This window comes from Strongylocentrotus purpuratus, unplaced genomic scaffold (assembly GCF_000002235.5).
Source record: "Strongylocentrotus purpuratus isolate Spur 01 unplaced genomic scaffold, Spur_5.0 spur5_scaffold_12, whole genome shotgun sequence".
In the NCBI taxonomy this organism is placed as follows: domain Eukaryota; kingdom Metazoa; phylum Echinodermata; class Echinoidea; order Camarodonta; family Strongylocentrotidae; genus Strongylocentrotus; species Strongylocentrotus purpuratus.
Window position 1 is genome coordinate 10,416,578 of NW_022145597.1, and position 72,089 is coordinate 10,488,666.

General features: G+C 37.7%; 2 protein-coding genes across 2 annotated transcripts; both read left to right on the plus strand.

Moving 5' to 3' along the window:
• Positions 1 to 9,529: 9,529 nt before the first annotated feature.
• Positions 9,530 to 29,544, plus strand: LOC579563 (probable E3 ubiquitin-protein ligase HERC4; the record flags this gene model as incomplete). The annotated part of the gene is made up of 19 exons (XM_030982611.1): positions 9,530 to 9,666; positions 10,897 to 10,973; positions 11,950 to 12,189; positions 13,343 to 13,434; positions 14,901 to 15,025; positions 15,634 to 16,102; positions 16,376 to 16,560; positions 16,875 to 16,965; positions 17,304 to 17,523; positions 18,303 to 18,454; positions 20,565 to 20,645; positions 21,483 to 21,578; positions 23,449 to 23,682; positions 24,392 to 24,499; positions 25,416 to 25,537; positions 26,665 to 26,826; positions 27,478 to 27,652; positions 28,209 to 28,311; positions 29,220 to 29,544. Coding segments are annotated over 19 exons (3,144 nt in total), but the record flags the coding sequence as incomplete, so codon positions are not given.
• Positions 29,545 to 54,051: 24,507 nt separating this feature from the next.
• LOC590957 (putative ankyrin repeat protein RF_0381) lies at positions 54,052 to 57,005 on the plus strand. Its single transcript, XM_030982612.1, has 4 exons — positions 54,052 to 54,231; positions 54,484 to 55,422; positions 55,783 to 55,974; positions 56,844 to 57,005. Exons 1-4 carry the CDS (start codon positions 54,052 to 54,054, stop codon positions 57,003 to 57,005), a joined length of 1,473 nt encoding a protein of 490 aa, XP_030838472.1.
• Positions 57,006 to 72,089: the final 15,084 nt, after the last annotated feature.

Consider the following 72,089-nt stretch of genomic DNA (forward strand, 5'->3'; position numbering starts at 1 on the left):
TTGCATTCTTGTTTGTCTCCTCTGGACTCTGCAGACTCGAATCCACGCATTTGTCTGACAACAGTCATGTTAACCAGACGGCGATCTGATTGTAACGCACCAAGTTAAGATTGAGAACAAGGTCCGTGTATGCACTCTTGCTGGTGCCAGGTGAAAATGTTAGAGGTAAAAATGTGAGAGGTAAAAATGTCGGAAGTTAAAATGTCAGGTACACTGTACAAACAGAAATGTAGGGGTAAACATTGGTGCTGTCATAATATCTCATCACTTTATCACACATAATGTCGAGACGTTAGCTATTGGGTTAGTCTATTATATTTTATAAATGACTGTGTATTGTACTTCGTAAATGTCCTGAGGATAATACAATGTGGAAAATAAATTTGAAAATGTATATTTTGTAACCAGGTTTGCATATATTAGTTTCTTTCATTTTTCGATATTTTAAATTGGTTGATGTTTTAATATTTATTTGGTTTTGAGGAGGTAGGCCTAAGTACAAAGAATATTAAGATTGAATGAGATAAAACAGGTAATCAGTTATAGAGATCGCACAGAATTTCCACAAATTCAGTAATTAGACCCATCTTCATGTCAATCCCAGCAAAGACTGTTAAGACCAGAAAACATTATTACAAAGACATGGATGCTTTGTCCCCCTCATCAATACTTTATTACAAAAGTTTAACAAACAATAACAAAGCTTCGCTTGAAGAATGTCAGATAGTAGGCCTATAAGTGGTAAACATTGAAACATATCTACCCCAGGTATTTTGTCATGGGCTTTCGACCATAACACTGTGTAACTTTACATTAAAAAATCATGTATGTGATTAAGAACCGTGGGAGAAATACAGTTTAAGTCCCCCAATTTCAACTGTCTTTCAGCCAAATTCATGATGCATTTTGTTTAATGTGTATAGACCTGTACGAATATGTACCTGCTGGAAAGTGTCGTATACAGTGTATGCCAGCACACCTTTTATAAATTCTGCCCCAAATATCCTTCAAACAATATTGTCATGTATATAATCAGTATCATGATCCTATAAATGTGTACAGTAAAACTATATTAATGATAAGAATAAATATTTGTCAATTTCAGAGTTTGATCTCTCACAGCTAATAATTATAAAACGATGTAGCTTAAACAGAACCTCTGCAAAGCCGGGCTTATCTTGAATGTATTTGTGCGGTTAGCATTATATGGAACATGCATGGGCGGCTTTCTGCTTTGTAATTGTATCAACGAAAGTGAAATTGTTGGAAATATGCATTTGTAGGAAATTAAATTTTGTAGTAGTCATTGCCACGCTGTTAAAAATGTCCATCAATCTTCAGAAGGAACGTGAAGTGGGGGAAGGGGGAGGGGGGGGGGGCGGGCGGAGGACTCACAGCGTGATATCATATCCTTTTGTTGGGGGGGGGGCTGTGATGACTTTTCTTTTTATTTAATGATTACACCATCGAGCCACAACTCGGCCTATAATTCATGGCCAAACTACTCGACTTTAGACATTCTTTTTTCCAGAAGTTTGCTCAGTGTTGAGTATCACTTGCTTAGACAAAGGCATGTCATATGAGGGAGAGGCAGCCGGGTCACTATGCCCCCAAAGGAAGGATACACCCCCCCCCCCCCGTCTCCTCTCGGCAATAATCGTGCAAAAAATCACTTTTCCGGGCAGAAAGGTAAATAACAGTTAAAGGTGAAATTCAAAGAAAATCACAAATATGTCTACTAATGTATCACTAAAAACTGGTAAGCTAACAGATGGCCTTCGTACAAGTTTTAGGTCAACTACATATCGGGTGATTTATAAAAATACAAATACAACCACCTCCATAGCAGCTGGGATATACGAGAGATTCGCCGGAAAATAACAACATTTTAATGACGTCACTATATGGACCAATACTGCCCAAGCAGACGACATCACATAAAGAATGAACATAATTGCAAAGCTATTATTTGTCAAATTATAATGAGTTTAGTGTATAAAAATGTAATGGCATGTCAAACCATTCAAAAGGGGATATGACCCGATTCTCATAACTAATATCTTTGGCTTGTAAATACACAGGAAAGAGGTTAATTAACAATCAAAGAAACCAGACTTTCAAATTGAAAAAAACCCCGGAATGATATTAAGGACGGCATTTGTTCCCTCTTGAAAGCCGAACATACCGCGTCTTATTTTGTTTACAAGCGACAGATTCCTTTATTTTTTGTATCGCTGCATTTGTCATCAAAATAAAACCCTGTGCGGGGTTTAGAGTGAGGCAATGGAATATACATTTAGCCTGACGGTAGTGAAGTAAGAGAAAGAACTCAAGAGAAGATGAAAACACAGGCACTGAAAATGTGTGAGATGTCATTGAACATCGTCTGCTTGTGCAAATCATGTCCATACTGTGATCTCACACATCTCAGCAGCGTTCGGAGAGCTCTGCAGGTGCTATGTCGGGGCTGTATTTAAGCGTTTTGTTATTTATAATAATCATTACTTCGAATGTTTCCAAGCATTGAATTGTGATAACCTTGTCGAATCAAAGTTTCAACTTTGCAATTATAAATAAAGTTAGTTTTTCAAATCAATGAATATCTACTTTTATAAAGAAAGAAGAAAATAAAGGAGCGCTGAAATTAATGCCTGCAGAGAATCCTTCGTTACATCTTTGCAATACGCCTAATATACAACAATTACCAATATTCAAACTGTAACATGCTTTTTTATAATATATTTTACCTCAAACATTTTTACCTCTGACATTTTTACCTCTGACATTTTTCCTCTGACATTTTTACCTCTGACATTTTTACCTCTGACATTTTTACCTCTGATATTTTTTCCTCTGATATTTTTACACCGAGCCCTCTTTTAGTCTGTGGGTGGCATACGCATGGATAAGTAGCCTGTTTAGCAGAGTAACCTGCTGCCAACGCTTCTGCCACTCGGATGACTGAAATCTCCACGTCAGGACCATGTCTTATAAAGTTGCGATTGATCCAAAGAAATCACATGTCTTTTAATCAATTGCAAGTTTTCAGTCTCATAGTTATATATCTCTCATAGACATACATAGTTACGATTCATTTAAATCGTAAATAAACTATTGCGATTAATAGGGACTTTTAGATTTGCACGTTGACAGCTTTGACTGCAACGTGTGGCGTCATTTTAAGGCACTGCGCATGCGTAACGTCGTCTCAGTCGGCGATCGAGAACGCGTTAACCTTTATTTTCCTAAATCTAGTACATACAAACATACATAATGGTATTTATCTAGCGCCTTTACATGCTCAAGGTACTATTATGCCGCGTGCGCATAAAATTATACAGTTCCTCAGGTAGACAAAGGAACATCCCTTCCCTGCTATTATGTAAAAATGTGTAGAACAGGTGTCACATGCATATTAACATGTTCTACACATTTTTACATAATAGCAGTGAAGGGATGTTCTTCAGTTGTTGAGGGTAGATTGAGGAACTGTATATTTTGTCCTCTTTCTTTGTCCGTGATTTTCATAGTGTTACTTCCTGCATGCATGTATATCGTCGAGTGCAATCTAATTTTTTTTAATATTTTTAGTCAACATGGGCAGTTAAGTGCGTTGACACGCATGATCAGTCGGCGTTCGTCGTGTTCTCGTCCACTCAATATAAAAGTCCCTAATATCAACTTCTTACAAGACGGGGCCCTCGAGTAGAATAATACCAACAAAAAAACATAACAACTGTGATTGAAATACCAATTATAGCTTACCTCTTACTCCCTTTCGACTCCTCTCTTAATTCTCCTCTGTGTCTTTATAATAATATATTAAACTGCTGGGTAAGCTGTGATCGGGCACTTACTGCAGCCTCTCAAACATCCAATGCAGAAACATGATATTCATACTCCGGATAAACAAGAGGTGGTGGTTTTCTCACACTTACGATGCGGAATGATATTACATCGCGATGTTAACAGCTATTTTGTAATCGACGTTGAATGATACCAACATAATAGGGTTATTATACGGCATAGACGGCTAGCGCGCCGCTTAAAGGGGATTCCCCCCACGTTAGGTCCATGGTAAACAACACGCAAAGCTGCCAGCTGCGTGAAACGTAAACACACTTACAGCTTTTACATGTTTGCCTCTTGTATAATAAAGGCGCATGAAACGTGCATTTTCCTATTTGTTTCTTCCTACAGAGGAATGACATGTTTATCAACCAGCTAAAAACAATTTGATTGTATTTTTCAAAGTGCAGTGAAGGTTAATAATTATTTGTCCTCAAATATCATACGGTTTCGTCAATTGATAATGGTATTGGAATCATCTTGTATTCAGGATATTCTATCAAGTTGAAAAATAGCACATTGGGATTCCCAAGTAGGATTAAAATGTGAATTATTAGTCTAAAGATTCAGACCATTTATTCTAGTTAAAGCTCCATCGTACATAGCGAATGGTTCATGCGGGGAGAGAGAGAGAGACAGGGGGGTGGGAGGGGAGGGGTAGCTAATACCCCAATAGTTCAAAAATAACTAGTGTTCAAGGCGATGGATGGCCTTGTGCTGCACATAATGCGAAGGTTGGAGAGGTAGCTAACTTATATTGCATGCCGAATATCAGCTTTCCATAGTATAATTTTACGTCTGGTAAGCAAAAATAAATAAATCACAATCCCAGAAGGAAACCAGTTGCAACTGGTCGAGTTGAACCAGTTGAAGCCCACTGGTAACCCTGGATATTGAAATGTGCCAGTTGACCAGGACCAGTTGAATTCTAACTGGTCCTGTAGGAATTCAACTGGTCAAATTCTAACTGGTCCAGTTGGAATTCAACTGGTAAAATTCTAACTGGTCCAGTAGGAATTCAAATGGTCAAATTCTAACTGGTCCAGTAAGAATTCCACTGGTCTGGGTCAACTGGCCCATTTCAATTTCCAGGGTTACCAGTTGGATTTAACTGGACCAGTTAGACCATTTGGCAAAACTTCCAACCAGTTAAAACCTCACGTTGAAAATCTTAATTAGTAATTAAAGGTATAAAGTATCACTTTTACTAATTAATTTTGCCATTCGCAACAACACAGTAATACCAGTTTGTCTGAAATTTCTAATGTAAAGGTATTGGTAATTAGGGGACTTGGTTAATACATAACACAATTTATTTTCCATACACTTGTATTTTATTGAACTTATTTTAGTTCATAGTTGATGCTTTCCCTAATTCATGTTTGTTTAAATGTTATTTATACGAAGTAGTGAAATGTCCGAATAATTGGCAATTCATATTTTGTAGTATTTTCGAAATGAATTGCACAAAACTAAATCATCAGTAAATAAGAAATATGCTGTAAATTCAGATAAATTGTTTTGAAACAATTACACGCACCCCATATCCATTATGCAAATTAGCTGGTGTCAACTGGAAATTAGCCCACAGACCAGTTAGAATTTGACCAATTGAATTTCAACTGGACCAGTTAGACTTTGACCAGTTGAATTTTTGAATTGAATTTATTCACCACTTTCATAAAAACATACAAAGGCAAAGAATACAATAGTTTCTTGCAAACATAGATAAACCACTAAAATGGAAAATACACTAAAGGAAATTACGAAGTGGTTGGATCATCAAAAAAGTTACAAAAACTTGAATTCCAACTGGTCAAAGTCAACTGGTCAAATTCAACTGGTCAAATTCTAACTGGTCCAGTTGGAATTCAACTGGTCAAATTCAACTGGTCAATTTCTAACTGGTGCAGTTGAAATACACAGACCAGTTATCAACTGACCAACTGGAAATATGCCCACGGACCAGTTATCAACTGGTGCAACTGGAAATATGCCCACAGACCAGTTATCAACTGGTGCAACTGGAAATATGCCATGCACAGACCAGTTATCAACTGGTGCAACTAAACGTTTGGAAACAGACCTGCAGTTATCAACTGGTGTAACTGGTCATTAAGGACTGGTTCCAGTTAAATGAAATGCAGTCGCACCAAATATTCGCTTGATGTGCATCATGGACCAGTTAGAATCAACTGAAACCAGCTTAATTTAACTGGTTCCAGTTGAATCTAACTGGTTCCAGTTGAAGTTAACTGGAACCAGTTGGAAATGTCAACTGGTGGTAACTGTTTTTTCCTTCTGGGATGGTAAGAATATTTCATCAACAATACATAAATGATTTCGCTAGCTACCCAAATATGAGCCAAGATATGTTCTGGGGTACTTAAAATACTCTGAATATTCTATCGGTGGTTATTTTCGAAATTTTAGAGGTCTGCTCCCCCCCCCCCCCCCCCCCCTACGTAGGCCTACGCCTAACGTCTACTGGCATGAATCATTTTCTGTGCGAGATGAAGCGTCAATCAGAATAAAGGGTCTGAATTGTTAGACAAATAAGTCACATGACACCCTGACTGGGAATCCCAATGCGCTATTATTTAGCTTGATAGCTAACCTTGAATTGGTCGTTGGATCTCCTGCTACAAATTAAAGATGTTTCGAATATGAGTCAGGGGATGAAACGGTGTGATTTTTGAAGAGAAAGAATAATACACTCCACTGCACTTTGAAAAACAACTGAATTGTTTTCACCCACTCTGGTTTATAAACCTCTATTTCACTCTGTATTAGAAAAACAAATACGTAACATGCTCCTTTACACGAGGCAATAAGTAAACACTGTCATTGTGTTTTACGTTGCACGTAGCTGGCAGTTTGGCTTTGTTTGTGATTTGCCACTTCATCGTTAACATGGGGATTCCCCATTTTGAGCGAATCTGTGTCGTAAAGTGAACGTATATGTTGGTAATATTCAACGTTGATTACACAATAGCTCTATGTGTGCTTAGATCGCGATGGTATTATTGCGCAACGTAAATCCCCGCCTCTTGTTTATCGTGACTATGAGCATTATGTTTCTGCACTGGATGCATAGGCCTACAGATGTACGATAGGCTTCATTTGTGACTTTGGTAAGTGCTCGATCACAGCTAACCCAAAAGTTATATCTCTAAAGACACAGAGAAGCAAAAAGGGAATACGAGGTAGGCTATATGGAACATAATATATTGCAATTACGATTGTTATGTTATTTGTCTGTATTATTATACGTTATTATTCTCGTCTTTTGAGGAGTTGATATCATTTGTGATTGATATAAATCACAACTATTATGTACATCAGATATAGGAGACTGTAAATGTGCTATTGATTGGAGGACTTGCGATGGATTTTGAATCAATCGTAACTCTTTGCATGAGAAGGCCCTGACGTGTATTGAATCCTCTGTGTGACATAATCGTTGGCAGCGGGTACGTAACTTGGCTAAACAGGCTACTTATCCAAGCTACCTTACCTTACCATGCATGGACGGACCGACCTCGTAGTTGTACGTATACTCAGTGGCGTACAGATGGGGGGGGGGGGGCTGAAGCCCCCCCCCCCCCCATTTTTTTACGAACAAGAAAAAAAAAGAGAAAAGGAAAGAGAGAAAGGTGAAATATGATATTATTTTCTGAAAATTAAGTCAAAATATATCACAAAGTTGGATTTTTGTACTAAAAATGTCAAAATTTGTGCTCGTTCGCTTCGCTCGCTCGCAAATTTGTATTTATTTTACGCGATACGCCATATTCAGCCCCCTCAAAAATGTTGGCTCATTACGCCACTGCGTATACTATAATGGACAAAACCTAGATATGCTCATTCTTAAATTTGAGGTGGTGTGTCACAAACGGACCAGCGTCTGATTCTCACGACTTTCGTAATTCGCGCGGGTTCGAGGTGTCTAATGAGACAAACAATTTTGCAAAAATGACTGTCACCGCTTTTTGTGTAATCCATAAAATTTCAATGAAAGCGCGCCCCTACCTTCTGTTCTCGATGCAGGCTCGGGTCGCGCGGGAAAACAATCGGTTAACCATAGACGGGGAAAATTAAAGATACTGTGTCCTTTTTGCAGCCAACATAAAATACTGTAGAACTTTGCAGGAATTATGAATATGTCATGTATATTATGTCCTATCTGTGAACTTTAAACATTAGCAGTGTCTAGCATTCAAATTATGCAAGAAAACCCGTTTACCTTCTATACTTCACTGTCAGACACATTTTTTTTTCGTTGGTACTAACATACATAAAATTAGCTGTAACAGGTACATGAACATTTGTCTAAATCAATAACCCACTAATTGTTATGGCAAAAATTAAACTGATTGAATCTTTGTGCAGCACAAGATGTACGACCATTCGATAAAAGGGTCTGAAAATCTGACTATTACTAAGGTGATTACAATCACTTAATTGTCGATTAGACAACTAATGGTCGTTATTTTCCCCTAAAAGCCATTTTCAGGCCCTTTCGGTTTGAGGAAAGTTCTAAATTAGTATTGTCTTTCAAATGCCGTTGGAATTTAACCTTTTCTTTTTTTGGCCTGCAAATGGGACATAGTACCTTTAAATAAAGGACAAGATGTCACTGTCCCTATATGCTGCCCTCTTGTTTGCTGAGCAAAGAACACTAGTAGTGTAGAGCTAGCAGTAGATGTTGGATTTCAATATAAAACAATTAATTTGAATGCGTGGTCTATCGTCCGCATGCTTTGTTTTTTTTTCATAAATAAAACCGTTTCTCGGTTTTTAGTTAACTTATAGTACTTCTTTGCTCTCCTAGAAACAACACAATGGCTTCATGGGACTATTCGGATGATAGTGATGCTATCATGATGCTCAAAAGGACATCTTTAGAAGGTTATCCGATCAAAGATGCCTGCGGTAACACAGAGTGCGTTGTCATGACAACCTTTAATGGGCGTGTCTACACCTGTGACCCGAAAGGCGTTAGCAAACAGGAGAATTATGGTGAGAAATTGATGAATACTGGAAAATAGGCTTAATGGGAAGAGCAAAGGATTCCGGAAGCAATGGGTTAAAAATATATATATTTTTCCAGATTGTTGCATCAATAAGTTGACAAATTCATTCAACAATAAAAGAGAGAGAGACAGAGAGAGAGAGAGGAAGAGAGCGAGAGAGTGCAAAGATTTTTCTCCTCTGTTCAGAACATGTGAATCAATAATACATTTAATACTGGCATAGGCCTAATATCAGGCTAAAGTTTGATAGTGGTGATAAATTTGTTTTCTTCTTCCCCAAGAAGAATGCTGAATTAGTACAGATGATTGAATATAATGAGCATGGGGGGGGGGGGGGGTCACTGAAGTTCTGACTTTTGTGTTTGTCGAAAGCTTCGTATATTGAACCCGATCCTTTATTCTTTTCTTGATAGCCGTCCACCCTCGCTTTTTGTTTCACCCATTTTTCTTTCGTTTTTTGCTTGGAGGGATTTTGATCCCTTTACTATCTTTACATACCTTAAATGTGTAAATAGAGGCCTGATATTTACCAAATAATTTCAATTAAATATTCTCAACCTCCTCTCAAACCAGTCGAGGTGATCTTCCCGACATCCGAAGAGGAGAATGAACCCTGCGTTGACATCGTGAGCGTATGCTGTGGTCGACATCACTCCCTTGCCCTCTCTGCCGATGGTCGGGTCTACAGCTGGGGTAGGAACGATGTCGGGCAGCTTGGTATTCGGAAAAAGAAGCAGAGATATGATAACCAGAGCCAGATTACACAAGACTTCACACCAAGGTTAGGTTAACTGCCGGATCCAGGATTATATGGCCGCAGGCGTATCAGGACAATAGCCCCGTTGACAATCACCTCCCGAAAACTACCCCCCCCCCCGACCCCGGAACCTCGTAGGACAATACCCCCCCCCCCCCCAAGACAACCAAGGACAACCTTCCCCCGAGGTCAATTATCCCGACAATTATCACCTGTTTATTAAAGGGGAAGTCCACCCTGATAATAAGTTGGTTTTTATAAATAAAAGCAGAATTTTTTATTGGAGGGGGGGGGGGGGGGAGGGAGTTGTCCTCGAGAGATGATTGTCCTCGGGGGGTAATTTTCCGGGTGGTAATTGTCCTCGGGGGTAATTTTCCCGATGGTAATTGGCCGGGGGTGGGGGGGGGGGTCATTGCCCAAGGGGTAATTGTCCTAGTACCGGTCGGAGGTGGGGGGGGGGGGTAGTAGAAAGAGAGAGAGAGAGAGAGTATGCAAATTGGCATACACAAGACTGCTTTGTGTATTTACTCCTACATTCCTCTATGACTGATTAGCCCCTAAACAAGTTAGACTGTAGAGTTCACTTAAACATAAAAATAATAATAAAAACGATGCTTATACAGCGATTGTCAACCAGTCAACTACTAATATATAACAGGTGCCTTTTGGATTATGGAATTGCCGCCAAGGGAGTTGGGGGGGGGGGGGGGGGGGGGGGGGCATAAATCAGAGCATATTTCCCTTTTCATATATACGATGCGTAAATCAAATTCTGGCATACAGATAATTAATTAATTTTGGTTTGGCCGGGGGACATGCAACTTATTGAAAAATCGACCTCTTGGTTCGCGACGATATTTCCGGAATACATTTACACTTTGGTTGCCTATTTGCCACAAGTGCAAGTTTGCACACAACTATAGGCTCCCATCACAATTATTAATTTTAGTCAGCCAATTTTAAAAGTGTTGATTTAAATTGATCTTAATGTAAGAATATTTTACTCACACTATTTTGATTAACGTATACTGCCATGTGCTGCTCACAATGTCCGAATCGACAGCCATGATGCATTACCAACTCCTTGACAGGAACCGGAAATCATTCTGTATGCCTTCACCGAAAGATGGCGCAATTGAAAATACATAACGGAGGACATACTGTGTATGATCGAATCTCTTTGATACATTACAGCAGTGGTGATGTCGGTAAAATATCCTACCTTTAATCATTCTACAACATGCATGTTTTCAGATTGATCGAGGAACTCTCAAACTATGACGTCATCCAGATTGCCTGCGGAGACGTCCATTCAATCGCACTCACTCTAGGTAATACGTCTTTCTATTCAAGTCCCGACACAACTTTGGAAAACCGCTGGCAATCAAATACTTCCAAAACAGTTCTAGGACAATAATCCCCTGGGAAATAAACCCCGGAAAATAACCCCCCCCCCCCAAGGGCAATTACCCCATGGAGAATTACCCCCACCCCACCCCCGAAGAAAATCAGAAGGTAAATTTCTGATTTGATTGCTCACGGGATAATTGTCCTGATCTTCGAAATAGGCTCATAACGCCCTCATCGTTTAATTCAAGGTAGTATGTTTATTAAAGACATCCATGAGACAAAATATACTGAATATTGAATCATACATTTTCAGGAAATTAATACTGGGGATAGATCTAAAATATTTGTTATGTATATGCTTCAAGTATTGTGTATGACTAATCGTTCAAATATTAAGAGGATAATTTAGGCGCTTAAAATTTCAACAGCAGGTTGACTTTACAAGATTTACCATAGGTCTTTTGTACACACTGCGTCGAAGTGAACGATGAGGGCTCTTTATTTACTGTGAAGTGTTCCCTACTTTCTTAGTATTTGCCTTTAAGCTCTTTTTGAAAGTTCTGTCTTACTGTTTTAATTCTTTATAATTGTCATCTATATATGATTCCTCGATATCTTTAATGTGGTAATGCTTTGCCGACACAGATTCTTCGAAAGATGCTATCAAAACAATATCTTAACGAAAGCTTAGATGAAAAATCAAAGAATTGAAAACGACATAGGCCTATCTAAGCTATAAGAGATTTAACATGTTATATTTTTTACCTCCATGATTCAGTAATTTTTCTTTTTCCCCATCTAACTAGTTTTAATAATCTCATTGATGTCTTAAGTTTACTTTCATTTTATTTCCTAATAACGGATACGTGATTCGTTGCATTGTTAACTAGGCAATCGCAACAGCGCCTGTGTGTGTATATTGTAAGAATGGAACTGATTTCACTGCCTTTTTGCTAGATGGGCGGCTGTTTTCATGGGGTTGCAACCGTCATGGTCAGCTAGGTGTGGAGACCAAGTGGGCCGCGAAGGAAGCAAAGGACCATGCAGAGAAACCCATTGAAATCGAAGGTCTCTGGGGAATTCCAGTGCAACACATTGCCGCTGGCGGCGCTCACTCCGTTGCTCTTTCCACTACCGGGTCAATCTTTGTGTGGGGCAGTAACACGCATGGGCAGTTGGGATTACAGAAGTTAGATGGTAAGCGACAGTATTTATATAATATATTCTTTTATATCCCGAAAACAAAGCCATACAGTATTAGTATTAGTATTATCTATATCAGGATGACTAGCGAAATAACAACATTTGATTTATCTCGGTAAAATGCTGTAGATTTTCGATAATCGAGCAATATTCTATTGGCAGTTGAAGTTCCCGGATGACAGAGTAATACGAAAACAACATTAATTGATCCGTCATCCGGGTGCTGCGCTAAAAATATTAAATACACTGATTTATTGTACAACTTGGAAGCCTGTAAAAGATAATAATTGCTATTATAAACCTCACTTTAGAAATCAAACCATCTGATTGGTCGAAATTGGAGTCGTTAATTTATCAATTCGCGTATTAAAGAAACGTAAACTGCCAAAACCAGTCAATAGTTTTTGAAAAGCGCCCTAGTGCACTTTTCAAAAGACTATTGACTGGTAGGCGGGTATGATTACACGTAGATCTAGACCGCATAGGGATATATCCGTGCAATCTCAATGGGAAGGATTTTAGCACACAAACTCGAGTGGTGCGCGATCAGACACCCTATAAAGATTAGATTTCTAGGTCTTAATAGTGTAAACAAACTTGATTACCATGATTGCAGTCGCACATGTATTTTATGACCCTCTTCGGTAGACGAGTTATAATGACTGATTTAATATTCGAGGCATAGTTGTTTTTATAGGCTCTCGGGGAGGTTACATCGTGATATCACCCCTCGGCACGCCTCGGGGCGATAGCACGATGTAACCTCCACTTGAGCGTATAAAAACAACTGCGTCTCTCATATCAGTCATTATTACTATAATATTGCATCTTTGTTTCTAAATACTTCATGACACGTCGTCAAGCAACCAAGCAACAACAACAACAACCGAAAAAAGGGACAAGAAAGTTGTAAAAAAGAAAGGAAAAAAAGGAATAAAAACAATTCCTAAAATAATACGTCAGGGTATTATGTACCTTATTGCGTGGTGGATAGGAATGCTATCATTTATAGCATATTATAATTAATGTTTTTGTTTTGGTAATGGTTCACCCCCTGGATACACTCTTGCTTGATACCAGGATGTGTAGTACGTACATTTCTATTAACCTAAGTCAAACTGTCTTATCTTCCAACACACTTCTTTAGATGTGAAGCTACCGGTCAAGTTGTGTTCCTTATCACAAGGCAATGTCAAGGTTGTCTCGTGCGGAATGCACCATACAAGCTTCCTTAAACAGGTAGGAACACGTTTATAGACGTGTCGGAGTTGAGTGGTTTAAACACTGGACCCAGATTCGAAGGTCATGGGGTCGATCATCGGTACTATACTCTTAACAAAATGGAATGACGATGTAGCAATCCCGAGAGAGGCAGAAGGACCAGTTAACACACTTTTGTAAACTGTGGCGCTCTCGCTAGTTATTTTCGACTCCTTACCAGTCTGAAGTTTAAACACTTTGGTTGCGTTCTTCGCCTCCACTTAAGGTTGCCGTACGTGCAATTTTGAACAAAACAATACGCACCTGTCGATGGCACAGCCGGGGATTGATTGTGCAACACTATGAATTTTTAAAAATGACACATTTCCGGTCTTGATTAAGGCGAGGCGTCAAAAATATCGATACCAGCAGGCTGCCGCCTCACGTATTGGCGCATCGAGGCTGCAATTACGGCCGAAGCCTGGCTGGGGCAATTATTTTTCACTTATTAGCCCAGCCGGCTTGCGCCAGGCTGGGATCTGAGGCTCGGTTTCCAATCGAAAGGCGGCAGCCGGCGCATGCTTTTGTTCGGAGACCATTATGATGACATCATGAGTTAATTGAGGGTCCTACCGCCAGCGGTAGCCGGCTGAGCTAATTTAAAAAATGCAGCCAGGACGCACAAGTGCAGTTAGCTGCCGCTGGCTGGTATATTTATTTTTGACGCCTCGCCTAACTCCATGGCAACTTTTTTTTAAAATATTCTTGAAGCCTATGGTACATCTATCCCATGATGAATATATTGTGGCACATGGAGACAATAAGGGAGGCCTTTTAAGAGTAAACGGGCAATCCATCTCCTGCTATGTTTGAAAGCAAAGTGACCCATGAACTTCAACTGCCTAATCCTCATTTCACGTTTCACTTTCCTATGCACTCCAGCTCTTCTAAGAACTTCCTCATTACTAACTTTGTCAGTCCAAGGGATTTTTACCATTCTTCATGTCTATCATATTACCCCCCGGAAAACTATCCCCTAACTTATAAATACATATCATTATAGGTTCTCCAAGGATTGAACACCCTCCTGATTCATATAGATTTAAAGAAAATTGATATTTCTGTCATTTTGCGTGTTTGAACAGATCGGAAAATTGTCTGCATTTACATCACAGAGACATTACCGATTCGGTGAATTTGATAAACCCACACCTGCAATGTTTACAACTTTTAGATATTCACAACTTAAAAAAAAAAAATCAGATTTCATTCAAACTTTCTGATTCTCTGCCTTCGCTCTTTAGTAATTTATGTCAAGTTTGGATTTCCCTTTAATATTATATTCCCCCCCCCCAACATCTCTTGTAATTATTAAACAGTTGAATGCCTGATGTAGTTTTAATGAGGAGATTTCATGTCTTCCAAAAATATACAAATTATTGTTTTGTGATTATACTCCTTGAACTACGCTTTTCTTAAATTTCGCGTTTTTTTCCTTTTGGTAGAATGGCCAGCTGATGGTATATGGTATGGGTGTCGACGGGTACCCTTGTGAGTCCGACGAATGGGGCAAGTCTGAACTGAGACCTGGACGACCCGGACACACGTTCTCTTTCCTACAATCAACCAAGTAAGCGTTCATGTAGACATGTTTTTCGTTTTTTTTCAGTCATACCTTTATTAATGTTATCTCTATAAAGACCACCTGTATGTAGTGGGCCGCTTTTTCTGTTTCTTGGGTGGCCATTATAGACAAGTTTGACCGTAAGCCTATTTATTTATTTTTTTTGCTATAGCTTTTCAATGTTTTCTTTTTTGTTATTACTATAAAAACATCGACTTTGATGGTTTACAGATGTTTTGAATATGTTGATATCTTTAAGAACTAATATAGTAGATGTACAGTATTATGATAATTATGCAGTGTTTTCCTCAGGTACCATTATACACTTTTATTGATTTAAATCGGTGGCTGAATTAACTAAGATTATCAAATACATGTACATGGACCACTATTACATTTGTCGATGTACTTACCACAGGGTACACATGATCCTATCGTGGCAATTTTGTGTCTTTCATGGATCAATACCACAAGCTTCAAAAATATTTCAAAAGATGCTAACAATGAGTCAACATTAATGATATAAAATAATTTATTGTGAATCCACCACTGAAAAAAGAGGATATAGCAACATATTTCGACACTTTAGATTTCTCTCTTGCCGTTCCCTGCAGTCGATGTACATATGCAGTTGATGAAATCACCAATGGGGTCTTCGTTCTTGATCATGAGAAGGTCCAAAAGGGTGGAAATGTACAGCTTGAACCCCTTGAAGAAGGTTCGATGGTTGACTTGTTTGAACCTGAATCGTCCACTGATTGGCCACCTGGTCGTTACGGCTTTGATCCAAAGGTCTGGGAACCATCAAGGCCTGTAGAGGACTACGAACATGTCGAAAGATTCGAAGAAGGAACCCGCAGATATGATGTCGAGGATGATGAGGATGGCATCACTGATCTTTCTGCTACATTGGATACAACTTCAGTCACCAACGAACATGACGGTCATGCGGGAGAAACGTTGGAATATGTACCTGGCATAACCTGTGTTGGTCAGGAGAACCATCAAAGGCAACCACGAACCTGGCGCCGACTGTGCGCTGGACAGGAAAACATCTTTATCATAGAGCAGGATGAACCAGTGGTATGTGTACTTCTATTTGTATGTTATGGTTTTTGTTGTTGCTCTTGTGCCTGACAACCTAAAAATGTTAATATTCAAAACATAGAAAAAGATATATATTCAATAATAAATTTGAGGTAAGTTGTTAAGTATTACGTTTTTTCAAAAAGTCATAGATTTAACCTCACATACCTGAGCTAAAATGCTGGTTATGATGTATTATGATGTTGATACCATTTCGAGCAAGAAAATGAGCTGGAATTCATTTCATGCTTTTTCTTTTGTTACCCTCAGAGAAAAGATGTCCATATTTCAATTGCTCCTGGACGGGAGATCGGTACACTATCTGCTGGACTGCTGCAGAGTTTAAGTGACATTAATATTCAAGGAGACATCACTGAAGAGGACGCCTTATTCCAATATGCAAGCATGGTGTTCTCATCTCCCGCTTGCCTAAATGCATCCTTCCGCCAAACAGGGTAATGATTGATGATGTGCTAAAAGGATAATCATTTCGCAAGTCATTCATCTCGTTTTATATCTACATTTATCAGTATAACTTTATGAAATATCCGTAGCTTATCTTTGGATTGTACATGTTCCAATTACTTTTGGAAAATCAACCAATAGCAACACCAATAGCCTGAAATTTGTGCCCTATCTCTTGTTGTAATGTGCAACGATCGAAACTTCGTTTCTATGGGCGATAAGAATTGTAATTGAAATTTCTGTTTAGTTGATTTCTTAAAAATATTCGGGTTCGGTTTTTAATGTTTGTACTTCATATTTTCAGACCAAACGAAGTCGATGGTCTGAATGTTGATCTAAAAGCAGCAAGAAGGGCTTACAAAGTGATCAGCAAGAACGACAAACTTCTTGAAAAGGTGAACCTAATAGTAAACAGTTTTACAGAACAGAATGGAAAGGACAGAATGTAGTTATTAAACGAACACATGAAAACGAATTCATCAAGAAAACACAGGTTTCCGAGGATGGGATGCGAAAAATCTATCTTAAAAAAAAATTGTTTTTTGGTTAAGATCAAATGGATCTTTCTAAAACGCAACCAAAAGTAACAACTGCCAATCCACATCATTAACTTGAAATGTTATACAACATACTACACATATTAATGTATTGGTATTTTTGCATTTATGCCATATCTTTACCAGTAATTAAATTCTACAAAATAATTACATTTTCTCATAATCATCTTCTACAGCTCTCCGAAGTGATCTCTGTTAATCTGTGTACCAGCATACCTCAGTCGACACCCCACATCGAAGCCCTTCGGTTCATCTATATTCTGATGGAATGTCCTGTGTTCAGTAACCATCACCGCCCCTGGGGGCGCCGTGCCCTGGCCGCTGCAGACAGGTTGATAGGGTTTCTTCACATGGCATCGAAGGCCGGGGAAAAGAAATCCAATTCGGCAACACCTGGTAAACAGTCAGACACAACTTCAGAAAAACCGAGCCAAAGGCATCGGGGAAAAAATGCAAAGTCAACTTTTTGTCGTTATATGTTTTTTTGCTATGGGTTAATTATCTTCAGAATCCCTAAATGATTAATCATATACAAATTCGTTCTAAATGGCTAAAATCATATTTTAAAAAAAATTATTCAAAGCAATTTTTTTTCAAAATGTATGTTGAGAACAAGTTGACCTAAGAAGAGTTTCAACATACTTTTCGTACGCACTGCCACTCATGATGAGAGCACTATGTTCACTGTTAGGTATTCACGGTTTTCGAAGTACTTTCCTGTACTCGGGCTTTCCGAAGTTGTTTGTAATTGATAAAGACAATTTCCTCATGTCATGGGATTTTTTAGAAAATACGAAGCAAAGGCAACACGATCCTAAAGACTTAAGGAAAAATCATCCTTAGACAATTTCAACAGCCTAAAGCTTGACGAAAGCCTCTTCGCAATGTGCGAACATTGCAATAGCATTATTACCAATCTGAACGTGAATTTATGTAGGCGATACAGTATATATTTAAAATTCCCATTGAGTTTATTTCAAGAAAGTCTTAGCGATCAAGTTAATTGGGTAGAGAGAGTGGTAGCGATGTAAACAAAAGTTGTGAAGCGAGTTTGTCTGACCTAAGATCTGACAGCAAGTTCAATGTAAAACATGAATGGAATCTTGATTTCAACCCTGCGATGCTCTAAATAACATATATAACCTGTACTCTATCCCCAATTTGCCCCTTTATAGCTCGTTGGTGGAAGTTCGAACCGATGTCCTTTCGACGCACAATCATGGCTTACCGACGGTCCCTCACAATCCTATTCCACGACAGAGTGCTATTGGAGAAGGAACTGGCAAACTTTTGGACCTACCTGAGAATTCTCGGCTCCTTGAATGAGGTGAGTAAGTTAATAATTTTTGAACCAGTCGTGTGATTTTTTACGGTTGTAAGACACTTGCTCCTGCGACAATTGCCCGGAGTTAATTTCCTACACTAACCGAATTCCGAACCTCAATCCTGGACCCTACACTATATCTTACAACAATGCTAACCCTATACCTATCATAACGCTGAATTGCAACCTAACCCTAACCATATACCTCTGACGACATGAAGCCCAGAATAATTATCGCAGGAGCAAAATGTCTAGTCATTGTTAGTACAATTATCATAAGGACCTTTTCTCGCTTTACAAGTAACTATACAGAAAAAAAAATCGTAAAGGCCCCCCACCCCGGGGGGGGGGGGGGGGGGGATTACCCACATATTAAATCATACGGGGATGTGCCGCTCTAATATGTCACTTTTTTCAAAAAATAATCCCTAAATATGGGTCCCATGTTAAACAAAAATATCCCTAAACATGGGTCCGTTTTTTAAAGTTTCCAAAGCTTTAGGGTGTTTGCATTGTGAAAAATTGGCCTGTATTTCGAGAAAAATCACCCAACTGACCCTTAAAAATGGGTAGAGGTGTTGAGGCTTAAGCGGCATGCCCCCGTTCAAACCAAATCTGAGTAACCCCCCCCCCCCCGGGCTTAAAGGTCGTTTGTTTGATGCATGTCAGCAAAAAATCAAATCAAAATCAAACAAAATGAAACAATCAAAATAAAACACAATGAACCAAACAATTATAGCTACTTGCATACAGGTCCACACCCACCCCAACACAAACACACCCTACCATCCAAACATCGACACACACACAAATATTTATCGTGACATACTAGCTTAATTCTACTCTAATTGGTTTTTTGAAAGGAAGATTTCACAGGTAGTAAAGGGTCAGAATGTCCCCCCCCCCCCTTTTTTTCCCCCTCTCGTATCCCCAACACAAGGTCCGATCTTGAAAGAGGAAAGTCATGAATTCGGGATCTGTAAGCCCAGACCACCACCCTTCCTGTAAGGATAATTTTCAACACGGTTAAGATGTCTAGCTCACATTGAATATGTGTAAATGTTTGCAGAGAGTAATATGATATATACACTGTTGGTCATAATGGTGGAATAATTTTTTTTTACCCCGATTTATGGATAGATTTTAACAATGATTTGTTCCTACTAGATCTAGATAATAGTATACATTCTCAGATTTTATTAAATAATAATTTGTGAGTGTTTGTTTTGCGTGACTGCTAAAGCATATGTATGCTACTATGCTAATCTACTAGGGGACCTATGTCATTACGTCATAACTGACAGTAATGAGAAATAATGCCTCATAAAAGTGCACTAATAAAGCATATCGACACGGTTTTGATCATGGGGGCTCACAGTAACGGGGCCATTGCTTAGCCACTGAATCATGACTGTACGCAGTGGGGGCTAGGGTACGTCGCCGCCCCCACAAATACAAAAAAAAACAAGGAAAATGCGATAGATTTTCAATAATTTATTGCATTTCCCCCCGGCCCCCAACATAAAAAATCCTCTGTAGGGCAATGCATTATGGGTCAAGGCATGCCCATATAGAGGATTTTTTTATCATAGGGGTCGGGTCAAAATGCAATGATTTATTGAAAAATTATTGCATTTTCTTTGTTTTTTTGTATGTGTGGGGGCGGCGACGTACCTTAGCCCCCACTGCGTACAGTCATGATTCAGTGGTTAAGCAATGGCCTCGTTACTGTTAGCCCCCAGGATCAAAACCGTGTCGATATGCTTTATTAGTGCCCTTTTATGAGGCATTATTCCTCATTACTGTCAGTTATGTCTTAAGGACGTAGGTCCCCTAGTAGATTAGCATTGTAGCATACATATGCTTTAGCAGTCACGCAAAACAAACACTCACACATTATTATTCAATAAAATCTGAGAATGTATACTATTATCTAGATCTAGTAGGAATAAATCATTGTTAAAATATTTCCATAAATCGGGGTAAAAAAAAAAAATTCCACCATTATGACCAACAGTGTACGTTATCGTATGTATCGACATCTGCATTTCATTCAACAAGAATTCGCATAATATTTGTGTTATCCTTTGTATTTGTTTGTTCTATATATTAGATTAATCTACAGCATGACATCCTTTCCATTAAGACGTTCTACATCCCTAATTTAGACAAAGTCTGGATACGTCCACACCAAGTAAGTGATACGGGTCTGACCGTTCATATTAGTGTAGGGGGAGGGGGGACAATAGTTTTGTCAAAGAATCAATTTTTGTTCCTCGAAGGTTCGTTGCAGCAGGAGTTCACAATTTCGAAATGGATGATATAGGGTTTTATTTCATTTTCAGAATTATAAAAAATCGGCATAATGTGCCCGATTTATTTATTAGGCCCTATCTTGTTCGGGGTACGGTTAAGAACTGTCATAATATCATTGTTTTAGTATTGAACATGACAAATTGAACTTTCAGAATACCGAACATCTGGTATAAATGAAAAAGTGCCATGTATCACATCGAAACACCTTTGCGAACATAGTTGAATTCTCTTTAGAACTGTCAAGAGTGAATACTCTCATATGATAGCAAGGATTATGGACAGATCTCGAAGTGGTTATGATACATTAATATTTGTATATAGATTCATATTGATTGATTTAACCTTATTGGCATTTCATCTAAATATTTTATTAATATACCAGCAATAAATACATTATAAATAAATGACGAAATTTCAAATAAAAATGGATTTCATGATTAAACTAACATAAAACAAGAACAGAGTGTCTCTATAGTGATGCTTTTTTTTTAATTATCTTTTTAACGAAGTGCTTTTTATTTTAACGAAGTGCTTTATATGTTTTCACATTTGCAATGTTAATGCATGTATTTGCAATGTTTGCCAAGGACCCATTGAAAACTAATTTTCCCACAGTGTGGGCTTTTTAACGTGTATGAATAAATTCGTTATGTTTACTCTCGTGTTAATTTAAACAAGAAAAAAACGGTCGTGTACTCTTTCTTGATGTTTATAGCCGTTGCAGAAATTCTCCTGGGCGTCGTATCCATTCCTCATTGATCTAGAGATGAAAACAAAGATGCTTGAATCCTATAACATAAGTGAACAAGATGTAAGTATGATTCTATTTCTTTGTGAGAAATTGAGATCAGTCAACGAATCCGAACTGTCTATCATTACAATTGCACTAGTCCATTTAAGCCTACGAAATGCGGGTTTGAAAAACAGTGACGAGGAGTACAATGCGCTTTACAATGTCATTACCGTTACTCATGCCTGTGTCTACGAAGAATACTGAAGAAAACATGTATCTACATATAAAACGCAGTGTGGAAGCACAAGGGTAGAATTATGAACTGCATGGACAACAAAAGAAAAGGGGTGAGTGGGTGTGAACCGCATGAATGGAGGACAGTGTATATGAAAAATAGGAAGTACGTAGGAAGCATGATGATTTTTTTTTTTATTTAGCACCAATTGGGATTAATCTAGCAATGACCTTTTTGTTAATATAAACAACACTATATAACTTTATTTTGTTTTTAAAGATTTTGGTGAAAGTGAATGATTTATGCCTATATCAAGAGTGGTCCAAAATGTTGGACCAACATAAGTTAACGTGTTCTGAGCTAATAGAGTTCTGAAAAGGGGCAAATGAAATTCATTCGAACGTTGGTTGATTATGAAATGATTGGTTTATGAAAAACATAAAATCCAAAGCTTAGTGAAGGTAACATATGATATTTTTATCATATTTTTACATAAATTTGCCTAATTGGTACAAGTACAAGCCTTTAATTTTTAATAATGTATTAAACAAAATAATGGGTCAGTATGAGAGCGTATAGGAAAGTAACAGATAATACGAATAGCCCTTTTTGGTAATAACAATAATCTCTAACAACGATTTGTGCGCATTACCCCAAGCAAGAAGACCACAATTCAGGTATGGCAATATTAAAGATGAGTATAACATAAACAAGGAAGAAATTGGGAGACAAGTTTTTTAATTTATTTATTACCCCAATATTACGTGAAATAGTTTTACAAATATTATCAATATAACATTTCAACCTGGACATTTCCATGAAAGCTTTTTATCGACAGGCGGCCCCTGGATGCTCATCTTACCGTAGTTAAATATTAAAACCTCTGAGCTTCTGGGGGCTCTTCCCCCCCCCCCTGGAACACGTCAATGGCCTTAAAGAGGGCCCCTGGATGCTCATCTGACCGTAAATGAATCCCTAAAACCCCTGAGCTTCTGGGGGCTCTGCCCCCTGGACCCCACCAAGGGCCCTAAGGCGGCCCCTGGATGCTCATCTTACCGTAGTTAAATATTAAAACCTCTGAGCTTCCGTCAATGGCCTTAAAGAGGGCCCCTGGATGCTAATCTAACCGTAAATAAATACCTAAAACCCCTAGATTCCGGGGGCTCAGCCCCTTGACCCAAGTCGAGGCTCATGCCCTGGACCCCACGCCAGTTTACGCTCTACCTGATCGTTAATACTCTTTAAAAAACGTTCCGCGGGACCTGCATGTAACGTTTAAGACTGGTGGTGATGCAGATTTTTCTACTGCCCCCCCCCCCCACTCCCTCCTTCCGAACGTTTTTTCTCATTACGTCACTGCCCCTGGAAAGTGAGCCCCCCTGGAATGTTTGCCCCCCCCCCATCCCAAACTGCTTCCAGCGTGCCTGAATGTACCCACCGTGTGTAAAGATTTATCAGTAGCATGTGCCACCTCATCAACAAAAGACAATAAAGCACGAGTAGTGCTATATTTTTCTCTGAAACCGATTTGAATATTAGAAGAAAAAAATTATGATTCTTTAAAAAGGAAACAGTACTAGTATTTTATTAACGATTCTAAAACCTTAGAGACTGTAGACAATAAATATATAATATTTTAAAGATTATTGCAGTTAGTTTTACCTAATATCCTGCAATTCAAAGTTCTCATGTTTTTCAATGATTACTTACCAGAATGCCATGGAACAAGCAATGAGGCAACATCCAATGTTTGGATTTTGTTATCTCTTGGGGATTCCTGTACCACGTTTGTGTCTTCTCCTTAACGTAAGCCGGGATGACATCTTCGGGTGGAGTGTCCGGAAGCAGTTAGCCGAGATGCTGACCTTACCGAGGTCCTGGCTTCAAATACCTCTCATGGTCCAATTCATGGGTGAGATTGGTTTGGACGAGGGGGCTCTGAGTATGGTAAGTGATTATTGGCATCCTTGTAACAGCCCCCGTTTTAATAAATCTTGTATATAATATATATATACAGTGCGTCCCAGAAAAAAAGAAACCGAGCGTTATCGATGTTTTATCATAACTTAATCACAATTATAATTAATAAATGACCCATATTTGTAAAGCTTAGATCCTCTTCTTTCATTTGATATAACTCCTATGATGCATATTTCACACATGAGTGATTAAAAGCAATTTGAAGAGAGGGTACCAACAAGTCATTTGGCGGACGGTATCTGAATTTCAAAGAGAAAATCACATTTAAAAAAAGTTAAGTTTTTGCCCTTTCATATGACAACTCAATTAGGAAAAATGAGCAAGGAATAACAAAGTATTGTTTGTTTAAAGTAACGCTTGCATTTCCATAATTTTATTAAACGAATTCGTTTTCACTGGCTGCCTGCCGTAGCAACAAACAACATTGATAAAAGACTTAACTTCTTTTCTTTGACGATCAGCCATTGAACAAAAGACTTCATGCATGGCTGATTATAAGTTATGATAAAACATCGATAATTCTCGGTTTCGTTTTTTCTGGTACGCACAGTACAGAGAGAAAGTTTTTAAAAGAACAAAGTATTACAGAAAATAAGGATCAAACTCGTGATCTCACTTGAGAGTCAAGAGCCTTTACCTCCAACATTTATAATGCGTTCTTATTCTATCAAAACAGGATTTTTTCCGGCTTGTCTTTGAAGAACTTTTCGATCCGGGAAAGAACGGTCTTTTCCGATATGTCGACGAACTCGACCCGACTCACTCGCCTGTCTGGTTTCGGAAGGTACATAATCATTTTCGGAATTTCTACTGTGATTAGACCCTGCATTTTTTAAGACAATTTGTTGGCAAATTTGAGTGTACATCTTTAAACTAATTAATTATTCAGAGATTGACTTCCAAGTTTCACCTCTTTTGTCTCGTACAATATGTTCAAAACATACTTGGACTATGTGTTTGGCCTTTTTTCCGATACATAGCAATTCTGAAGGTATTGCATGAGTCAACTGCTTTTTGGGGAATTCGAATAACAAGTATCAAGAGAACGCCACTCAAAAGAAATTCTAAATATGATTTACTGAAAGTTGCGTTTGATTTTTTTGGGGTGACATGTTATTGCTACGTTTTACCCATGAAAACAATTATATCAATTCTATTTATGTATTTTTTTCTTTTTATTATGATCATTCAAGAGTTTGGCTGGGTGATTTTTTTCTTATATAGGACTCATAGTGCGTTTGTATTGTGGTTATGCTTCTTCATTTCTAGTTCAGAAAAAAACAATGCATTAGGCCAAATTAAAAAGAAAACATGTTTAGCGTCCTGCTTTTTTTAAAAAAATAGAAAGGAGGAGGCCCTTTTTTTCTTCTTCAAAATGGCCACTCGGTACATTTTTCCTGACAGTCGGCTATTTTTCAATATGGCCGCCAACATTTGTATTTTTTTAATCAGAAATAGATCCATTTTAGCAGCGTTTTTCATGTTTTTTTTTTCTTCACACACACACACACACAAAAAAAAAAAATAGGAGGCGGCACCCAAAAAGGAAGCGGGCGGGGACGCTAAACATGTATATATTTGTTTAATGGCCTAAACGAAACTCAATTTGCTTTGTGTGTAACAAAAATATGCATGTGCGATGCGCATTCATTTGAATGAACTTAACTAAACCACCTTTCCTGAATACCTATGTAAAACAGGACTGTGAGGACTCCAAACTAGCCGAGATATGTGGTCTTCTGTGTGGGTTTTCATTGCACAACAAGGCAATAGTTCCATTACCGTTCCCACAACTCCTCTACGCCAAGCTTCTAGGAAAGGGGTATGTTGCTCTTTATACATCACCATCACCACCTCCATCTACAAAAACAATTACAACAACAACAACATGAACATCAAAAACACACGAACAACGAGATAGCTCTTTCTCGGTGTGACGGAGGAAATAAAGGCTCTGGATTTGACGAAGCACTTATTGGTCGTACATTTACATGTCACAACAACAACACAAACTGGTATCAAAACAAAAGAGATTTAGAATCTGAAGAAAAAAATACATTCATTGCAGCACCTTCTCTTTGGAATAATTTACCATTCAATTCGAGAATCATAACCAACCCTAACCCTTAGAGACCTTTAAATTCAAGCTGAAATCTTATCTTTTTAACAATGCCTGTACTTGGCAGTATGACACTCATCAGAACTCTCTCATTCTTTCTATTTCTCTTGTGCGCTTCGGGATAGAATTGTCTAGATAGACGGCGCTATATAAATGCCTTTTCATTATTATTATTAGTGATACCACAAAGTGATCTTTAGTTTATTTTGTTTTGTTTCTATCAAGGGCCTCGTTACATGGAAAAGATATCGAGTTTATACGAAAGAAGAAGTTAATTATAATGCTTAGCCAAACAAGTAGTACTTCATAAGATCCATGGTAACTAGCCCAAATCATGTCGCCTTGTGTTTTGGAGAAGAAAACGAAGCGACCATCTGCAAAGAAACATTTGAATGCGATCCCGAATGGGAGCGCATATAATCACATCTTTATGTTTATTATGCTTCATTGTATCGCCTGGTCATAACAAAAACATCACCTTCATTCAACAAAATTGTATAGATTTCATAATATCTTTGTTCGACATCTAACGTGAGTTCCTCCTGTATAGAGGCATACGGTAAAGTAGTGTCTGTAGTGTCTAGAATAAGAAACTCTCAGACTGGTGGCAGCGCTGGCATATTATTTATAAGATGTTTATAGGTTTATTCGTTTATTAATTTGTTTATGTTAATGTTCATATTTTACCTATTTTGTATTTTAAAAAAAATTGTTATCTATTGTTTTTCTTGTCTATTTCAATTATAGATTAAGTTGTGTATTCATGTATCTTTAAGAAAGTGCTTTGTTATAATGAAATATACTTCTTTTGATTTCATGTTGATTATCAGCCCTAATAGTGATATGGAGGAAGCGGCAGAGCTCGACAAGGAGTTCGCAGATCAGATGTCTAAATTGCGGACTGGAACAGAAGATTACGTGATGGGGTGTTGCTATGGTGAAAAGGTGGAGCTGAAGAATGGGAGGAGCGTCGATGTCACGAAAGAAAATGTGTAAGGAAAACAGGATCCAAAATCTAAAGTGTAGGCAACATAATTATAAAGATAACATTGTCTGAAGGCAGCTTGGCCAAAGCTAGGCATAATATTCATAATAGCAGTATTTTTGTTAATGCCTTGAGAATTCTTAGTATGGATATGTACACTGTCGATGTAAATGTAGCTGATTTATTTCATTGATTATTAAATAGCATCATACACTAGTCGTATCCATGTCAATCATAGCATGCATTGGCACTGCTTTGCGGACGAAGAGTTAATAAGGTATGCCTCGGCTCGTGAAGACCCGATCATGAAGATGATGAGTGATCCAGGACCTTAGGAGATTTTTAAAAAAGTCTTGCCAGAGTGGGTAACTGGGTTCAGTGTTGTAAGTTTCCTGCCGGAAGAACATTAATATTTCTCTTCTAAAAAACAAGAGGCATGGTGGTAATAAATACAAAAAGAATTTCATTCGGTAATAACGACAACATTTGGTATTATTTCAATGTTATGCTTTTTTGTCCAGTTAGTCCATTAATATTATCTTTAGTGACGCCGACTGCATGCTTCTGATCTGCATACCCTTGCGTAAATCCTCAGTTAATTAATGATTTTTGATAATCTCAATCTTCCAACTATTATTTTATCTTCTTTGCGCTAAAGACATCTCTACGTGGACAATATGGTTCGAGATTACCTGGTTCCGTCACAGTTTGCAGCCTTCCAGCGAGGATTCAACAGAGTCTTCAATCCCGCCGCCTTTGATATGTTCAGACCTATCGAGTTGGAAGCGCTTGTCATGGGAGAGAAACACTTCGATTGGAAAGCTCTTGAGCAGGTAATATGGACCAACCAAATTAGATGATAGGCCAGTTCGTAGTTTTTTAATAGCACAAACTGTCAATGGCTACAAATGTCAACGGATCTTTTAAACACGGAAGTGTACCACTATGCATTTTAATATACATGTACACTATTGGTCATAAAGGTGGACTAATTTTTTTACCCCAATTTATGGAATGATAATGACAATGATTTATTCCCAATAGATCTATTTGTATACATTATCATATTGTATTGAATAAAAGTGTTTGTTTTGCGTGACTGCTAAAGCATGTGTATGCTACTATGTTTATCATAACTGACAGTAATGAGGATTAATGCCTCGCAAAAGGGCATTGATATAAAAATAGCACAATGACACAGTTGAAGAACGATTCGTATCCGGTTATTGACTGAATATTAGAGCATTAATGTTTGTCAAAAAATGTTTATTGTGTTTGACACTGCATTTTGTATAGTAGTAAATGACAAACTTCCCCAAAATTACAAACCACATTGAAGATTTGCACATTCTAATTTTTTTGATGATATATAATTTGATTTATTTTCAGTCGACCCAGTATATACAGCCATATACAGACTCACACCCAACAATCAAGATCTTCTGGACGGTATTTCACGCTCTAGACAATGACATGAAAAGAAAGTTCCTCGGTAAGTCTAAAATGTTTGATCTACCTTTTGTTTGTTCCATAATATTTATATATTAACTGCTATGAGAGGCATCGCTGTTTCGATAGGATCAATGGGACGTTACATCCTGATATGACCCTGAGGCGCGCCGGGGTTGGGGGCGCCCCGAGTGGTCATATTAGGATGAAACCTCCATGAGAGCAGGTATAGAAACAGCTATGCTTCGAATATTAAAGCAGTCGATATATAACTTTTATATACCAAATTCACTAACAAATCTACAAAGAATTCTTACTTTATCCTTTTCTTGGGTGAAGACTGGTTAAACATCACAGAAATCCGAGACACTGTCTGTAAATCTTTGCTGGAAAGTTGCCTGAATGTTACGATCATTCAGGAATCGGAGACAAAAAGCACTGTATGGTATCCGCGCTCGCCCAAAGAAACTTTTTAAACGTAAACCAATGGGGATCTTAGCAAAATTTGTTTATGCGGCCCGTTACCTTGGGCATGCGGGCATCTTTAAAATAAACTATTGACCGGTAGGCGGGCATGGCTAAGATGACTAGATTTATTCAACATACTAAAGAGAGGTATGTAATGATGTATTTAACGACCGTTTTTGCTTCTGGAGGACTTTAACAAAACAAAAAGCACTAAGTGCAATCAAGTGCAACTTTCTATTATACTCTTTTGTTCTACTGTCCAAATGTTTTCCTAATGAGTCTCGCTGTATAGATTCAGTAAGATCATTAGATCTTTGTTATGAAGTCTTTTGTCTCTCTCTTTGACGGAAATGTCGTGAGGTCGTGAGGTTTATCAGTATTTTTCATATCATCTTTTTTATTATTATTATAAGTATTATCATTATTATCACTATTATTTTTTAATTATAATAACTATCATTATCATGATTTATCTTGTTGCAGTATTTGTCGCTGGGTCTGATCGCGTCCCTGTTGGTGGACTACGAAACCTAGGACTCCATATCGACCACCTCCAGGTACCCATGGACGATTCCGTGGACGAGCAACCGTGCGACACCGAAGACAGACTCACCCGGATGTTGCCAGTGGGCCATGGCTGCGATAACCATGGCTACCGCCGTACCTTACGGCTGCCTATGTATACCAGCCTCGAACTCATGGAAGATCGTTTGACCGTCGCCCTGTCTTATTACGACTGCCCATTTCATATCGCTTAGGGTCAGGGATATTTCTTTACCATATTTTATTCGTTTTTGTCCTTCATACCCCTTAATTTTTTTTGTTTGTTTGTGTCTTTATTTATTTAATTATTCATTCATTTATTATATTCTTTGATTCATGTATTTATTGTTTCTTCAAGTTATTTCCATAGCCTCTTCAGGTTAAACGTTGTATGATGTTACTTCTATTTACATTAAAAAAGCAGATACAATCAAGATGAAATAAAAGCAGTGCTACAGGGTCTCCCAAAAAACGCTTCAATGGATTTTTGTATTCTTAGAGCCAGCGAATTCAGCATAACTTTGCAATAATTCAGGTCTGTTTTTTTCCAGTCTGAATAAATATGCTTTATAATAGAAATTCCCCTTCTGGATAAAACAAATATCTAAATAAGTATGTGCAATAAAGGGTCCTTTCAAATCCCTCACACACGCACACACACACACACACACACACATATATATATATATATATATATATATATATATATATACAGTGATATTATTGTGATGTACATGTAGTATGGTTCGGATCTGGAAGTACACAAAAACAAAACAAAAACAAAAAAAAATCAGAATAGAGCAGCACAAATAATTAATAGGTCCGTTTAGTATTCCTCATCAGATGAAAAATTAACAAGACTAAATTGGAATACAATAATGGAACAAATAATAGAGCAATTATGATGTATAAGATTGTCTCAAAACAAGCTCGTGAATAATAAGTCGAAAGGTTTATATTTGCTGACTATACCTACAATACACGATCAAGTCTGTATAATATGAAAACAAATAAGATCAAAGACTGGGACTTTATCTATATACCGTTTTAACCAATTCTTTATTCTTACATATTATTTATTACTCCTACACAATATGAAATCACTTTTTGTTTGAAACTCTAATTGTGTGTAATATGATCTATGCAATACGGTATCAGTTTCTGTCTCTTAAAAAAATGTAATATTTAACTGATCTATATTCATATGTTCTGCAGTATTAATTATCATTCCAAACTTCTTTTTATTTCTACACAATATAGAATACGCATTTGTCCAGATTTCTGTGTAATATATAACTTTTACCTGTATGTGTGTTCTCTTTTGTGTTTGTTTTAAACTTTTACCTATTTAATATTAAACATAAATACATAAATATATTCTTAACTTATATCTTATCTTGTTAGACTTCGCTTTTTTGTAATACTCTTTATATTTATATAAACCAACAGATTTTTTTTGTTCATAACTTTCTTTAATTGTTTATCTTTTAGGCCTATAACTATAGCTTTAAATACTGAAGTGTTTCTAGTTTATTTTATATATATTGTTGTATTTGGTTGTAAATTTGTCAGTGTTATTATTATTACTTTTGTTCATATGTCATAATTATGTTGCTTTTTATCAACACGGCCCTGATTGAAACCAGTCTTCGAACTGTGTTGGGCTTTTACCGTGTATCAATGAAATAACTCAAACTCAATTCAAACTTATATATATGGTGTTTCTCAAGGGTTTGTCTTAGCTCCACTCTTGTTTTTGTTATTTAAAAATGATTGCTATATACACAGATTACCTAATATAAACGTTTATTTTCCTAAATTCACCAGAAGTTTCAGAAGCTTTCAAAGTCTGTATCATTACACACCTTTCAGAAAGTACCGCGGATAAAACAGACCACAAGAGGCAGGTGGCGCAATCGGTTCATCTCAGCATTCTTTTATAGTTACTATCAGAAATCCTCCCAAGCGCTGTATAAGATCAACGCCCAATATCAACGATATTGCATTTCGTGTCAACATTACCAGATTTAGGAGTTTTTATTTAAACAAGTCAACATAGACAACTACAAGTAATTTAGTTTTACTTTTATATTACCTTGTATGATTTAGTAAAAGAATAATATTGCTAATGCAGATATATGTACTCTCTATTTTATCTTTGTACATAATCATATCCTTGCTGCTTATGTGTTCAGGATGTTGCTTTCCTCATAATGTCATGCAATGGATACGAATTCCTATGACCAGAAAATGTATTTGTATGTGTTAATTGAAGGCTTGTCAAACTAGGCTATCACATTTGATATTCATGACTTCTGTGAAACTGGGGCGGTATTCTGAACATTGTTGTAAGTTTTGTGTTATCTTTTGTTGTATCTTCCAGAGATAACACAGCGCTAATATTGTTGTAAGTTGGTATTCTGAACAACATTTTATCCCTGTGTTATCTCTCGAAGGACCGCCTCTATCTTATCTTTGACCACTATTAACACGCCCATTTTTATGGACCCTACCAATCAAAATCTATTTTATATAAGCATGATAAGTAGGTCAACCAATAGGAATACTTTATGCCATATCTGAAGATGTGCCTAGCGCATGCTAATCTTGGGCGTAATTAGTTATTTGAGCACTTATTACGCGCGTCATCATTATGAGCTGTTGAATGTGGATCATGAAGACAAATCACGCTTTCACTATATTGGTTAAGATGAGAGCATTAAAATCGTCATATCCTAGCATGTAATATCTTAAAAAGTTCTCATCTGTGATGTTTCCGGTCAACACACAATCTTTTTCTAACTCGTCTATTGGCACGAAGTTGGTTTTGGGCAAAAAATATTGCCGCCATTATATCACCACGAAAGATAAAACAACCCCCTACCTGTTGTAAATATTGTTGTAAATACCATGCAAGATAAGATAAGATAAAAGATACAACAACTTTCAGAATACCAATTATCTCGACATAATTATCTCCCGTGCGCATATGCAAATGAGGATTAAATGCCCCTTTATTAATAATACGCACAATTACAAGCGCACCAAACTATGAGCGCAGGCGCGGCCAATGAGATAAGAGAAAAGATACAACAAAAGATAACACAAAAGTTACAACAGTACTTTATCTTATCTCCAAAGATACAACAATATTAGAGATAACACAGGGTTCAGAATACCACCCCTGGTGATTTACTTTATTTATTACTAATTATTCCTCTAATTTTGCTCCTGTACATGACCCTTTGTGCTCCCAAGGGGAGTTTGATTCTCATAATTTTCTACCCTCACTTGTCTAAATCTTTAGGCTATACATCTTAAGGCCCCACCACAAGCAATTTGCTTCTAAGGGTGTCCTTTACCGTAAATGTTTACTATGTTACTCATTTGTATGTACATGTTTCATTTTTATGGTTAAATAAATTAACTAAAACTGAAACATCTCAACCCTAAGGTAGTGCCATACATTGTCATAAGTAGTCTAGTAGAGTGACATTATTACTTGCAAATGTTATAGTCTTGAGCCTTTAACTCTTATCGTGCCACAGGGCTAATCCCCACTGTGCCAGGTTGTTTTGGAGATAATCTGATTAACGCGATGGTTCTATGAATGGCGAGTGCAAAACACACAGCACAGCCCAACGAACATGAACAATAACTGCTATTACGAAAGCGCCCTTGCACGCACATATGGCACTCAATAGGTAGCGTGCATGCAGCCTCATGGCAGGCTATGAGTTAAGAGGCAGCAAGTACTATGAGGGGGGGGGGGGTAAAACTAACTAATTAATGTATTATTTTAAAGCCTTTTGGGGGTAAACTTCAATTACAAGTTGAATGTAGCTTGCGCTTCATTAGCATTCTTTACAGTTATTTAGTTTCGTTATACTTTTTGCGTTACAAATTATTTTTTTAAATATTTGTGGACATTTCTTTTCTACTGATCTTTCCATGGAATGTGTTATCAATATTCATGTCATCTTTGATTTGTATTACAATATTAAATATTTTTGTCTTGCACTATCTAGTATCAGTGGTCTATGTGTGGTTCAGTTGAAAATAATTGCAATGACACTCATTTTATCAAATCTCATATCTGAATAATAATTGTAGGCACCGAAATCGTAAACATATATATATATATATATAGAGAGAGAGAGAGAGAGAGAGAGAGGCAGAGAATCGGAGAGAGCTAGAGAGACAGGGAGACAAAGAGAAAGACAGATAAACAGAGATGCAGATAGACATAGGCACACAGCGAGAGAGAGGGAAATCATATGCTAATTAGAAAATCTGGGGAAAATTGCAACAAATTTTTTTAAAAAATTATTCAAAATTATATATCTTCCTAATATACCCAGGATATCAAACTTCTCTCCTTGTGTGCATGATTAGAAAGATGGAAAAGAATTGAAGTGCATGCAGGTATGATATAGGTGAGTTTCAGATTTAGCATGATCAAAAAAGTTTTCAAGTAAAGCTCAGAAATGAGGTATGTGGGCCAAGTCATTGAAGGGTCGCTACTTTCGTTGTTGATAGTAGTATCATATTATAATATAGTATTATCCATTCTCTTTATTAGCTCGTCTTCTCCTTCCTCTATTCTCTCTTAATACTTTCCTTCTAGTCGGTGCCTACGTTTAGTTTAGTATTTTCCTTTCCCTTTCCTGCCCCCGTCTTTCTCTTTTTCTCTCCGTCTCATTTTCTCACAAAATTTGCCATTTTTCCTTCCATTTGTGTCTTTCCTTTTCATTCCATTTTTTAAAAATTCTTCCTTCTCTCTCTCTCTCCTTCTTTCTACTGGCTTTTTCCTCTTTCTCCTCACTTCTTCCTCGATCTTTTCAGCGCATGCCGAGAGACGCTTCAATGCAGCTGTTAGTTAGGCCAGTGTTAGCGCCCGGACCGAACAAACCCGTCAATAATTCCACTAATCTACTTATGTTCCAACTTGAACCAAGACTACTTAATATTCACTTTGACGTCAAATTCAAAGGTAACTAGGCACGCGCGAGGATGCCCCAAGCCTAGTAGCTAGGAAACAAACAGAAACAAATTATCGAATATTCTCGACGTCGAGCTGACATCATTCCTCCGTAAGGGAACTTATTAAACTTCCAGAATTCCCAACAATTTTGCTTAATCCTGTATAAAAGCCCATTGTTGTAAGTATTAATTGACATCTTATCTTGTAGTGAAGACAATATGTAATTTTTTCTTCAATTTAGGCAAGTTGCACAATTACATGTCTGTTACGTTAGGCTCACACTAATGTATGAGCCATTTGGCATTATTAAACTGGTTCAAGAATGTAGCCAATTGGAAGCGTCGGAATAGATCACGTGTGCGTGATAACAACCGTGCAAAAAGGGTGCAACAAAAAGTCATAATCCACGCCGCGTGTAATTCAATGGATGTTTACGAGAAGTCGCCCTAGCATATGCACTGCAGTTTGTTTACGATGACACTGCTGCCACGATCATTTGAATCTTGGCTTTTTGATCTGGTTTTTAGACAATTTCCAGACTCGTATTATAGACCCACCCCATTAAATACATAACACATGATTTTATATTAGCTCGTGCACTGGTGATGTGCACCGCTCTTGTTTAAGTCACAATAAGACGGACAATGAACTCGCCGAGGCTCGTTTGTTATTCTACTGTGACTAAACCTGCGTGCAGAGCATATTACGAATACACTTGCAAACATGGTTTATTTGTATATTAATGCATAGACATGTACACATTATAATTATGTATCGGCGGGTACTTCAAAGGAATTTAGATGTTAACAAAAAAGGGGGCACTAGAAGTACGTTTACAACTATATGGAGACAAAAGGACTAAAGATTATTATTTGATAAAAAGATTAGGGGTATAATATCATGTCAGGTAAACATACAACTGTGGCATATCATGTCACGGACACGAATTGAGGTAGAATTTGTGTTGTTATTGTGTACCTATAGACTCCTAGAGGGTCATACTTCCATAATTATAGCTCCATGCTTCCATAAAGGTATTGTAAGTTAGGCACAGATGAGTGCATTATTGATAAGGCTATTTATGCCCTTGTTGAGTCGAAATGTAGTTCATTCTATTCATCTACCGACATAGAATATAATGTACTCGGGTACCTGCATGCCCAAATACCATGGAGATATCTAGGGGGATAGATATTTAGGCAGGAACATTCGGTGATATTATCAGAAATTATCAGATAAGTACACAGACGTTGTGTGTCCGGACAGCTTGTGTATACGGAAATATGAGTTAATACTGACAGCAATTTAAAAAAAGTTTACGAGCAACATTTCATAAACCTTTTAAGAAATAGACATGAATCTTGGTCAATATTATAACGGGCAAATATTCATAATGCTAAGTGCTATTTGATGAATATTTTCCATTAAATCTGAATGCAAGTCAGCATACAATGCATCTGTTATTGTTGATGAGATTGAATGGTGTTACAGATATGATGGTTAGCATAATATTTATTATTGGTAGTTTTCTATTTTAATTTACAGAGTGAAATAACAAAGTCTGTATCGTCACACTCCTGTCAAGTTCAAAATTCAAGAATTATTTTTTGTATCAGGATTGGATTGATAAAGGAATTATTTGTATAAGTGATTTGCTTAATCCTCCTCACCCTGGTAGCAAACTTTTTGAAGAATTAATACTTAATTACGATATTAATCCTAGGGATAGGAGGAAATACAATTTTCTTATGAAAAATGTTCCTTCTGATTGGTTGGTCGATATGTAATGGGCTGATGGCCTGGTGGTAGAGTCGCTGTCCGGCAAGCAGTAGATGGCAGGTTCAAATCCCGCTGGTTCCAAGATTTTTTCTGACTTGTTTTTCAATTACAGATCAATCAATCGATCTTATTTACTGGGTGTACAGTGTAAGCCACAAATATGTTCAAACTATTGAAATTTCTCCCAGAAAGCATTACATTTATTAAAAAAATAACTTCTTGTTCAAAATTAAACGAAAGAATTCTCCTAATTGTTCATTTTGCGATAATGAACCCGAGACTTACCTACATCTTTTCATCGAATGTCAGACTGTAAAACCCATTTGGGATAATACCATTAAAACTATTAATCAGAAGAATAATAAAGTAGTGAATTTTTCAATATTTGAAAGAATGTGTGGCTATGAAAAGGATATGTTTTGAAATATCTATTTCTTATGCTTAAATACTACATTTATTTATGCAAATTTTAAAGTAAAATACCCAATTTTCAGGGTTTTAGAACTTACATTGACTATAATAAAGATCTTGAATATCGTATTGCAAAAAAGAAAAACAAACTGCCCTTTCACTTTAAACAATGGAAGTTTGTTTGATAATGCTGTTTTATAATGTTGTATCGGTACATGTGCATGTAAATACCTGCATCTTAATGTAAATTTACTCTTCAAGAGGTTTTGATCTACGTTTTACTGCTTTTTTGTAATCTTTTTATAATAACTTGTAAATATTGTGATTGTTTTTTTATTGTTCAATAAAACACATAAAGAAAAAAAAAGAAAAAAGAAAAAGGAAAAAGTTTCTTGGGACTTGATATAATTTTTCAGATGAGAGGAAAGTTTGAGTGAAAACATATCATTTTTTAATGACATTAATTTGGAAAAACTGATCTGATCGATTCCTTAATTCTCCCAACTACATTATTACAATTTAACTACATTTTACGTGAATGTAATATCGCCACAAAGCAACGAATTGGTTCTATATACCATTCTGTGCATTAAAGTGTCGACAAATTTTTAAAAAGAGTGTCTATTATGTCTTATTTTCATGGGAAAATGGTTGGGAAAATTCAAAAATGGTTGGGTGAATTGCCTTCAAAGAAAACCATAAATATCGTTGTGGTTTGATAATTCGTTCATGATGTTTTGCCTGTTGGAGGGTTAGTACAGCTCAAGGAATATAATAAGTGACATTTCATACAGAAAATACGCATTTTTTTCATGACCCTTCAACAATGTTACCGAGTCAATTTCAAACAGTTCACCGGCCTTGCCCCCATTCCCATTTCCCTACCAAAGCATGAAATACAGCACATGATTCCTAGATGGAAAGAGTACACTGGGGACACTATCAGAAATACTCCCAAACGCTATATACCTATCAAATCACTCTATCAAGGATAGTGCATTCCGTGCCAAAATTTATAGAAATAGAATACCTAGATAACTACCTGTCATTAAGTTTTGGCTTAATCATAACATATGTATAATTTCATGCAATTAATAATAATCATTTGCTATACAGTTATACATACTCTCTTTTTTATCTTATTACAAAATCATACCCTTACTCCTTATGTCTTTAACGATTTTCTACAAACCCTTAAAGGTACTATGTCCCATTTGCAGGCCAAAAAAATGAAAAAGTTAAATTTCAACTGCATTTGAAAGATAATACTAATTTAGAACTTCCCTAAAAAAAGGTGGGGCTTGAAAATGCCTTCAAGTGGGAAAATAACGACTACTAGTTGTCAAATCGACTTTAGGGCTGTAGAGCCCAAAAGTAATAGTCTTGATTTTCAGACAATTGTACCGAATGGTCATACGTTTTATGCTGCGCAAAGATTCAATCAGTTTAATTTTGGCCATCACAAGAAGTGGGTTATTGATGTAGACAAATGCTCATGTACGATTTACAACTCTTTTCATGTATGTTATTACCAAAGAAGAAAAAAGCCAGTCAGTCACTCAATAGTGTCTGGCAGTGAAGTCTAGCAAGTAAACGGGTTTCCTTGCATAATTTGAATATGAGGACACTGCTAACGTTTAAATTTCACAGATAGGACATACATGACATATTCATAATTCCTGCAAAGTTCTACAGAATTTGAGGTTGGCTGCAAAAGGGACATAGTACCTTTAATATATACATCCGTCTACACATGTACGTCCTGGGTAGTGCCATAGATTGCCATAAGTAGTCTAGTAGATTGAATTATTACTTTTATTTCTTTTTTGGCGGGGGGGGGGGAGGCAGTTGCATAATCTCTTTACAAAATATTTTTGGCTAATTTTCATTTAATAATGTATGTGTCTATATATGCGAATTCCTTTACAAAACCATTGGTCTAAGCAGAATTGTATAGTCTTGTGCATCTAAATGGCAGCAAGTTCTATGGGGAGGGGTCGAAACTAACTAAATCATGCATTTAATACGTCATAGCCTTTTGGGGGTAAACTTTAATTACAACTTGAATTTAGTTTCCTTACTACATTTTCTACATATTCTACGTTTTACATCACCAAAAACAATTCTTTCATATTTATGGACATTTCCTGTTTATTGATCTATCCATAAAATGGAGTTTTATCAATATACATGTCATCTCTGATTAGAATTACAATATTGAAAATATTTGTATTGTGTTATTTGTTATCATTAGTCTTGTATTGTGGTGTGTAAGTCATTGCAATGACATTCATTTAATCAAATTTAATATTTGCATAACAATATTGTAAGTACTGAAATCGTAAACATAAAGAGAAAGAGGCAGATAATCGGAGAGAACTAGAGAGACAGGGAGACAAGGAGAAAGAAAGATATGCAGAGATGCAGACAGACAGAGCCACAGAGAGAGACGGAAATCATGTGCTTATTAGAAAATTTTGGGAAAATTGCAACAAATTTTAAACTATTATTTGTTTTCTTCAAAGTAATATTTCTTCCTAATATACCAAGTATATTAAACTTCTCTCTCTCTGTGCATGATTAGAAAGATAGAAAAGAATTGAAGTGCATGCAGTTATGATATAGATGAGTTTCAGATTAATCAAAATAGTTTTCAAGTAAAGGTCAGAAATGAGGTCTGTGGGCAAGCCATTAAAGGAACAATACTCCCCCCCCCCTTGGTATCGTACCCTTGAAGATGTTTTGGTAGTAATTTCATTAATTTAATTTCTATGGTATTATCCATGTGTCCATTTACTCTCTTAGTTCTTTCCTTTTCGTCCCCCCCCCCCCCAAGCCAAGCAGAGCAATTAACGGGTCACTACTTTTGTTGTTGATAGTTGTATTATATTATAATATAGTATTATCTATTCTCTTTATTAGCTCGTCTTCCCCTTCCACTCTTCTCTCTTAATTTATTCCTTCTCTTCGTTGCCTACGTTTAGTTATATGTTTTCCTTTCCCTTTTGTATCCCTGTCTTTCTCTTTCTCTCTCCGTCTCATTTCCTCACAAACCTTGCCATTTTTTCCTTTCCATTTGTGTCTTTTCATTTCCTCTTTTAGTTTTTAATTCTTCCTCTCTCCTCTCTCTCCATCTTTCTACTAGCTTTCCCTCTTTCTCCTCACTCCTTCCTCGATCTTTTCAGCGCATTGCCGAGAGACGCTTCAATCCAGCTTTTAGTGAGGCTAAAGTAAGCGCCCGGACCGAACAAACCGTCAATAATTCCACTGATCTACTTATGTTCCAACTTGAACCAAGACTACTTAATTTCCTTTCGGGTGCTCATACATTTTCACCTTGACGTCAAATTCAAAGGTAACTAGGCACGCGCAAAGATAGCCCAAACCTAGTAGCTGGGAAACGAAAATAAACAAATAATCGATGATTCTCGACGTCGAGCTGACATCATTCCTCCGTAAGGGAACTTAGAAAAACTTCCAGAATTCCCAACAATTTTGCTTAATCCTGTATATAAGCCTATTGTTGTAAGTATTAATTGACATCGTTTCTTGTAGTGAAGACATAGGTACGATATGTATGTTTTTTCATCAATTTAGGCAAGTTGCACAATTTCCATGTCTGTTACGTTAGGCTCAAATGAACGTATGAGCCATTTGGCATCATAGAATGGGTTCAAGGATGTAGCCAATGAGAAGCGACGAAATGGATCACGTGTGCGTGCATTAATTGTTTGGTGATAACAGTAATTCAATGGATGTTTACGAGAAATCGCACCGGCATGCACTACTGCAGTTTATTTACGATGCCACTGCTGCCGCGATTGTTCGACTCTTGGCTTTTTTTATCTGTTTTTTAGTCAATTTTCCGACTTTATACTCATATTGTAGACCCACCTCATAGAGTTATGAGACGGACAATGACCTCGACAAGTCTTGCTCATAAATCCTACTGTGACTGAACCTGCGTGCAATGCATACATCCACCAATGCACTCGCAAACATGTTTTATAAGTATATTAATGCATGTACACATTTATAATTATGCACTTGAAAATCAATGTACGCGGATTGAGCTGTACAAAATGGATTGGGGTGTACAAAAGGGCACTAGAAGTACGTGTCCAATTGTATGGTGACAAAAGGACTATATGTTATTGTTTGATATCATTATGTCAGGCATCCATAAAACTGTGGCAAATCATGTTGCGGGCACGAATTGAGGTAGAATTTGTGATGTTATTGTGTATAAAGAGATTCATAATACGGTGACTTAGGCACATATAAGTGCATCTTGTTAAGGCTATTTATGCCCTCGTTGAGTTGAAATGAAGTTCATTCTATTCATCTATAGAATATAATGAGCTGGGGTACCTGCATGCCCAAGTACCTTCTATGTAGGGGATAGATTTTTAGGCAGGAATATTTGGTGATATGATCACAATTATCAGATATATATGCAGACGTTGTGTGTCCAGACAGCTTGTGTATACGGAAAGATGATTTAATGCAATCAATGCAATTTGAAAAGGTTTACGAGCAACATTTCATAAACCTTTTAAGAAATAGACATGAATGTTGGACAATATTATAACGGGCAAATATTCATGATGCGAAGTGCTATTTGATGAATATTTCCATTAAATCTCAAAGTCAGCATTTTATGCATCTGTTCTTGTTGATAAGATTGAATTGTGTTACAGATGTTATGGTTAACATGATATTTAGTATTGGTAGTTTTATATATTAATTTACAGAGTGAAATAACAAAGTTTGTCATCATGATACTCCTGTCAAGTTTCTTAAAGGGACTTGGTATCATTGTTCAGATGAGAGAAAATGATGCTAAAGTAGTGAATTGAATGCTAGATGTACAATCAAAGATAATCTGAAAGTTTGAGTGACAATAGACCATTCGTAATGACATAAATTTGGAAAAACTGATCTGATAGTTTCTTTAATTTTCCCAACTGTATTATTACATTTTAAGTGCATTTTACGTGAATTTAATATAGTCACAAATGAATTGGCTCTATATACCATTCCCGTGCATTAAAGTATCGAAAGATACAACAACAAAAAACCTTTCTTTTATGTCTTATTTTCATGGGAAAATGGTTGGAAAAATTCAAAAATGGTTGGGATAATTGCCTTCAAAGAAAACCATAAAAACGGTGTGGTTTGAGAATTTGTTCATGATGTTTTGCATGTTAGAGGGTTAGTACAGCTCAAGGAATATAATAAGTGACATTTCATACAGAAAATACGCATTTTTTCATGACCCTTCAACAATGTTACCTAGTCAATTTAAAACAGTTCACAGGGCCTTGCCCCCATTCCCATTCCCCTACCTAAGCATGACATACAGCACATGATTCCTAGATGTATAGAGTACACTGAGGACACATGCAAAACGGACAACAAAAGGGAGGTTGCACAATCGGTACATTTCAGCGTTTAAATATAAAAGTTACTAAAATAAATTCTCGACACGCTATATATATATATACCTAGGTGGTGTTCAAATCTCACTATCAAGGGTAATGCATTCCGTGTCAAAATCACCAGATTTCGGAGTTTTTATACAAGTAGATTACATACTGTACATAACTACCTGTCAAGTTCTGGTTTAATCATAACATATGTATGATTTCATGCATTACTAATCATTTGCTAGTGTGGTTATATGTACTCCCTATGTAATCTTTCTACACAACCATATCCTTACTCCTTATGTCATTAAGAATGTTCTACTCTCACTTATCTACATCCTCCTACACATGTACCTCCTGGGAGGTGTCATAGATTGACATAAGTAGTCTAGTAGATTGAATTATTACTTTTCTTCTTTTTTTGGCAGGGGGGGGCAGTTGCATAATCTCTAAAAGAATTATTTGTTGGCTAATTTTCATTTAATATTGTATGCATATATTTATGCAAATTTCTTTACAAAACCATTGGTCTTAGCCAATTGTATAGTCTTGTGTATCTTAATTGCAGCTAGTACTATGGGGAGGGGTCGAAACTAATTAAATTATGTATTACATCATAGCCTTTTGAGGTAAACTTCAATTACAACTTGAATGTAGCTTATCCTTCATTCGCATTTTTAAAAACATTATTTAGTTTCCTTATATTCTACATTCTACGTCTTACATCAACAAATAATTTCTTTAATATTTATGGAACATTTAATTTTAAATGATCTATACATAAAATGGTGTTTTATCAATATTTATGTCATCTCTGATTTGAATTACGTTATTGATTATATTTGTCTTGTGCTATGTTTATAATTGGTCTTTGTATTGTGTTATGTAAGTCTATGTTTATAATTGGTCTTTGTATTGTGTTATGTAAGTCATTGCAATGTCATTCATTTCATCAAATCTCATATCTGAATAACATTTTTAGTACTGAAATCTTAAACAAAGAGAGAAAGAGGCAAAGCATCAGAGAAAGAGATAGAGACAGAGAAAGACAGACGTGCAGAGAAAGAGAGAGAGAGAGAGAGAGATAGAATGAGAAGGGGGAGGGAGGTGGCTAAATACACAAAGGTAAAATCAAGTGCTAATCAAATAATTTCTTTGATTAATTTGGTAAAATTGCAACTAATTTTAAACTATTATTTATTTTTCAAATTATATTTTGTCGTCAAACTTCTCTCCTTTTGTGCACGATTAGAAATATAGAAGTGAATTAAGGTGAATTAAGGTGCATGATAAGATTAGCATTATCAAGTAAAGCTAAGAAATGAGGTCTGTGGGCCAGCCATTGAAGGGACAAAACTTTTTCCCCCTTGTTATCGTACCCTTGGAGATGTTTTGGTAGTAATTTCATTAATTGAATTCTCATAGTACTATACATGTGTCCATTTACTCTCTTAGTTCTTTCCTTTTCGTCGTCCCCCCCCCCCCCCCTCCCCTTCGCCCCTCTCTCTTTGTCTCTTTCTCTCGCGAACCTTTCCCTTTTCTTTCTTCTATTTGTGTCTTACCTTTTCATTTCCCTTTATCTTTAATTCTTCCTCTCTCTCTCTCTCTCTCTCTCTCTTTCGTTCTCTCTCTCTCTTTCTCTCTCTATCTATCTACTGGCTTTTCGTCTTCCTCCTCCCTCCTTCATCGATGTTTTTCTCTTCCTTTTTCCTGCCGACAAAAGTGCCTTTGTAATGCGCATTTGCCGAGAGACGAACATACCGTTACACATTCCACTGACATACGTAATATGTTCACACTTGAACCCAAACTACTAATGTTGGTTTCGGGTACTCATTCATATTAATTTTGACGTCAAATTCAAAGGTAACTAGGCACGCGCGAAGATGCCCCAAGCCTAGTAGCTAGGAAACGAACATAAACAAATTATCGATGATTCTCAACGTCGAGCTGCAATCATTCCTGCAATCATTCATTGCCCGCAGAATTCCCAACAGTTTTTCATAATCCTGTATAAGCAGATTGCTGTAAGTGTTAATTGACATCTTATCTTGTAGTTTAGACAATAAAATTGGTATTGAGTACGATTTGAAATGATATAGGGCATGAAGATACATGTGTATAACAGTATTATTTTTAATTCATGCAAGCTGCATAATTCTCATTTGTGTTACGTTAGGCTCGCACGAATGTATGAGCCATTGGGCATTGTAAAATGGGTTTAAGAATGTAGCCAATGAGAAGCGTCAAAATGGATCACGTGTGCATGTCTTAATATTTGCTGCCGCGACTGTGGTACACTTGGTTGCGATCGGGGTTTGGTCAATTTTTCGACTCTACACGTATTGTAGACCTCTCTTATAAAATACAAATAATACATGTTTAGCTCGTGCATATATGTGATATGCAGTGCACTTAGGTAAGTCACAAAGAGACGGACAGTGAACTCGACAAGTCGTTCATTTTCCTACTTTGACTTAATAACCTGCGTGCAGTGCATATTTGCTAATGCACACACAGAAATTTTACTCGTATTGATGCATAGGCATGTACAAATATATAATCATGTACCGGCGGTTACTTAAAAGGCAGTGTACACGGATTTATATTATTATTATTATTATTATTATTATTAGGCATTTAGCTACGCTATTCATAGTACACTATATCACAGCGCTTACAATAATAACCACAAATCATAACATAACATAACATTGAACAAAAAAAAAAAATAGCGAATCAAGTAGGAAATAAATAGGTTTTAAGGAGTTTCTTAAAAACATCCACTGATGCAGCAGCTTTGATACTGGAGGGAAGTTTATTCCACTCCTTAGCTGCTGCAACAGTGAATGTGCGATCTCCTGCCTTACTACGAGCCACATGAAATGTCAGTCGAAATGGGTCTGCATTGGAGCGAAGGTTTGTACGTACAGGTTGATACAACTCAAGACAGTCACTAAAATACTCTGGTGCCTGATCATGAAAAAATTTGTATACAAATAAAAGAATCTTAAAAACAATCCTCTGTTTGATTGGCAACCAATGAAGGGATGTTAGTAGAGGCATGGCATCGTGACGACGGTCTAAACGAAAAATAATACGAGCCGCCCAGTTCTGTAAACTTTGAAGTCTTCTTATATATGTTTGAGGGACTTCTGTAAGCAACCCGTTACAATAATCCAACCGGGAAAGAACATGGCTGCAAATCACATGATGACATGCATCTTCAGATATATACTTCCTAATCTGTGATACATTCTTCAACTGATATCGTACAGATTTACAAAGCTGGTCTATTTGGTTAGACATGGACATATTGCAATCAAAAATGACACCAAGGTTCTTGACCGATGTAGATGGTGCAATCTGGGTGGTTCCGAATGTAAGATTAACATCATTAATGTTTCCCAAGTTGTGTTTGGAGCCGATTACCAAAAACTCTGTCTTTTCCTCATTTAGTTTAAGCTTATTCCTTCCCATCCACATACTTATATCTGTGACACAATCTGAAAGAGTTTTTAATGCAGTATTTAAGCCATTAGGTTGCTTAGGGTTAAATGTAACATACAACTGTGTATCATCAGCGTAAGTGTGATATGAAACGTTATAATGTCTAGCGATGTCTGGGACAGGCAAAGTATATATAGTATATCCTATGGGTCCAAATACAGATCCTTGAGGGAGACCTACTTTGTTAGAAGCTACTACTGACTGTTTCCCCCTAATTTCAACACATGTGGACCAGTCTTCCAAATATGACCTAAACCATCTCAGAGCTGCACCCTCGATTCCTAGCCTTGTTGATAACCGACATATTAAAATATGACGGTCAATAGTATCGAAGGCTGCTGATAGATCTAATGACAACAATAAAACTACTCGACCTTTATCCATAGCAGACAGAATATCATTTTTTACTTTGATAAGTGCGCTTTCAGTACTATGATAGGGTCTATATGCAGATTGGTTAGGATCCCACAATCTATTTTCATTCATGTGATCCGTGAGTCTACGACAAGCAACTTTCTCAATGAGCTTTTCCAAGAAACTTAAATTTGACACAGGTCTATAATTTGACAAGCAGTCTTTATCAAGATTTTGCTTCTTGATAAGAGGTCTAATTATGGCTGACCTAGCTGCAGAAGGGAATGTACCTGTTTGTAATGATGAATTAACAATATTTGTCAATACAGGAAGAAGACAATGTACATGTTCTTTTAAAAACCAAGTTGGAATGGGATCCAAACTACATGACTTACTAGGAGAAGCCAGAATAATTTTCAATAACTCATCTTCAGTTGTAGGATCTAAACACGAAAATGATTTTACATGCACTTGATTATACATATCCGGATCAAATGTAGAAATGTGCTGTTCATCATTAATGCTGCCCTGAATCTTCTTTATTTTATCACCAAAGAATGTTAAAAAGTTATTACATAATGTCTCAACTGAGTCGTGTACAGGAAGAGATGGTATCTTTCTATTCAACAAATAATCAACTGTCTTGTAGAGATCCTTATTTTCACACGAGGATAGAGTACTATGAAAATACGCTATCTTTGTGCGACAAATCAGATTTGATGAATAACGTTGTTTGTCCAAGAATTCATCTCGATCAACATCTGATTTAGTCTTTTTCCATTTTCGTTCTGCTCGACGTTTCTCACGACGTGCCAAATGAATGTCATCGTTGTACCACAGCATCCTTCGTCGTACAGGGCGTTCTTTTGAGGTTGGAGGGGCAGATTCGTCCAGAAGTGATTGCATAGTTTCATTGTACCACTTGAACCCAGATTCAGGATCTCCTTGGTGGTTAAAATCCAAAATTGACTCACACAAAGCTGTCAAGAATATTTCCTTGTTGATTGCTTTAAAATTTCGAGATATTGTGAGAATCTTTTGTGGTTGCGGTAAAGGTATGTCTAATTGAACATCAATAACAAAATGATCAGACATTTGTACATCATAGATATTACATTTCTTAATTAAGGATTCCGTCTCTCTTGTGAATACCAAGTCCAATGTGTGACCATGCGAATGAGTTGGACCTATGACATGCTGATGAAGACTGGCGGAGGATGTCGCTTGAAGAAAGGCACTGACGTCTGGTTTGGCAGGTAGATCCACGTGGAAGTTGAAGTCTCCAAGCACAAGTAATTTGCCTGGAAGGACTGATAAATCGGTTAGAAAACTCTCAAACTCATTCAGGAAGTCTGGAACAGTTAGTCCATTTGCAGTCGAAGGTGGTGGACGGTAGATGACAACGATGTGAAGTGTCGATGTCCTGCTGATAACATGAACGGATTCAAATGTTGTGACGTTAGAGACTGGCTTTGTAGTTAGATTAAGCTCTGACTTAAAGAGGACTGCGATACCTCCTCCATGACCAGTTTTTCGAGGTGAACTATGAAACGTGTAACCCGGTGGTGTGCATTCTCCAATGACGACTTGATCGTCTTCCTTCAGCCATGACTCTGTAATGATCAGTATGTCAAGGTCATGTTCAAGAATATAATCACAAATAAGATGAACTTTATTTCTAAGGGAACGAGCATTCCACAGACACAGTTTTGTGCTAGAAGAAATGTTAGTTTTTAATCTTGGAACACTGATCAGGTTACTCTGATGATGAGTTCCCGGTTTCAGAGCATTGTTCAAAGAAGATCGGTTACATGTTGTAATACGTACTGGGATAGGTCTCTGCTTTCTCCTTCCCGCCCTTTTTCCTCTGTGGCTCTTCCATTTTCTCCTCTCATTTCTTCTCTCAATACCAAGACAGCAAATGTTCTCTCTTACCTCTCTCTGGAGTTCAGTTCTCTGTTGTCCTGGTACATTAAGCTGTATAAGTTCATACCTGCTGTATTTTCTCGAGTTGTGTGGAGGTAAGGTAGTTGATGCATGGTTCTGCTTTTCCAAGGTCAAGTCATTGCTAATAGGCCCAGGGTTCGGGTTCACGTCACCCGCTATCAACAGTTGAAGCTGAAGAGTTGATGTAGTATTTGCATAGTATGCAAGGCGACTTCCCAGAAATTTCAGGGGCTTTAGTTTTAGCTTGTACTGTACACCACTTAACAAGCCACTGTTGAAAGTACAGTGCCCAGTGAATGCACTTCTTCCCAGGGTAGATACAAAGAGTACAAAAGTGATCAGCTTGACCAGCTCCATTGTAGATCCAAGTGACCATTCATGAGGACAATAGAGAGGCTGCTTGAGTGAACTTCACTGCATACATGCAGAATGGTGGACATATATAGTTCAACTTGTAACTTCATGCAATCCAAACTGCAAATCTATGTCCACTCTCCTTTCACTCAATATCAAGATAAACTGTCTGAAATTGGTCCAGATTAATCCCGGTGTTAAAACAAACAAACTAGTACTAAATTGATGATGCCTCTATCAAAAGTGAGGAAATAGTAAGCAAAATAAGACAGAGCTTGAAGAGGGTCAGCCTGTCAGGCGATCACCTCATCATTATATGTAAAAAAAAAGGGCGCTAGAAGTACGTTTCCAACTATATAGAGAAAAAAGGGACTAAATATTATCATTTGATGCAAATTTGTGGGGTATATCTTGTCAGGTAACCTTTTTTTTATGATGGTGACATAATTATTGTGTTACGGTGTACCAGGAGGGTCAAAATTCCATAAAATTATTGAGAGTTAAGCACAAATATGTGCATTGTTTTGTTTATGAATCAAATTTATCAACAAAGCAATCGTCCGACCAGCGAGTGAGTGTACTTCTACTCAGTTGGAAATGATGTTTGTGAGAAAAAGGGTGTGGACGGGTGCGTTGGTAAGTGGAAGGGGCGTTGGTGGGTGGAAGGGTGATGGATGGTTGTGAATGGGTAAAAGGAATGAAAGTAAAAAGACTATATATTTTCTTATTTTAATATAATAATGTCTATGCCCATTTGGCTATGTATGCCTATTTCATTTAAAAGTGGGGATCGATTTATGACGAAAGGGATTCCATAAAAAAATGTGGACAAAGAAATAGTATCTTATTTGTTATCATTAATTGGGTGATTTTCATTAGATGGAAATATAGTGACCTCAATATCGGCCTTAGTCAACCAAAAACATTGTGTCTTTTCGTTAGGTCCTTTAAATTTAGGAGCACATGCATTTATACTCATGGAATTAGACATTGCCCATTACGTAATATTCATATTCAAAAGGGAGCAATATGGCACACTAGTATGTCATCTTATATAACAACAAATACATACATTGGATATGTAATGCATGTATTCGTACATAGCTGAGATATATATGGGGTCAGTACGAGAGAGAAAGGGCCAAGGAAGGGAGTATAGGGAGGGAGGGAGAGAGAGAGAGAGAGAGAGAGAGACAGTCAGAGTGGGGAGGGTGATGGAGTCTCCCCCATCAGCAAGATATTCTTTTAAATGAGGATTTCCCATAGTGCCCTAGCGAATTATTTGTATCTACAAGATGTAAAAATTGAAGATAATAACGAGCGAATCGAATATGGATAAGGTAGCGAACGTATGATGTTGTAGACGATGCATGGACTTCGTGTACCGGGGAAACCTCCGGGTAATAGCGGACATACATAGCGTGTTTGGGGCGATATCGGAATCGCCACATATTAATTTTGACGTTAAATTCAAAGGGAGCTGCGCGTGCACTAAGACGACCTAAGCCTAGGATGCAGTAGCTAGGAAACGAACATATTAAACAAATTATCGATGATTCTCGACATCAATCTACCAACATTCCTATCTTTCCGTAAGGATCCTGTACAAGCCCATCGTTGTCAATTGACATCTAATCTTGTATTTAAGACAATTAAAATAAAAACAATATTAAGTACGATTTGTAGTGATTAAGTATACAATATGTATACAAATAATAAACGAATGAAAAACATTCATTATTTGTTTTATACAACATCGAAGAAGATCTAATAAAACGTTAATCAACAAATTATGCTTTACTCCTTATATTAAAGATAAATTAAAGTTGGAGTCAAGCCTTCTCGGTTACATGCAGAGTGCCGTCACTGATCTCGCCTCTTGGTCAGAGGCCAACCACATGAAACTGAACGCCACAAAGTGTTTTGCAATGGAAGTCAATTTCTCACGAAATCCTACTGTCCTACCCGCAATTCGCGTTGACGGTCTAGAACTACAATCCGTCAATACTATAAAGCTTCTCGGCATTCTGATCCAAAGTGACTTGAAATGGGAATCAAATGTTACAGATATCATCAAAAGAGCAAATGGAAAACTTGACATGCTACGTATCTTAAAAAGGCACTGCCTTCCAGTTCGCGATTTGTTAACCATAACCACACCATAACCATATATTATATGATGGATATGTTCGGCCCCCTAGAATATGGGACACCGGTTTGGAATAGCGGAATCACCAATAAACAATGCGAAAGCTTAGAAAAAATCCAAAAGCGAGCCCTCCGCATCATCGTTGGTGCTCGGTATACTACTTACCAGAACGTTCTTACATGCTTTGATATGAAAACACTTGAGCAAAGGAGACATTCGCTGTGCACCTCTTTCATTGGAAAAAGTATTTCCAGGAACCAATTAAAGAACATCTTACCCCAGATTACTCAGAAAAGAGTCCTAAGACATACTAAGAAATTACCTGAACTACGTTGCCGAACAAACAGAGTGAAAAACAGCCCCATACCATCACTTGTACGCATCTACAATTCTAGTTAACAAGAAATCTACTTTTATTTTTGTAATACTACCAATATTATAGTTGTGATGCAATCCCATAAGTGCAATACAAGGAAAACTATGGTTTCAATTACTGATACAGACAAAGTATGAAATCAACTTTTTATGCAATTTGTTTTTTATACATTTATATTCATATACCAATTTTATATTTATACTGGGGTCTAATCTTTGTATCTGTATAATAGAATCACTACATTTTCTGTACCGAAGTTAAAAATCCGGGTTTAACCATTCCATTTTAATTGTTTAAATGACTGAAATTATCTTCCATGGCCAATGTTACAGTTGTCTCCTCTTCCTCTATACTTGTACTTTCCCACCTCCTTTCTTCATCTCACCCTTATCCTTACTTCTCAATCCTCTTCTCCCTCTTTCTCCTTTTGTTTTTGCTTCTTATAATGGTTCTCCTTTGTTATAGTCTGGTTGAAATGTTATAACTTAACTTTTCCTTAGAGTAGCTATTACCTAGAGTAATTTTTTTTTTTAATTCGTGCATTTTTCATATAAGTATTTATTTTCTTCATAACTTCGCCTATATCATTAGTAGTTTGTATAATGTGTAATGCTTGAATATTGATATCGATACATTATGATAGTGTTACTATTCGCACTACCCTCTGTCTATCATCTTACTATCCCTACTTGAATCTTCTTCTTCTTCTTCCTCCTTCTCTTCTACTTGTTCTCTTCTCCTTCCTCTTCATCCTCCTATTAATCTTACCATCCTCTTGTCTTTGCTTTCTTTACTCTACATCACCATCATGTTCTTCTTCACTTCTCTTTATCTCCCTTATATATAAAATGAGTTAGGGAGATCACATAATAAGAAATAAGCATTTTAAAGTTATTTTAATTTTTTTAACAATCTACTCATTCAAGTTTAGTTCATTAATTTGAGGTTATTTGATATGAATGTTTTTATATACTGTATTTTACATTTGTAAAACATTGCCCAATTCGGCCTTGTAGGCTGCGATGCATTGTTGTATTTTTATTCTCAATAAAACCATTATCTATCTATCTATCTACATTCAGATTGCCTTCGCGTCAGATACACGCAGCGATACGCGCACGGCAGAGAGGTACGTGGTCAAACCAAAAATATAACAAATTACCAAAAATGCACGGCGAATATAACCAAAAATGCACGCCCGTGCAATAGAACATCTATTGAATATCATGTGACCAACAATCCTCCAATCAAATGACAAGGATCCACGTAGGTGTTGTATAAATGTATATAATAGTTTTGTCTTCAAATTTAGGCAAGTTTCGCGATTCCCATTACGTTATTAGCTCACATGACTGACGTATGTCGTGAGCCATTTGGGCATACACATGTATAATTATGTACCGGGTCCTTGAAAGTCAGTGCGCACGAATTAAGGTGTGAAAGGGCACTAGATTTACATTTACAACAGTATTAACTATTAACCCTAATAAGGCCGGGCTATTTGAAGTCTTAGTAGGGCCGGGGGGGGGCCATTATGGCCCCCCCTCAAGATCTCGGCCGCGAAGCGGCCGATCGCCGCGAAAATTTGCACGCATGTCAAGTGAAGTGTAACGAATAATATGATAATTTCAATTTTTTGAAAAATTCACTCATTTGCATATTTATGGTAATTTATGCAAATAAAGTCATGAAAATTACATTTTTACCAATAAATCATATATTATTCATATTTAAGCATTCTTTTTTACTAGATATATTCATTAGACCATTCTGAATAATAATATAACAAAAAATTTGGAATGGCCAGCTTATTTCTTATGTTATCCCTTGTTTTGATAATTTCTTATGTATTTCTTTGTTTTTTTAACTCATGTATTTCATTGTTTTCGTTGTTTTATTTCTTCTTTTACTACAATTAAACTATTTTGACTCCCAAAACAACCACCTAAACTTTAAACAAGACCCAATAACCCATGTTTGATCTGTTTTTAGGAAAAATGACTTTGCCATACGTTTTGTACACAAATCACGAAAATGAGCGATTTTCAGGCTGACATGCGAAGACAAAAGGTCACGTGACCTTGTAACCGTAGCTCCGATTTTCAAAAAAAATATTTTAAAAGTTGCGCAAGACTCGAAAGAAAAAAGTCAGCGAGCGGCGGGGCGCCATCCATATGCGTTCCCGAGCAATCGGAAAAATTGTGGAGGGGGGGGCCATAATGGCCCCCCCCCCCCGGCCTTATTAGGGTTAAGACAAAATGACTATAGGTTATTGTTTGATACAAAAGTTAGGGGTATTGTGTCGGGCAACCATAACACTATGACATATTTATGTTACTTTTACACAGACGAATTCAGGTAGAATATGTATTGATATTGTATTGCGTACCTAGAGGGTCATAAATAAATGTATTGTGAGTTAAGCACAGATAAGTGCATTCTTGTTAAAGCCCCGCTGTCCTACTTGTAGCTACTTGCTCCCTCTATATAGAAAACCTCCCCAATCGTTGCCTGTTGGTCCCCCATGATCCTCTTTTTCTTATGTTAGTTGAGAGCTGAGTTAATGAGATGGCCATATCTGTCGGTGACCTCGCTATGTAGTCTAATCCCTTCTGGCCCAGTAGTATTGAAGGTCTTAAAGGCTATTTAAGCCCTTGTTGAGTTGAAATGTTAAAGAATATAGTGAACTGGTGTACCTGCATTCTCAGATACCATGATTATATGTAGCGGAAATATATATTTAGGCAGGAATATTTGGTGATATGATCACAATTACAGACGCTGTGTGTCCGGACAAGTTTTGTATACGGCCAGTTGATTTTAAACAGCGATTTGACGAAGTTTACAACTAATATTTCATAAATCGTTTTAAGACCTTTGATGAAAAATATTATAAAAGAAAATTATTTATGATGGTTAGTGCTATTTGATACATTATTTTCCATCAAATCTGAAGGCAAAAGAGAAGTCGTTATGGTTGTCAAGTGTCAAGCCACCCAGCCCCTATTATAATAGTAATAGTAATAATAGTAATAATAATCTTTTAGTCCACTCCAAATGTTATCAAACCGAAATGAAAATTCTTTTGGCCCAATTAATCGTGAGCCCGGCAGCCACTAAGCAGCGCCAGATCGACGTTGCTCTATCCCTTATACATCTATACATCTATCTGGTTAAAGTCAGCATAAAATGCATCTATTCTCGTAGAGATTTATTATTGGAAATCGTATTAATTTACAGAGTGAACAGCATCATCATCATTATCAAAGAACAAAGACATCAAAAGCAGTGTATGGACTGCATGTACACCTTGAAATAGGGAAGGATCATCTTGAAGTCAACATAAATCTGATAAGCCAAGGAGCTGACGTGAATTAAGGAATAGATATTCATGGTCGGACTCTATTCAGTGCTGCTACGAACAGTCGTCTTGAGAACGCTGAATATTTATCTGATATGTCAAGGAGCTGAGGTGAATAATGGGAGATAATAAGGGTTGGACCGCATTACACAGTGCTGCTTCGAGATATATTGATGTCGATAAATACCTCATTAGTCAAGGAGCTGAGGGAGATAAGAAGGGATGGACTTCATTACACCATGCGGCTAAGAATGGTCGTCTTGACGTCATCGAATATCTGATCAGTCAAGGAGCTGAGGTGAATAGGAGAGATAAGAAGGGATGGACTGCATTACACAGTGCTGCTAAGAATGGTCATCTTGAGGTCACCAAATATCTGATCAGTCAAGGAGCTGAGGTGAACAGGGGAAAGGATGATGGCCTCACGGCATTACACAATGCTGCTAAGAACGGTCATCTTGATGTCACCAAATATCTAATAACCCAAGGAGCTGAGGTAAATCAAAGCAGAACAGATGGTCGCACAGCTTTATACTGGTCTGCTCAAGAGGGTCATCTTGATGTTACCGAACATCTAATCAGTGAAGGAGCTGAAGTGAATTTGGGAGAGAATGACGGTTGGACTGCATTACACATTGCTATTTTGAAACGTCATAATCGTGTCACCAAATATCTGATCAGTCAAGGAGCTGATGTGAATAAGAACAGAAGAGATGGTAGCGCAGCTTTGCACTGTTGCGGTATAGTGGGCGATCTTGATGTCACCACATACCTCATTAGTCAAGGAGCTGAGGTGAATAAGAGAGCTAATGCCGGCGAGACCGCATTACACATTGGGGCAGAGTGGGGTCATCGTGATGTCACCGAATATCTAATCAGTCAAGGAGCTGACGTGAATAGTGGAGATGATAACGGTCAAACTGCATTACACGTTGCTGCTAAAAACGGTCATCTCAATGTCACCAAATATCTGATCAGCCCGGGAACTGATGTAAATGAAAACACAACCGATGGTGGCTCAGCTTTGCACCGGTCTGCTCAACAGGGTCATCCTGATGTCTCCAAATACTTCATTAATCAAGGAGCTGAGGTGAATAAGAGCGATAATGCAGGCTGGACCGCATTACACCATGCGGCAGAGTGTGGTAATCTTGATGTCACTACATACCTCATTAGTCAAGGAGCTGAGGTGAATAAGAGCGATAATGCAGGCTGGACCGCATTACACAATGCGGTAGAGTGTGGTAATCTTGATGTCACCACATACCTCATTCGTCAAGGAGCTGAGGTGAATAAGGGAGATAATGAAGGCTGGACTCCATTACACCATGCTGTTCAGAAAGGTCACATTGAGGTTGTCGAAGTACTGTTGGCAGGAGGAGCACGATTTGACATCGCAGACATTCGCGGACAGACACCCCTACAACTGTCTTTAATACTCGGGTACCAAAGCATCGCTGATTACTTCATCGACCGTTTGAATTTCAAGGTAAATATTTTAAGCACACACAAACGTCAAATGTATCCACCTTGATCTTCCACCGTACAATTCATACATGTCACGTAAGAAGTACTGAGATTCAATTTAGTGGATATAAGGCTTAGATTACCTTTCATCATGTACCCAGACTTGACTTGCTTGTGCCTGACTTACTACTCACCACTATTATATGTTTAAGCATACAAGTTTGACCTCAGTCATATTTCTTAGACTTTCTTTTAAGTTACAGTGATCGCTAAAAAGGTACTCGAAGCATTGCATTTAATTTGATCACCTGTCAGTATCAGTTCTTAGCAATCGTTTTTTTAATTACCAAGTTTTCGTGCTGTGTATTTTCTTTTCATCCAGCTCGACGGTACCGATTTCCCGTATATCCATCATGCTACGCAGAACGGTCATACCTCTACCATTGAGAAGTTAGTCTCTAAGGGAGCTGATCTCAATGTTCAGTCAACTGATGGCCGGACGTGTCTACATGAGGCCATTAAACTCTGCTATGAGAGTGGGAAAAGTGTGCAAGAAACAGATACACTAAAAGAGGTGAGTCATACCCCAATAACACCAACGAGACAGACACCTGGCCGATGAGAGTACGAGCTACATAATATATTCTCCCTAACCGCCAAATAATGGTAGCTTTTTACATTTGCATAGAATCGTTATGGCGGTGTTACTGAAATATATCGCTTCTGTAAATAATTGGTAAATCAAGAAATGGATTCCCATGATAGGTCCAGGAAATTGTGTGTGTGTGCGTGTGCGTGCGTGTGTGTGTCTGTGTGTGTCTGTGTATTGGGGATTTACAATGTCAATAGGCATTATTATATCATGCATCAAAAAATTATTGGTTTTTGATTGGTTGAGAGCTCGTCAGGTGACCAGAAATATTTCAACTATTTCAAGGTTGCTCTGAAAAAGTACTATATGAGAGTTCTATTTGGGAGTACTATTTGGGAGTTGACAAAAAATGTAAATTTTGTATGAATCAATATTTTCTTTTTCAAATCTTAATTTAACGAAAACTAAAATTTTAAATCTTTGTTGATAAAAATTGATATATTTTTTTTCCACAAAATTGTTTTATTTTTTTTAAATTATTTGTTTGATGCAGTATATACAAATAGTATACCATGCCTTCTATTGGAGGTACTGGTTTAAACTATGGGCCTCGGTGACTCCAAAAGTACCATTTGCTTCGAGGCTGTGCCCCTCAGCAAATAGTACTATTGGAGTCACCTCTTGCGCATAGTTTTAACCAGAACCTCTCAAGACAGTGTATATTTGTATATTTGTATACTATTACTGTGAATCCAAGAGGCTGCATAAATTATGCTTTTGGAGCACATTCACCCTGACTATTGATGGACGACAATGGTCTAATATAAAAGATTTATGTTCGTATGTTTCAGATCTCTGATGAGTATTACAATGGCGAACTATCTGATGAGAAGTCCTTGGTGTTTTATCTCCTGGAGAATGGAGCCAAGTCAGATGTGAAGGATGAGGGAGGCAACCTACCAATCCATTACGCCAAGGACGAAGAAATCAAACAGATGATTTTTGCCAGGTGATTCGTTTGAGTCTAATATTTGTAAGAAGGCGAAAACAAAATTTAAAACGGAACGTAATGCATTTTTTTCTATCTTGCTCTTTTGATTTCCTATGTCATTTATATCATTTTTCATGAGTGGAAACGAAAACATATTTTCACATCGTATAGTAAAGGCATAAACCACTTTCTTAAAAATAATTCATTTCAGAATACAATCCTTTGAAGAGATCCAGTCTTATCGAGGTAAGAACATCCTTCAAACACATACACATTTTCTCAGTGTAAATTCTCAATAAGTACTTCTATTTTTGTCCTTATTCATTAAGTCGCAGATTAAAGTGTAGCGATGATTATATTTAGTTTTTCTTCACGAAGGAACAAGGAGTTTGATAATTCATTGACTGGGTCATTTACTTAACCGCTTACACAACTGAGCCACATACTGTGATGAACACTAAATCTTAATCAATGTATGTATACCTGCATCTCAGGTTTACACGAAGGACCCAAACGGAGAGATACAGGTTTCATAAGCTCCCCCCAACAACAACAAAAAAACTAAAATAAATTTTAAAAAGATATATGAATTGAAAAGCAATATGGATAATAATTTATTGATTTACCCTATTTCAAATATAACGAACAAGGATGGAACGTCAGTGTTTGGGTAATGAACACAACCTTTGAAAATTGTAATAAAATCAATAATTTTTGTGAACAAAATTGAGATGAAAAGTCCATTTATATAGTGGTATTTCATTCCATTGACTGTCCCAATCCGCATAAACATTTGCTTAGTGCTGTATATGTTATTATATTTCCTTATGGTTAACAAAACTAAAGATGAACCATCAGCACCTGCCATCGCCTCTGGTCAAGTGAAAGGGAATGCAAGTCAGGAAATCAAACTAGAAGACCATGACGTATCACTGTTTATTCCTCCGAATGCTGTTCATCAGAATGACTCGTGCAAGATCACCATAACCCTCTTAAGAGACCTTCCCAATGTTGACATCCAAAATGACGAATCAATGGCCTGCTTTGGGATCAGATGTGAACCACCAACCATGATCTTCCAGCAACCTGTTAAGATCAGAATACCTCTCTCTTCCTTGGTCGTGAACCCTGATCTAGTGAAGCCAGACATCATTTCCCGTGAGTGGGATTCAGTCAAGAGTAAGTTTATAGGGTCGATCACATTCAAGAAATTACTCATTTTTAATGCTGGGATGAATGGAAAATGAGAAACCTAGATCAATTTTTAGCATGCCAAGCAAAGCATGTTGTATTTATGAGACATTGTAGAGCAAGTGCCCACATGAGGAGGTCGGCGGCTCTTTGCAAGAAGCACTCATCGTCAGTATAACGTTAAACCAAGAGAAAACTTGTATTTCCAATATATTACATTCTTCTTCCTGATTGCTGGTAGTATAGGCCACCATCGGGGGTATTGATAAAGACAATCAGCCTTGACTCTTGAATTCTAATTGTGGTCTTTGAACACCTTTAAAGTGTTCCCAGGCTGAGTAGTTCAAGCTCTTAGCTCGTTGTCTTCACAGTGCCAAAACGTCGTGAGGAACAATTTGCAACTGACATGTATCCGTGGAAAGTTTCAAAAAAGAGGTAGAGGTTAAGGGGGAGTAGGTGCTTTTTAATATGGCTTCTTAAATTTAAAACCTTTTAAAAATACTATTCTTGAAAAGGGCATCTACTATAGATAGAAATATTTGAAGTCTAATCGGCTCCCTAGCGAAGAAACATTTCCCAACGACATTGTTTCAGTTCGTTTATATTGTGAGTGGACCCCTATAAATAAGAGCACTCGTGCTGGTGCGGGTGTTTCATCTCACAAGATACCTTCAGGTAGGCTTAATTAATCCTAATGATGTACATGAGCATCATACAAGGCAAATAGACAGTGGATGTTTACGTGTGCCTAGATTTCACACTGATTGTTATAAGTGTAGCCCAATTGTTTCTTCCATATTTGAATGGAATAAGCTAGATAATTCGTTGAGAACGGCTTCCTCTGTCAATTAATTTTAAAAAATTGTTTAAACAAAGTTGTAATTTGTGAATGGCTCAGCCGAACATACACTACGTGCATGTTCTGTAATATTAACATGAATTATTCACATAATTGCGACTTAATCAATATTTTCCTATTGACATTACTGTTTACTAGGTTAATGATATATGTTTATTTTACAAACGAGTATTATTTGTTTAACTTTGCTGTATAAACGTTATAAACGATGTAAATATGTTCATGTTTATTCAGGGCCCCATGTCAGACCACTACTTGTTGGTGAATGAGCTACCCTGTCAAAAGATAAGAAATAAATAAATAAATAAATACAATAAACAACAAGCGCATTTCATTTTGTAACCCACTGACACCAGATCTACCAATAATATCAAGAAAGAGATCGTCCAACTCACCAGACGAACCACCGCACTGCAGAGTGTACCGGAGACATCTTGATCTGTACATACGTCACTGTGCTGATTGGTGGGTTCTGGTTCCTTTTGAACAACGGGTGATCCGACATCAACTTATGTGCACCACCTACATCCCAGACATGATAGAGAGAAGACAAGTATTTGAGATTCACCTTCAGATGAATGCGGACCTTCCTGGGATGGAAAAGGTTGGAGAAAAGCCCTTAATTCTAATAGCCAGTATTAATGCTACTTGATGAATCAAAGTCTTCACGAAGCTATTAAGAAATCATTGTAATGGTCATACTCATTCGTTTCAAATCGGATAAACAGTTTTGAAGAAATGTTGCACATAAGAAACTATAATGTATCCATGCCTTGGAATATATGGTCCTTTCATTTTTAACCCAATGTATTATTCAATTGTCCATGTTCTTCAAAAGCTACGTAGAGCCATTCGTTTACAAAATCGTTCCTCTTTATGGTTGCAGAGGGGCAAATCTCTTTTGCGTTACTTCCAATTCATGATTTTAAAGCCTTCAAATGTCGCAGTGCGACCCCAAAAAAATGAAGCCGAGAATTATCGATGTTTTATCATAACTTAATCACAATTATAATTAATAAATGACACATTTTTGTAAAGCTTAGATCCTCCTCTTTCATTTAATGCGACTCATATGATGCATATTTTACGCATGAGTCGTTAAAAGCAATTTTAAAGAAGGAAACGTAAAAGTCATTTGGCGGGCGGTATCTGAATTTCAAAGAAAAATTCACATTTCAGTTTCTGTTCTTTCATATGACACCTCGATCAGGAAAAATGAGCCAGGAATAACAAAGTTCTATTTGTTTAACGTGATGCTTGCATTTCCATAATTTGATTAAACGAATTCGTTTTCACTGGCTGCCTGCCGTAGCAACAAACGGAATTGACAAAAGACTTAACTCCGTTTAATTAGGGACTTTTAGATTAACACGACGAGAGCGTGGACTGCCGCGTGTGACATTGTGTTAAAGGTGAAATTCAAAGAAAGTCACAAATATGTCAACTAATGTATCACTAGAAACTGGTAAGCTAACAGATGGCCATCGTACAAGTTTTAGGTCAACTACATATCGGGTGATTTATAAAAATACAAATACAACCATCTCCGTAGCAGCTGGGAAATATACGAGAGATTCGCCGGAAAAATATGTTTAATGACGTCACTATATGGACCAATACTGCCCAAGCAGACGACATCCCATAAAGAATGAACATAAGTGCAAAGCTAGTATTTGTCAAATTATAATGAGTTCAGTGTATATACATGTAATGGCATGTCAAACCATTCAAAAGGGGATATGACCCGATTCTGATAACTAAAATTTTTTGCTTGTAAATACACAGGATAGGGGTTAATTAACAATCAAAGAAACCAGACTTTCAATTTAAAAAACCCCCGGAATGATATTAAGGACCGCATTTGTTCCCTCTTGAAACGCCGAACATACCAGGGTGTGTGCAGCTGAATATACAATGGCGTCTTATTTTGTTTACAAGCGACAGATTCCTTTATTTTTGTATCGCTGCATTTGTCATCAAAATAAAAACATGTGCGGGGTTTAGAGTGAGGCAATAGATTATACATTTAGCCTGACGGTACTGAAGTAAGAGAAAGAACTCAAGAGAAGATGAAAACACAGGCACTGAAAATGTGTGAGATGTCATGGGACATCGTCTGCTTGTGCAAATCATGTCCATACTGTGATCTCACACATCTCAGCAGCGTTCGGAGAGTTCTTCAGGTGCTACGCCGGGGCTGTATTTAAGCCTTTTGTAATTTATGATAATCATTACTTCGAATGCTTACAAGCATTGAATTTTGATAACCTTGTCGAATCAAAGTTTCAACTTTGCAATAATGAAAGTAAAGTTAGTTTTTAAAATCAATGAATATCTACTTTAAGGCACTTAGCCGTGCCCGGCAGTACCTTAAAAGGACGTCACATTACCTTAAAAGGATGTCACATGTGGCGGTCCACGTTCTCGTCGTGTAAATCTAAAAGTCCCTATTGATGATCAGACATAGACGAAAGGCTTCATGCATGGCTGATTGTCAATGAAACGGAGTTAAGTCTTTTGTCAATTTTGCTTGTTGCTACGGCAGGCAGCTAATGAAAACGAACTTTTTAAATCAAATTATGGAAATGCAGGCATCATTTTAAACAAACAGAACTTTGTTATTCCTTGCTCATTTTTCCTGATTGAGGTGTCATATGAAAGGGCAGAAACTGAACTTTCTAGAAATGTGCAGGCTTGATAAAAAAAAACAATTTAAATCGGTTTCCCGTTTTTTTTTTTTTTACCAGATTCTTTTTTCTTCCCTATTTTCCCGATTTCCCCCTTATTTTCTCTATTCTTCCCTATTTTTCCTTTTTTTCCCCCCAATTTTACCAATTTTCCCCAAAAATTTTCTTACTCGAAAGGGGGGAATGATGTGAGATGCCATTTATTCCTCGCGAATCCTCTTCTTCTTTTTTTTTTACTCAAAGGGGGCGTGGTTGAAAGGAAAACTTTTTTATAGTGCTCACTTTCACCCCTGAATGTGAATTTTTCTTTGAAATTCAGATACCGCCCGCCAAATAACTTTTTGGTTTCCTTCCTTCCTTCAAACTGCTTTTAATCACTCATGCGTGAAATATCATATGAGTTGAATCAAATGAAAGAGGAGGATCTAAGTTTAACAAATATGTGTCATTTAGTAACTGTAATTGTGATTAAGTTAATATAAAACATCGATAATTCTCGGTTTCGTTTTTTCTGAGTAGCACTGTATAAAATTATAAATCATTTAATAACAGTGATTGCTCACTACCAAGGATAACTTAGACCCACTTTATTCTAAGAGTAATGTACCATTTGAGGTTCGAAAGCTTTACTTCGCTGAAATGTGTTGAGTTCATTTCGTCTCTTCCTTTGAAAAAGAATATAGAAGAGGAGAAGAAGCAGCAGTCGTACCGTAAGAACCATCGCTCTGTTCCCTTCAGTGTTGAATCAAAGTCCGGCGATGTGACGGTGACGTGTCATCGTGAGGGCGACCAAGTTGAAAGCACGGTGATCAACATTTTCGAGCATTAATGTTGTGTATCAATCTTATATTAAAAAATAATCTGTAAGAAATATATATATATATATATTTCATTAAAGCAAAAGCTCTATTATATTCAAATTGTTTTCTATTTTTCAATAAAAGTTATCCTGGTTCGATCAAAGATGCCAGAGGTATTTAATATTGAAACGTGTGAGGTAAAGATACATAACGGTCTTATTGGCCAGAATTCACAAAGGAGGTTTGTCGACAAACCTGCGTTATATGAAGCGTTTCGATGCGTTTCAGACCAAGGTTCAGACAAACCTTGGTCTGAAACGTGTCAAAACGCGTCATATGACGCACATAAATCTAGGTTTGTCTACAAACCTCCTTTGTGTATTCGGGCCAATACCTCTGGTAGTCTTACATTATGCATCTAAATGAACTTCTCCGTTTACATCTCCCATTTTCATATTTGGCAATCTTTTTCTTTCTAAAACCTCCAACATGTTTTTCAATCTGACATTTTTACCTCTTTTAACACTGATGTCTTTACCTCTGAGGCTCTGACATCTAACATTGCTTACATGTGACGCTTTTACTGGACACTGTATCTCAAGCATTCTCTTTCCATGTCTTATTAAATTATTTGACAAGAACATCAGCGGCCCTGTTGATGCCTATAAGGTTTGATGGATATACATTTTAACCCTGGGAGGAAGTAGGGGGTATTTATGACCTATTATATGAATTAGATTTGTTTTCATATGCCTCTGATCGGTTTATTGTTACTCCGGGGGAATACATTCATGGTAAACATGATCGCAAATCCCAGGGGTCTCAGTCAAATAGAAATACGGTAAGCATGCGTGACCAAGAAAACGCGTTTAAAGGGGGTGCTTTTTTATAGATTGGACGTGGTCCGCGCGGTGCCAAAAATGTCCATTTTGGGCCATTTAAAAAACAGGTACCTTTTCAAAGTGGTTCCAAATCCTGCTGTACACACCGGTATACGCGTTTAGGGGTAGCCTATTTTTCTAGCCCTCAGTGCCAGACCGGGGAAGAAAAAAGGGCCAATAATGGCCCATTGGCGAGACTACCGGCCGCCGCGGCCTACCTAGTTATAGCAGAGATAATTTATGATAGACGTACGGCGACCAGCGCGAGTCGGTAGCAATGCCTGGTATGCATATCGACGCAGCCATAGAGTATTATTATTTTATTACGCATAGAAGAATAGTAACAGTTCTTGAAATCGTACATTGTGTAATCTTTGTAAACACAAAATTAACTTTATATAAAATAGATCATGTAGATCACAGAAAAAATCTTCTGTTTGCCCCTGCCTTGAGCCATAATGCATGGCCGTACAGAGGATATTGTTTATGTTGGGGACCGGGGTAAAATGCAATGAATTATTGATAATTTATTTCATTTTCTTTGTTGTGTTTTATTTGTGGGAACTGCCCCCTACCCTAGCCCTCGCTGCGTACAGTCATGGTTCAGTGGCAAAGCAATGGCCTCGTAATTGTGAGCCCCCAGGATCAAAACCGTGTCGATGTGCTATATTAGTACTCTTTTGTTTGGCATTAATTCTCATTACTGTCATTTATGACTTAAGGGCGTAGGTCCCCTAGTTGATAAGCATAGTAGCATACACATGCTTTAGTAGTCACGCAAAACAAACACTGGCAAATTATTATTCAATACAATCTGAGAATGTATGATATTATCTAGATCTATTAGGAATAAATCATTGTCAAAATAATTCCATAAATTGGGGTAAAAAAATACTTCCAACTTTATGAGCAACAGTGTACCATAGGGTATCGAAATTGCCCTTGACCTGATTTATCTAAAATATTTGTGATCGTGAAGATATTATAAAACATCTACATATCTCGATTTTGTTTCCATTTTTCTTGTATTATTGTAAAATTGTTTACTTTACTTGTATTAAACAGAACCGTTGCTGACCTACCGCAATGAGCGTCCCTGTGTGCGCCATATAAGTTTACACTATTATTGTTATTATTAATATAAATTAGATAATATCTAATTTATATTAATTCTATTTCAACAACACAGGTTGTCTCTTTGAAGGATGTATATGGCAAGATGAGCCATAACGTAGCGCTGTCCGTGACTCCTAGTGAGAACGATGTAGAATTCCAAGAGTTTACCGTTACGATTACACAGGCGGGAAGGCTAGAGGTGTCTCGATCCATTGCTTTTATCATCAGATACAAAGGTATGTGTAGTCTCTCTTTGTTCTATGTGTGTGAACTTAATAACAAATTACCAATGAGTTTGTGGTGAATAACTCTAGGTTATGATGAAAAGAATGTGACAAATTAGAAGAATCTCACAAGAATGTTTAACTAAATCTTAGAGATCATTGCATTCGAGTGTTTTGCATTTCAATGAGCAATGAATACCTTTAATTATCCGAAAAATTAAGCCAAATTACAGTTCGGAATGGGATTTACTTTAACTTTTATTTGTTTTTTCTCAGTGTATTTACATTTACATTCGCGTTCTTTTAATGTTCATCATCACATGACTATTGTAATTACATTTTACCATAAGTTGAATGTGAACACAAAAGATTCAGTAAACTGTTTGAAAATAGACAATAGTAATACAAAACATAAGTCGATTTTGTATTTTCTCTTGAATTTGACTTTAAAAAAAGTATAGATGGACAGGGAGACCGATTTCCTTCTGAGCCCCCGTCGTTTTTGCGGTAAGTTTCAAATCAGTGATAATAATGCTGTTCCAAAAAGCTACATTCATATCAGCTTCGTAGATATGAAACGTTTTACTCTCTCTAACTTCTGGGTTAGAACAAATCAATACTTCTGATTTTATTTAAACATATCTGTGGCTTACACCCAGTAAATAAGATCGATTGAACGATCTGTATTGAAAAACTTCTAATTTTGTCTTTTAGTTCAGGACTTAAACAAAATAATTATGAATTCAAATAGATCGCGTCAAAGATGTGAAAGGGTACTGTTTTTACGTTGCAAATGCGATTTAAAGATTGAAGTGTGAAAATTACAGGCTCTAATTCCTCAAAGCTATTTAAAGGACTGTGCAGGCAATCGAACTTAAATTTGGTTTACGGATCAAAATGGATTCAACATTTGGTCTTGATTTGAAGTTGGGCATTCATGTATTAAGTTAAATACATATTGACTACTGAGCCATTGGCTGGATTTCAGAAAGGAGGTTTGTAGACAAAACTATGTTTAGTAAGCACTAAATATCTGTTTCTATTTTGACCCCGAAAATTTGAAAAACGTGAGCCCTTTTTTTTTTTTTTTTTTTTTTTTACTAAACAACCCTCCCCCCTCCTCCCCCCTCATCCCCCCCCCCCCCTCTCGAGCGAACAAAAAAAAGGTAATTCTTTGGTGACTATTTTACTCTTTTTTTTGCTCATCTCTTATTTGTTTTGGGGAGAGGGGGCAGGGGGGCCAGGGGGCCAAGGCCCGCTCGGCCCCCTGGATCCGCGCCTGCCTCAACTCAGCATGATTATGCTAAGTATAGTTGTACCTGTAAACCTTAAATCGCGTGCATTTAATCTAGAGAACACGTAATTACAAATACCGTTAAAGTGACATATCAAATACATTTAAACAAAAAATAATAACAAAATAAGCCCTCCTTCCCCCTCCCCAACAAAAGAAAGAAGGGAAAATTATTTTGGTATTGTTAACTGAAACATTTGTATCAGCATATATTTGGCAGCCAGTAATCTTTTAAATCTCTACACGCCAAAAAAGAAGGTATTCAAAGAATCGCAGTCTATTTTAAAGTCAGATAATGAATAGAAAATTAATGTACAAGCATGGGACTAGTCAAAGTAAAAGAAAACAACAGACTGCGAGGCCATCTGATTTGATAACACCTAACATTCCATGGTAAATGGAAAGTTATAAAGCAAATCTCATATTGAAATGTCAATAAAGTGAAGAGTATGGATTGAAACTACATGAACAGGTTTTGGTGACGCATATAAACCAAGGTTTGATGACAAACCTCCTTTGTGAAATATAATTTCAGACCAAGGTCTCATTGATCCTTGGCATGAAACGCGTTATATGACGCACATGAAACTAGATTTGTCGACAAACCTCCTTTGTGAATTCCAGCCATTATCTTCGAGATATCCGTGGTCCAATCTTTAATGTATATATTATGAATAGGGGTACTACATTAAGGAATTATCATTATCATTAGCGTCGAGCTGTTATTTAAACCATTAAACCATCGTTATAAAGTAAACAAGAAAAAAAGCAATTTACCGGAACACCTTCACTTTGCCTTACAGGGCAGTGGAAGAAGTCTTGAAAAGTGACCTGCCGGACATCGATGTCCTTACGATAGCCCAAACAATGACAGTAAACCAGTTTTATGATTTGGGCGTAGCTCTTGGTTTCACCATACGACAACTGGATGTCATAGAACACATGAGGTTCCACGACAGAGAACAGGCCTTCTATGACATGCTGATAATATGGAGAAAGAAACAACCATTTGGCTTAGCAGCAAAGGACACATTTCTCTCACTCATGAAATCTTTGAATTCGCCAGCAGAAGAAATTGCCATCTCAGGTTTGACTTTTGAACAGAGTGTCTTTTTGTCTCACTAGTTAACGTCTACTTTAAACAAAATTACTAGCCTGTAAACACTGGAAAATATGAAGAAGCATATGTCTCTGTTTTAAACACCCTATCCACAGTAAATCCAAATGAATAACTTTTCCGTTAACCTAGAGGTGAGTACACATTTGTAATTACAGTTGTTTCTCAAGCATAGGGATCAATAATTTAGGATTACTTACGATAATAAATATGATTTAATGGCATATTGGCACCCCTATCAACTTTTAATTCAGTGTTAAGGATACATTTAGGAATAAAGTCCACTGAAGTTATTTCGAGACGCTTATGTAAAATACACAGTAAAGGATTAAAGTTGGAGAACTATTAAAGGTACATAATACAAATTTTAGGTAAGAGGTCATGAATTTGGTTCAAATGAACATATTGGAAGCATATGCGAGTTTACAATTATATTAAATGATGGTTGTCGCAGTTGACATCCAGTCTAAAGTGATGAAATTGTAAATAATAAACTCTTTACGTCGTATAGCTCCGTCACAAAACTAATATTACTTTAGTTTTTAAACAATTTTTCTTGACTACAATCGACCAACACTATGAACATGACCGACAAAGAAAGAGGACAAAACATACAGTTCCTCATTCTACCTTCAATAATTGCTGTGGTAGACAAAGGAACATCCCTTCCCTGCTGTGTAGAACAGGTGTCACATGGATATTCACATGTTCTACACATTTTTACATAATAGCAGTGAAGGGATGTTTCTTTGTCTACCACAGCAATTGTTGAGGGTAGAATGAGGAACTGTATATTTTGTCCTCTTTCTTTGTCCTTCATGTTCATAGTGCAAATTGCTATTTCCATTTGGAAGTTATATATCAGGACTGCATATTCTAACATTATCATCTTCGCAGCTACCGTGGAATGGCCTTAATAGGCGCTATTTGAAATAACTGAAATGTACGGGTAGCACCGGTAAACTTTTGATTATTCAATTTCTCGAAAACAGAAGTGTTTTAGGGAATACATTTTCTACTGCTTATAATACATCCACAGGGGCACCCAAATATATAAAAACTGTAAAGATTAATATCCATCCAATTTTCAACATTTCCCAAAACTGTGCATTACCTTTAATAGTGCGAATGACCAAAGGCGTTTAATTCAATTAAACATTTGTTGTTCCTTAAAGGTATTACAAAGTTTTGGTAAATTTTGAAAATTGGCTGGATAGTGATTTTTTACAATTTTTGATATATTTGGATGCCCCTATGGATGTATCATAAGAACTAAAAAAATTAGCCCCTAAACCACTTCTGCTTTCGAGAAAAATTAGATATAAAAAATTACCAGTGCTCCCGGTAAATTTTGATGAATTTCAAATAGCGACTACGGCCATACGATGGTAGCTGCGACCATGAAAATCTCAGAATATGCAGTTGTGATATATATTCCAGACGGTAATAGCAAATCGGTCGGTTTTAGTCAAATTACATTGTGTTATACCTAAATTAATATCTTGATCTTGAGAGGGCGCTATACAACATAAAGAGTTGATTATTTACAAATTTATCACTTTAGACTCGATTTCAGCCACGACAACGATCACTGAATATTGTAGGATCGCATATGCTTCCAATATGTTCATTTGAACCAAATTCATCACCCCCATACCAAAACTTTGTATTACCTTTAAAGTTTAATGCTAGGAGTCCACTGGGCCGGCGCCAGTTGGTGCCAGTTCGCGCCAAAGATTATGTGATTGGCGATTGGCGATTGTCCGCTCGGCATGTGTCGCCAAGTGGAATAAACTGGGTGTCATATGGCGTGCGCCAAATGCCACCCGGCTTGCTCCAAAATGTTGCGCCAGTTCGCGCTAGTTTGCGCCATTACACGGCCATTTGATTCCAAAATTCACCCTGTTGGCGCCATTCCCGCCAATAGACGGCTACTTTGCGCCACTTGGTGATTAGTTTGTGCCAAAGGTCGCCAAATTGGTTTGAACTTGCCGCCGCTTGGCGCTACTTGCCGACTAAATAAATACCGGCCATTGGCTACCTGGTTCAGACCCTCCTCAGCTGCTGTATGAACAACATCTCTACTATATATTTACAATTTTGATATGTCTGAGGCTTTTGATAATGTTGGAGTGATGATGCTGCTCCATCAGAAGATGATGAGAGATGCTGAGGTGGCCACTGCCTATCAACTTATGCTGGCCAATCCTGAAGAAGAAGAGCCTCCTAAGAAGAAAAGGAAGCACAACTGGTGGTTTAGACCCATGATCCACCCACAGTTGAGGGCCGAACGTGGACAGTACCACACTTTGATGGAAGAGCTGAGTGAGAATGACAGGAGGAAGTTCAAGAACTACACCAGGGTGTCCCCAGAGATGTTTGATGACCTGTTGGTCAGGCTTACACCCCACTTGCAGAAAAAGGACACGCACATCAGGAAGGCCATTCCCCTGGTCTCAAGTTGTCCGTCTTCCTGCGCCATCTCGCCAATGGGGCCACCTATGCCGAGCTGTCTTTCAACTTCCGAATGGGCAAGGAAACCATCCAGAAGTTTGTCCCTGATGTAGCCAGAGCGGTAGTGGATGAGTATGCTGCAGAAGTCATCTCCCTCCCAAAAACCAATGAAGGCTGGCTTGAGGTTGCAGGTGATTTTGAAGCCAGATGGAATCTTCCTCACTGTCTGGGAGGCTATGATGGAAAGCACATCCGTCTCCAGAAGCCCAACAAATCAGGCAGCCTTTACTTCAACTACAAGCAGTTCTTCTCGGTTGTCCTGATGGCTCTGGTAGATTCAAAGTACCAGTTCCTGTGGATCGATGTGGATGGGGTTGGCCATCAGTCTGATGCCCAGATCTAACAGTGAACTGAAGGAGTGCATTGAAGCTGGCACTTTAGGCATCCCAGATCCAGCTCCTCTTCCCCATGATGATGAAGAGCACCCTATGCCGTACTTCTTCGTGGGAGACTATGCCTTCGCCATGAGGACGTACACGATGAAGCCTTATGGCCGTCGTAACATGGACCAACAGCAGAAGATCTTCAACTACAGGCTGTCCAGGGCAAGGCGTGTGGTTGAAAATGCCTTTGGTATTCTGGCTCTGCGGTTCCAGTGCTTCCTTGGCCAGATGAGACAGGAACCAGACACAGTCCGCCTGCTCATTGAAGCTGCCGTCATGCTGCACAACCTCATCAGGAAGCACTATCAGGCATGGGACGTCCGCATGTTGGACCAGGAGGATGCCCAGCACAACCTCATCCCTAGAGCTTGGAGAACTGCCGCCATCACTGTGAGAAAGTCCTGCGATGCCGCCCTGCTGTTATAGGCGGCAAGTGGCGCCGAATGGCGGGCAATCAGGTGGCATTTGGCGCGAAGTAGTCACTAATCGGGTGCCGTTTGGCTCGCGTAGTGGCGCAAACAAGGTGCCCCTTGGCGCCAAGTGGCGCCATGTGGCGCGAAATCTCATTGGCGCAACTTGGCGCGCGCCATTACATTCCAGTGGATACCAATAGGCGGATTGTTTGCGCCAAAGGGCGATATGTTCGCGCCATTTGGTGCCACTTGGCGGACACTTGGCGCTGATTGCTCGATGCAAGTGGCGCGACGAAAATTTCAAACATTTTGAAATTTTCTTGCCGCCACATTCAAATTTGGTGCCGTTACGGGCCACCACGAGCCAGTTGGGAGGCAGTTTGAGCCACTACACGCCACTAGGCACCTTATTGGCGACACTAGGCGCCACAGTAAATTGCATTGGCGCAAACTGGCGCCAACTGGCGCGGCCCAGTGGACTCCTAGCATAAGGAACAAAAATATTGAGTTAGGTCAAGTTATTGTAATACATAATATATTTACCCTTTTTTTTTTAATTTTTTTTTTTACTTCAACGGAAAATTGAATTACTAGAGGGTGGGTAGTCAAAATAATTTATACTCGCCGCCCAAAATACGCTCGGTGCCCGGGCCGCCGGGCAATTTCCTTAAAATCAGCCGCTCTGAGTGTGTGTGTAATTGGGTTTTTACAGACGTGTATCAATCAGATTATTTACATCTGGGGACCGACCTTTAACGTCAATTTCCGAAAGACGTGACTCAGTTTTAAACCTGCGTCCTCGGCCGTATCCCTATCTTTACAGATCGTACGGGTCGCCTTAGGATTATAACGCGGAGTTATAACTGTTTTTATGTCCAGGTTCGCCGTAGCGATTAGACACACCGTAGCCATGCAGTAGATCGGTTCCACGATGACCATAAATTATGTCAGGCGTTTTGTAGCCTTGCGTTTGATATAATCCAGGGATGAAGCGGTAGCATCAGTCTGGCCGCACAGTCGCAGTATGGTCCCCCTTTGGCCGCCGTGCGGTCACCTTGCGGTTACCTTGCGTCTGCCTTTAAGTATTTGTCAAAAAGCTACGGCCGCCGCAGGGACACCCTAAAGCGACCGTGCGTCATCACTCCAAAGGCCATACGGCAGTCACTGATGTCCTGTGTCCACAAATTCAAAATACGCCGTGCGGCCTCCCTAATACCTGGATTACATTTGCGATTTTGGGGGCATCGTAGGACTATGAGCCTACGATGTTTTTGTTTACATTATCTACGAGCATCGTGCCATTTCTTGTATTGGCCCTCGGGGGCAGGCCGGGGCAAATCCGTACAGAGTCTGCTCGGAGATTGTATGGCAATCGTGCGATTTCAGTGCAGTAACCAGGCAGTCAACGCAGCCTCCGGACAGAAATCGTATGGAGCCCGTACAGCTTCCGTGCAGAGGTTGCGCGGAGAACGTGCGGTGACCGTGCAGCCGCCGTGCCATTTTTGAGCGTCCGAGTCCCCAGTATATATGCACGATCAGCGCGAGGCCTTCGCGCGATGCGCGTGCGGGGATTGTGCAATGCCACCTACGACATATCTACGGGCTACGGGCTTAAGATTTTTCAAAT

Coding starts and splice junctions, on each gene's coding strand:
- LOC590957 (XM_030982612.1), top strand. CDS start 54,052: ATGGGAGATAATAAGGGTTGGACCGCATTACACAGTGCTGCTTCGAGA. Junction 55,423..55,782: donor TCGACCGTTTGAATTTCAAG/GTAAATATTTTA, acceptor CTTTTCATCCAG/CTCGACGGTACCGATTTCCC. Junction 55,975..56,843: donor AAACAGATACACTAAAAGAG/GTGAGTCATACC, acceptor CGTATGTTTCAG/ATCTCTGATGAGTATTACAA.